This window comes from Eulemur rufifrons, chromosome 24 (assembly GCF_041146395.1).
Source record: "Eulemur rufifrons isolate Redbay chromosome 24, OSU_ERuf_1, whole genome shotgun sequence".
In the NCBI taxonomy this organism is placed as follows: Eukaryota; Metazoa; Chordata; class Mammalia; order Primates; family Lemuridae; genus Eulemur; species Eulemur rufifrons.
In genome coordinates, this window is record NC_091006.1 from 18,476,194 (window position 1) to 18,547,430 (window position 71,237).

Below are 71,237 nucleotides of genomic sequence, written 5' to 3' on the forward strand. Positions count from 1 at the left end.
GAAGATGATGTTCAGGACATCTGAGCTGGAACAAGCAGTGGGGAGGAGCTGGGCTAATACAGCAGGTGCAAAGGCCCTGGGGCAACCAGTGGCTGGACCTCAGCACAAAGTAGCCCATGAGGGGCATGTGGAAGACTAGGTCAAAATGAGTTGGAGAGAGGCTGGGTCAGTTCCTTGGGATGCTGGAGGGAGGGCAGGGAGGTGGGGAGCTGAGGGGGGATCCTGAGCAGTGAAGGCTGCCTTCTGATGTGGCCTCTCTGTCCCTGCCCCTCTCTGTAGGCCCCTGACTACTGACTGTGCCCGGCTGTCACGCCCGGCTCTGTACAGAGACACTGGTTCTGTCCAAGGATGTAGCCTCCTTGCCACCCTCTCGGAGGGGTCCTGTGGCCAGAGAAATGATCCCACTGGCCAAAGCCCCCATCTTCCCCAGAGATCCCCAGTCCCCAGACCCAAGTGACCAGGATGAGGCCCCTGGGCCAGCCAGCCCTGGGGACACAGAGGCCCAGCGCCTGCGCTTCCAGCACTTCCAGTACCATGTGGCCACTGGGCCACACCTCGCACTGGGCCAGCTCTGGGAGCTGTGCTGCCAGTGGCTGCAGCCCGAGGTGCGCTCCAAGGAGCAGATGCTGGAGCTGCTGGTGCTGGAGCAGTTCCTGGGCTCACTGCCCAGCAGGATGAAGACCTGGGTGCAGTCGCAGGGCCCCCGCACCTGCAGGGAGGACACCAGCCTGGTGGAAGACCTCACACAGATGTGCCAGCAGGAAGGTGAGAGCCTGAAGGCTCAGTGGACCCTGGAGACCAGCCGTGGGGTGGTGCCAGGGCAGTAGGGCCACTGGACGTCTGAAGATGGAGCTGCTCCTCTTCCCCTGCACTGCCCCACCTGCTCCTGACCAGCAGCATCCCATCCAATCAAACCTCTTTGACCTGCCCCTCGCCTGTGTTTTTAATTTTTAATGCATAAATGTCATTGTGCTGCACACCTCATCTGCCTCCAATTTCTTGCTCAGTGATTAAAGATCCCTCCATTTTTCACGTGCCCATCTGTCCTGTCACCTTTGTGTCTGGTGTCTCCTCACTGTCCACTCTCCCAGGAAGGACACCAGCCAGCTACCCACTCCCTGCCACACACAGCGCCTCAGAGGACTCTTAGGAATGCTAGAGATCTTTAGTCCCCCCCAGGGGCACAGACCCCATCCTAGAGACTTGACTGGCTGGTTGTGGTTAGAGACAGGTCTGCACCATGGCAGATGGGCCATCCCCGCTTGGGGAGCCTCAAGAGCCGGTGTTTGTTCTCTCTCTCCCTCTCCTCTTCACTCTGAGAGAGCTTTCTCCTGTGTTCTTGGCCCTGTGTGCCCAAGTCAAGACTTCATCCACCCAGGGCTCAGTCCCACGGAACAGGGCTCTCTCTTTCCTAGTAATGTCACCACAGTGCAGGGATTGGATACTGGGAGGCCAAAAGTAGCAAGTGTGGATGGTGAGAGCCCACCGCGGCAATGTGGCATAGGAAAGGCTTCCCCAGCGAGTCCCTAACCTGTAGGGAGAGGGAAGGAGGCACCTGGTGGAGGCGCCATAGGCCAAGGGGCAAGAAGGACCCTTTTGTGTGCAGGCGTCAGAGGCCCCTTAGCCCAGAGAAAGGGGGCTGGAGAAGGGAGGAGAGACCATTCCCCACCTCCCGCTGTAAGTCTCCCACAGACCTACCAGTAAGTCTACCCGGGTCACAGAGGGCCGCCAGGGACGTGCTTGGGAGAGCTCTCCCAGTCACGCTTTGCAGAGGCTTGGGGATAGCCCTTTAAGAGCTTGAAGGCAGAACAGTCTGGATAAACAGGCTCTCTGAACTTACTCTTACTGGGGCAAAGGGGCCAAAGAGCATTTGCTTAGGGCCTTCCGTGGTCCACCTGAGCCCCGAAGGACCCTCACTAACTCTGCTGTCTTGGAATGCTCCATCATTTTTGAGCAAGAGGCCCTGAGATTTATGTCTTCCAAAGTGGTGGTTTGCTTTTCATATGACATCTTTTGAGCCTACAAAACAGTATAGAAAATACACGATGAGGCTGGGCTCGGTGGCTCACGCCTGTAATCCTAGCACTCTGGGAGGCTGAGGCGGGTGGATCGCTCAAGGTCAGGAGTTCGAGACCAGCCTGAGCAAGAGCAAGACCCCATCTCTACTAAAAATAGAAAGAAATTATCTGGCCAACTAAAATATATATAGAAAAAATTAGCCGGGCATGGTGGCGCATGCCTGTAGTCCCAGCTACTCGGGAGGCTGAGGCAGGAGGATCGCTTAAGCCCAGGAGTTTGAGGTTGCTGTGAGTTAGGCTGATGCCACGGCACTCACTCTAGCCCGGGCAACAAAGCGAGACTCTGTCAAAAAAAACAAAAACAAAAACAAAAAACCCATAAAAATTAGGCTTTCTACTCGGCCTTGGAGAACCAGATGATCTCCCAAGAATGGGGCCACCTCTCCTGGCCAGCCAGCTGGAGCAGAGAGCAGGCAGCTGGTGACCACAGCCCCCACCACGCCAGTCCCCAGCACTTGACCTTTTTCAAAGGAAAGCCTTGAAGTGTTTTTTTTCTTTTTTTCCTTCCAACTTCACTTGGAAACACAGCGTTCACTTGACTTTGAATCCATGCAAGCAGAGACCTTTCCCTTCAAATCATTTCTAAGTAGCCTTTCAACTCGAAAAGCCTTTGGACCCACCCCACCGCCACCTGCTGCAGCTTCTCAGCTGAGCTGCCCCTTCTCAGCCTCTGTCCCCCAGGAGCCTCCACTGCCTTCACCTGTTTGCCATCACTTCCTTTGCCTTCGCCTCGTTTGCCTTCTCAGAACTCTCCCTAGTTGGCCTCTGGACCTGGCTTCTTGGCTCCCTCGGCATCCCCAGCTTTTCCCTGCAGTCCCCAGTAGGGGCATCTGGCTCTATGCCATGCCTTAATTGCCAGTGGGCTCCAGCTGCCTCCCAGCCACCTTCTCTCTCATCCTGCAAATGAGCTTCTCCCTTGGAGCCCTTGGAGCACAGGTTGGAAGGTGGAACCTCAGCCCTACAGTCAACCCATTACTCCCGAAGCCCCTGAGCCTTCCCTCAGATACAGTGTTTATGATCCACAGGACGACAGGGTAAGCAGAGACAGAACTCTGCTCATTCCATGCAGTTTCCATTTCAGTCCTCACACACTGGAGGCACATTCACAGCTCTGTTCGTTGGTGCCAGGATTGCACAAGAAAGTAGGTGCCATTGCCTAAAAGGCATCAGTCAGGCCCAGCCAACACCCGGCTGGCTCCTCCTCTGCAGTGGCCCCCAAGACCCCAGGACCAGGTTCTCCAGAGATGTCTGCCTGGTGTCCCACAGACCATCTACCCTCCAGGGACATTGCCTGGAATCCCTCAGTCCTCCAATAGAGCTTATCCAAAGAACTCATCTTCCCCTTGTGCAAAACAAACAAACAAAGAAAACCTACCCAACTGCCTCCTCTCTGGGGTTCCCGCTCTCCCCAGAGGGACCACCACCCTCCAAAGCCCCAGAAGGATTTTTGATGACACTGTGGGCAATAATAACGTGCCCTGGGAACCCACCTCCTGACCCCCTCAGTTCTTTTTTCTCCTCTGCACCATCCGCCCCAGGCTTTCTCCCCCTTTCTTGGATGTCTGCAGTTTCCTCTAAGCAAACTCTGCCTCCAGCCTGTTCCCCTCCATCCTATCCCTAGCCTGCAGCCTGCAGGGTCCCCCTAAAATGCAGACACTGAAGACATAAGGTCTAGCAGACCAGCTCCACTGCTTCCCTCCCAGCTTCCTCTGCAGCCCCCGTGCTGGGGTGGTAGAGACTGGCATCCTCAACCCCCTCTGCCCCTGCCTGTTTCCACACTCACTCTTACTAAAGGGCTCTTCCTGTGCCTAGAACAGTCTCCACTGTCACACTTTACCTCGCCCAGGATAGAACCGGCTCTCTAAGGTGGGAAGGGATGAGTGGTGAGTGAGTGAACTGAAGCCCCTGCCAAGACGCTATTTTGGGCTGTAGTAACCAGTCAGGGAGCCTTGCTTGGACCTCTGAGGCAGGTGAGCCAGCCAGAGGGACAGTGCCAGCCCCCTCTTCTCTTTAGGTTCACCCCACCTGTGATGGCCTAGCCACTTCCACATGCCTGGCTCCCTGTGCCTTCCTCTGCCAGCATCTTCCCAAAAGCCCCATGCAACCGTCACCATGAGGCCAGCCTCCTTGTCTGCCCTCCAGGCTTTGTCACAGAACAGCTGCTGGCCCGGTCCTGGGAGCTCATGCTCTGGAGGACCAGAGTCTTGCAAGCCACCTTCCTCCCCACCCCAGCCAGGGCCTCTAGAGTCAGAGGAGGGCTGGACACTGCCAGCCTCTGAAACTCTAAAAATGATTGAAAAAAAAAAAAAGGAAGAAATATGTCCATGGAGCTGTAAATGCTACATTATATTTTAAGTGTATGTGTTGAACAAATTAACTTTTTTTAACACAAAATGCAGTGTGACACAGTTCTGCTATCCATGCTATGATAACAGAATTGCTTGGAAGCTACACTGATTTGCAGTGCAACTGCTCGTGGTGGGGGATCCTGTCACAGGCCAGGCAGAGGCAAATGCTGTTCTATGAGATGTAGAGAGAAGCAAAAAGCAGGCAGAACTAAAAGGAAGCTGAGAATGAGCTGAGAAGGACGCAGCCATGGTTTGGAAGGAAGAAGACTGGAGAAGAGGAGGTGGCTCAGACCACAGTGAGGACAGCACACACAGGAGTAGCCCTCAGCTCATCTTACTTGACCAGTAGTGTGTTTTCTAAAACCTTTGAAATCCCTGCCAGCTTTAAAAAATCAAGAGATTTCACACAGAAATCCAGATCTCTGGCTTCTTTGGAGAAATCCAGACATGGGACACTGGGCTTACCAGTCTACATGATCCCACTTGGCTGAAGCCAAGCAGCATCTGCCTCTTTAGAAAAAGCCCAGGTCCCTACAAGCACATTTTTAGAGACCTGGCTGAGAAAAACCAAGGATTGAAAGGTTGGAGAAAGGAAACAGAGGGGCAGGTCTGAGAGAGCTAGACAGGGCCACCTGGCCCCACATCAGGGCTGGGGTGTATCCTTGGCAAGTCCAGTGTGGAACCACCAACAGCTCACCAGGACTCTGCCCAGAACTTTTGGGGAAAAGACTGCATCATGCATGAGTTGTGTATTCATGCCTTTTGATCAAGCAAATCAGGGAAAAGAAAAAAAGAGTACACATTTTGTGGATAAAAAAATAACAAAAAATTAAATATTTTGTTGCATTTGGCTTGTGGGTGAGGGATCTGAAAAATGGAATTATATATATTTTAAAGCCTTTTTATTGCAGTAGAATGAAGAGCAGGCTAGCACTCAGTATGACAATCACAAATGTGGGAGTTTACAGTCTTCAAATACACATGACATTTTTTAAAGAAAGGCCAATAAGCTTGCTTTTGCTTTGTTTACATCAGTGCATTATGATTTTCAGCCCTATCTTTTCATAATCACCACTGTTTTAGAGATTATGAAATTTACAGTTTTAACTCATTTGTGAACCAGCCAAATCTTTGCAAGTGTCTTTGTGTATAAAGAAAATGTAACCAGCTAGGTTTTTCTTTTAATATGAGAATTTTTATCGTGTTCTCTACCATTTCCAGAGTCCGAGTTGTTTCAGTCAAAGAAAAACACACCCGTGTCTTGAAACTTTTTCTTAGCTTCAAATCCAGCTCGAAAGCCCAGACTGATTGGAATCAATCAGTCCTTTCAAAAGGGCAAAAGCACAAGGTCCAGTCTTGGTTTTCTTACATTATCTCCACTCACTGCTCCATGAATGTCTGATGTACACTGGTGAAAGTAACTCCACCTTAAATGGGGAACAGTGAATGCGCCCACCTCATTTACTGTTTGCTGCTGTACCTGGGCCTGCTCCTAGCAAGCTTTAGTGAATGTCCACAAAATGATAATTCAATCTGTGCGTGCATATCAGCTCTGAGTATCACGCTGCTGTTCAAATGCACAATTTCCACAATTACATAGCCATGTGTAGTTATAAACGTTAAAGTGTCTTTATGTGATGTTTCTTATAACCATGTAATAAATACAGCCCAAGAACTGTCTATGGCTGGGTCAGTGTGGCAAAATGCAAATCGCTCTTGTTTGGGATCTTGGTGACTGTGCTTTAAATTGGTGTGTTCTTTACATCACTGCTTTGCAACAATAAAGTATACAGTGTACTTTCCAACATGAACGCAGTATGTAGTTATGCCGGGGGACTCAGGGCGCTCCCGCATCCTCCTCACCCGCCTCTCGGCCCTTCTTCAGTCACGCCAAGGCCTCGGACGGGTAGACCGTGCCCTCCTCTGCCCCGCCGAGACCCCCGCCTATCCCGACCGCTCGGGCTCAAAGCCCCCCCACCCCCCCAGTCAGTCCCCGGCTCCGGAAGCACGGGGCCGATGTCCGCAGACCCCTCAGCAAGCGGGCAGCCAACGTCCACGCGCCCACAAAGCAGGGCTGAAGCCCAAACCCCAAGGCGCCGCCGGGCGGGCGCAGAGCAACCGGAGGTGCGCGCGCAGCCCTCTGGGAGATGCAGTCCGGCGCAGGCGCACTGGCGCCGAAGGCGTCCCGGCTTTTGTGTCGCCGTCGGGCGGGTGAGTGAAGCACGGAAAGTTAGGCCGCGCGGAGGTCTGGGACCCTCCCTGGGGCCCCAGCCGGGGCAGGACCTAACCATGCGCGCGTCTGTGTCGAACTTTTTCGATGCTTTGGGCCCGGGGAGTCTCCCCGGGGGTGGGGGCTGGTGTTGGTCCCCTGGTGTTTGGGTCCCAGAGGGGGCGGGGCCGGGGACCTGGCTTGAGCGACTGAGGGCGGGGCCTCCCATCGCGAGGGGCAAGGGCCCTCGGAGGCGGCCCGCCCACCTGCCCCAGCCAGCGCGCAGGTGTGAGCGAAGGTGTGGGCGTCCGGCACCCCGGGGCCTGACGCTAAGCAGGGGTTCACTGAGGGAGCGTTCCCCCCACCCCCACCCCCGTCCCCGGGAGCAGTCGCCGCCGTGTGCACACGCCCCCCAGGAGCAAACCTTGTTGTGCCCACCAAGGCGCCACAGACCTAGCCCTGGGGCGCCACAGACCTAACCCTGGCCCTAACCCTCCCTTGTTTTACAGAAGAGGAAACTGAGGCACCCTGGAAACCATTTGTGCAGCCAGGCAGTGTGCCCTGTGTAATGGGACAGGAAAAGCTAGCTCATCCTTCACCTGGCCTGGTTTGGCGGGTGAGGTGAGGCGCTCCTGACCTAGCCTCCTATGCGCCCTTTGCCCCCAGAACGAAGCTGACGTTCTGCCTGAAGCCACGAGAGGTAATGATGACTTGGCCCGGCCAGGCCTCCGTGAGTACGCACGTTCTGGCCTCACATGCTGTCCAGGCCCCAGGCACCGCCGCGCTGGAAGACAGCCGGCGCTGATTCCTGTCTGGGTGGGTTTTATGCTGCGCTTACACCTGCCTGAGGCCGGTGGGTGATGTTAAATGAGTATAGATTGACTCACGGTTCTGTAGGTCTGAAGCCCAAAATGAAGGTGCCAGCAGACCTGGTGGGTCCAGGATGGCACCATGAGTGCCCGTCCCAGAGGGCTATGCACGCAGTCGCCTCTTCTTACCCAGAACGTAGCCCCTCCCTCAGGCCGCCAGAAGAAACCACCCTTGGTGGGACACGCACACATCCTCAAAAGGGTCATGGGCTGGGTGTGGTTGCTCACTCCTGTAATCCTCACACTTTGAAAGGCTGAGGTGGGATCTCTACAAATTATTTAAAAATCCTGCCTGTAGTCCCAGCCACTCAGGAGGCCAAGGCAGGAGGATCACTTGAGGCCAGGACTTTGGGGCTGCAGTGAGTTATGATCAGGCCACTGCATTCCAGCCTGAGCAACATAGTGGGACCCCACCTCTTAGAAAGGAATGAAATTAGGGCACCAAGTACATCACATGTTGTACATACATTTCCTGGTTGGCCATATAGTCTTCGGATTTGTTTATGGTATTTTTTGCAGCATGTGGATTTTTATTTAATTGTATGTATGAACTCTTATTGTGGGCAAAATGAGACAACCAGAATTCTTAGATGGCTTCCAAGGTTTCCTGCCCCTTAGTGTGCATGCCTGCACTAATCCCCAGAGTCTGTTAATGTAAGATAGCACCCCTATGACCGTGTTATACCATATAACATGATTGACCTGAAGGAAGGGAGATTACCTGGGTGCACCTGACCTAATCACATGAGCTGTTTAAAAGCAGAGTTTTTCCTTGCTGGTTGCAGAAGAGGTAGTCAGAGAAATGCATTCTGGCTGTCTCAGAAGAAAGCAAATACCCAGGTTGTGAGCTGTCAATGAAGGGGGTGGCTTCTAAGAGCTAGAGTGACCTCTGGCCAACAGCTGGCCGGAAAATGGGGACCTCAGTCCTACAATTTCAGGGAATTGATTTCTGTCAACAAAAAGAATAAGCTGGAAGTGGATTTTTCCCCAGAGCCTCCAGATGAGAATGCAGTTAGGATGTTAGCTCTGTGAGACCCTGAGCAGAGAACCCAGTCACTCTGTGTTGGAGTTCTGACCTAAGAACTAAGAGATAATAAATGGATATTGTTTTAAGATACTGACTTTTGGGAAAACCTGATCCAAATCCCCAGACCAAAGAGAACTCTATCCCACTCAGCCTGGCTGATGCCCTCATTCACCAGCTTCCACCCCCACCAGCAGCCAGTACTGGGCTGTGCTTGGCTGGAGGCACTCATGTGTCATGTTTTAGGAGCAAGTGACCTTTGAGGACGTGGTCGTGGACTTCACCTGGGAGGAGTGGGGATGGCTGAAGCCTGCCCAGAGGACGTTGTACTGTGATGTGATGCTGGAGACCTTCAGGCTCCTGGTCTCTGTGGGTAAGCCTTCACCCATGTCCCTGATGGTCTGCTCCAGCATGGATGCTAATTCTCCTGGGTTAAAAATGGAGGTAGGGTTGGGCCTTCAAAGCAAATACCTGGGCTATGTCTTGGGCTTCAGGAACCTGAATGTTTTAGTGTAGGAAATATCAAGTAGGACCAATATTAGCATGTCACAGACCCAATCTGAAAACACCAGAAGCAGAGAAATATGAGGTGAGGGAGACATACTGGCTCTAGACGCAAACCGGATCTGTGTCTTCCTGCAATGTGTCAGGAGCCCCTCCCTCTTAAGCACTTCCCTCTGTACTTTTGTCTTAGTCCATTTGGGCTGCTATAACAAATACCTTAGACTGGGTAATTTATAAACAATATAAATGTATTGCTCACAGTTCTGGATGCTGGAAAGTCCAAGATCAAGGCGTCAGCAAATTCAGTGTCTGATGAGGACCCATTCGCCATTAATGGCACCTTATTGCTGCATCCTCCCAGGTTGAAGGGGCAAGTGAGCTCCCTCGAGCCCCTTTTATAAGGGCTCTGATCCCATTCATGAGGGCAGAACCTTCATGAATAAATAATTTCCCCGAGGCCCCACCTGTTAACACTGTCACATTGGGCATTAGGTTCTAATGTGAATTTTAGGGGGACACCAACATTCAGACCATAGCAATCTTTTTCTGGCTCCATTTCCAGATAGGTCCCTCTGGAGGTGACAAGACAGCTGCCAGTGTGCCTTTCCTCGGTCCAGAACTAGCAGAAAAGACAGGATCTGGGTCCTAGGCATCTATCAAAGGCTCCTGGATTGTCTTGGTTTGGCTGCCAGGTCCCCTTCATAGTGGTCATCGCTGCCAGTTGGCAGAGAAGGAAGCAGAGCTCTGATTGGCCATGCCTGGGTCACATGTCCACCCCAGAACTAGGAGTGGGATCAAGGACTGAGAATGGGAGAATGGAGTCCTTGAGAAGCATCAGAGGCTGTTACAGTGACAACTGTAGCTACTTGGGACCCCAGTCACTCGGGACCTGGAAGACCAAAGGTGGAGTGGGCAGAGGGATAGGGAAGGTCCTGCGACACAAAAGCTCACTCCATGGGTCTCTACCTGAACAGGACATTGGTTTCTGAAACCGGACGTCATCTCCCTGCTGGTGCAAGAGGCAGAGCCGTGGGCAGTAGACTCCGGAGTTCCCCAAGGCGTGTGCCCAGGTGAGATGGGAGCCCTGCAGGACTGGGAAGAGCCCGTCCAGGGCTCTAGAAACCTTGCCTCAAGGTATCTGCTCTCTAATTCTTCATAGAAAGTTGACTCCTCAGTCTTAGTGAAGGTTCACCAAGCACTCATTTTGCTGTGAGTGAGACCAAGTCCCCATCTTCACTGAATTTACAGGTTAGGAAGGGGGAGACAAACAATAAATAGAAAAAATAATAGTAGCAGCGGGTAATATGATTACAGATTGTGATGAATGTTAAGAAGATGAAAGCAGGAAATGAGGTAGAGACTAGGATGGGCATGGGGGGACTTTAGAGAGATGAGGGATATCCTCTCCATGGAGGTGACATGTGACCTGAACCCTGAGCCATGAAACAGTCTGAGAGAACAGTGTTCCAGGCAGAGTAACAGCAAGGACAAAGGCTCTGAGGTGATGGATTCGTCAGCTTTCACTGTGTAACAAGCCTCTGACCTCAGTGGTGGAAACCAAAGAATCATTTATGACTCGTGCACCTGTGGGTTGGTGGCTCTAGGCTGGGCTCTGCCAATGTGCTTGCAGGGTGACTGGGTGGTTCTGTTCTTTATGCCACTTGTTCAGCTCCTGGGATCAGCAGGCAACTCTGTAGGAATTGGGGGTATCCTAGCCCTCTAACAGGTAATTTCCCAGTTTTGAACAGTCCCCATCTCCAGGGTCCAAGAGGAATGGCCAGTGTGGAAGGGGGTCACAATAGGGTCTTTCAACCTCACTAAGAACTGGCCCTTATCCACTGTTGTTAGCTTCCTGTTGCTCCTGCTGTTACAAATTATAGTTGACCCTTGAACAGCATGGGTTTGAATGATGCGGGTCCACTTAAACACGCATCTTCTACCTCTGCCACCTCTGAGACAGCAAAACCAAATCTCTCCTCTTCCTCTTCCTTAGCCAACTCAGGGTGAAGGTGATAATGAAGACCTTTATGATGGTCTACTTCCACTTAATGAATAGTGAATCGTAACATATTTTCTCTTCCTTATGATTTTTTTTTTTTTTGAGACAGAGTCTGGCTTTGTTGCCCTGGCTAGAGTGAGTGCCGTGGCGTCAGCCTAGCTCACAGCAACCTCAAACTCCTGAGCTCAAGCGATCCTCCTGTCTCAGCCTCCTGAGTAGCTGGGACTATAGGCATGCACCACCATGCCCGGCTAATTTCCTTATGATTTTCTTAATAACATTTTCTTTCTTCTTGCTTACTTTAATGTAAGAGCACAGTATATAGACCAAGCACAGTGGCTCACGCCTGTAATCCTAGCACTTTAGGAGGCCAAGGCAGGATTGGGGCTAGGAATTCGAGACCAGCCTGAGCAAGAGTGAGACCCCATCTCTACAAAAAATAGAAAAATTAGCTGGGTGTGGTGGCACACTTGGAGTCCCAGCTATTTGGGAGGCTGAGGCAGGAGGATGGTTTGAGCTCAGGAGTTTGAGGCTGCTATGAGCTATGATGACACCACTGTACTCCAGCCTGGGAGACAAGTGAGACCCTGTCTCAATTTAAAAAAAAGTACAGTGTATAATACATATAACATACAAAATATGTGTTAATTGACTGTTTATGTTATCAGTGTAGTCAACAGTAAGCTATTAATAATTAAAGTTGTAGGGAGTCAAAAGTTATATGCAGATTTTTGACTGCACAGGGGGTTGATGTCACTAATCCCTGCATTGTTCAAAGGTTAGCTGTACTACAAACTTAGTGGCTTAAAGAAAAGCAAATTATTGTACAGTTCTAGAGATCAGAAGTACAAAATAGGTCTCACTGGGCTATAATCAAGATGTCAGCAGGGGGCCGGGCGCAGTGGCTCACGCCTGTAATCCTAGCACTCTGGGAGGCCGAGCTGGGCGGATCGTTTGAGCTCAGGAGTTCGAGACCAGCCTGAGCAAGAGCGAGACCCCACCTCTACTAAAAATAGAAAGAAATTATATGGACAGCTAAAAATATATATAGAAAAAATTAGCCGGGCATGGTGGTGCATGCCTGTAGTCCCAGCTACTCGGGAGGCTGAGGCAGGAGGATCCCTTGAGCTCAGGAGTTTGAGGTTGCTGTGAGCTAGGCTGACGCCACGGCACTCACTCTAGCCTGGGCAACAGAGTGAGACTCTGTCTCAAAAAAAAAAAAAAAAAAAAAAGATGTCAGCAGGGAATTGTTCCTTCTGAAACTCTAGAGAAGAATCCCTTATTTTGCATTTTCCAGCTTCTAGAGGTTGCCCACATTCCTTGGCTTACAGCCTTGTCCGTCTGCACAGTCATCAATGGCTGGTCAAGCCTCACATCATATTCACTCTGACTCTGACCCTTCTGCCTCTCTTCCACATTTTAAAACCCTTGCGATTGATTACATTAGCCTACCCAGGTAATCCAGGATAATCTCTCTATCTTAAAGTCAGATGATTAGCAACTCTAATTCCTTCCTGCCATATAAAGTAACATATTCACAGGTCTGGGGTTTAGAGTGTGGATGTCTTTGGGAGCCACTATTCTGCCTATCACAGTTGGCTTCACCTCTCTTTTTTTTTTTTTTTTTTTTTTTAACTTTTCACTGGAGCATAACATAATATGGGGAAGGTGCCCATGTCCCACCTCTAGGCCAATCCAGCATCTTGATGTGGGCAGCATACACTGTGGCCAGGGTTATGCAGAGGGGGCTGGGTACCAGGGCAGTCCTGCCAGGAAGGAGGAAGAGGGAATACATTAGTCCGTTCATATGGTATGTCTATTGAGCTCTTCTGTGGGCTGGAGGTTCAGTGGTGACAGAATGCCCTGCCCTCCGGGGAATCCCAGTTAGTGAGACAGACAAAATTAGGCAGATCAAAGTACTCTGACACACCACAGGTCATTTATCATCCTCCTAGTGGTAGACATTGCAGCTGTTTCTGGTCTGGGGGAGCAGATGGGTTTTTTATATCCTACAACAACAGTAAGCCACCAAGAGGAAACTGGGTCTCAGCAGTGGGAGGGCTGGGCCGAGCATCCTTCTCCATGTGGCGGCCTTTCCTCCATTGTCACCTGGCCATTGTACTGCTCCTTCTAGGCCCAGTGCCTCTGTGGACCTGAGTGCTCTCCTCAGTACCCTTTCCCACCCTTCTCTGTGCTTCCCTCTAGACTCCAATCATGGCCCTCATGCCAGCCCCCCATTTTTGGTCTGTTTTTCCTTTCTCTCTTCTGTTCCTTTCCTGGTTTACAAAGCTGCATTTTTTTTTCTTTTTTTTTTTTTTTTTGAGACAGGGTCTCGCTCTTTCACCCCAGCTAGAGTGTGGTGGTGTCATCATAGCTCATTGTAAGCTCAAACTCTTGGGCTCAAGCAATCCTCCTGCTTCAGCTTCCCAAGTAGCTGGTACTGCAAGTGTGCACCACCACACTTGGCTAATTTTTTTATTGTTTGTGGTGACAGGGTCTTGCTGTGTTGCTCAGGCTGGTCTTGAACTCCCGACGTCAAGCAGTCCTCCCACCTTGCCCTCCCAAAGTGCTAGGATTATAGGTGTGAGCCACTGTGCCTGGTTGCAAAACTGCATTTTTAAATGGTCAAAGCCACTAGTGCCTTGAACCTTTCAAAATTATGATCTCTGCACCCACCACAAACTCTTTTCCTTCACAACAGGGATTATTAAGGGACATTTCCATTTTTGTTTCTTTCAGACTTGGAAACTAGACCCAAAGTCAAACTATCAGCTCCAAAGCAAGGTATCTCTGAAGAAGAATCAACCAGTGTTGTCCTGGTAGAAAGATTCCTGTGGAATGGTCTATGGTACTACAAGGTTGAGGACACCAAGGGCTGCTGGGAATGGAGTCGTGAGTGCCTAGAGAGCTGTGTGGTGCAGGTGGCCTTCACATCTGAGGACACACTAACTCAGGAGCAGTGGCAAGGGAATGGGTTTGGGGAAAACTTGAGTCTGAGCCCCAATCTCACAACTCAACCAGTGACTCCTGAAAGGTGTGGTCCCCACACATGGGGGATACACAGAAAGATGGAGAAACCAGACTCAAAGTTAAATGCTCTACAGAAAACCTATGCTAAAGAGAAACCTTACAAATGTCAGGAATGTGGAAAGGCTTTTAGTCACAGCTCAGCACTTGTTGAACACCACCGAACACACACAGGAGAGAGACCTTATGAATGTCATGAATGTGGAAAAGCCTTCCGAAATAGCTCAGCACTTACCAAACACCAGAGAATCCATACTGGGGAGAAACCCTATAAATGCACTCAGTGTGGGAGGACCTTCAACCAAATTGCCCCACTGATCCAGCACCAGAGAACTCACACGGGTGAGAAGCCCTACGAATGCAGTGAATGTGGGAAATCTTTCAGTTTTAGGTCCTCCTTTAGTCAACATGAGCGGACTCACACAGGTGAGAAGCCCTATGAGTGCAGCGAGTGTGGGAAAGCCTTCCGCCAGAGTATCCATCTCACCCAGCACCTGCGAATCCACACGGGGGAGAAACCCTATCAGTGTGGAGAATGTGGCAAAGCCTTCAGCCACAGCTCGTCTTTAACCAAACATCAGCGAATCCATACTGGGGAGAAACCCTACGAGTGCCACGAGTGTGGAAAAGCCTTCACCCAGATCACACCACTAATTCAGCATCAAAGGACTCATACGGGAGAGAAGCCCTATGAGTGCAACGAGTGTGGGAAAGCCTTCAGCCAGAGCACACTCCTGACTGAGCACCGGAGGATTCACACGGGAGAGAAGCCCTATGGATGCAACGAGTGTGGGAAAACCTTCAGTCATAGCTCCTCACTCAGCCAGCATGAGCGGACTCATACGGGTGAGAAGCCCTATGAGTGCAGTCAATGTGGGAAGGCCTTCCGGCAGAGTACACACCTCACTCAGCATCAGAGGATCCATACAGGGGAGAAACCCTATGAGTGCAGTGACTGTGGCAAGGCCTTCAGCCACAGCTCATCCCTAACCAAACATCAGCGAATCCACACTGGGGAGAAGCCCTACGAATGTAATGAATGTGGCAGAGCCTTCAGCCAGCTTGCTCCCCTCATTCAACACCAGAGGATCCACACAGGAGAGAAGCCCTATGAATGTAATGAGTGCGGCAGAGCCTTCAGTCAGAGCTCCCTTCTCATTGAACACCAGAGGATTCACACCAAGGAAAAGCCCTATGGGTGCAATGAGTGTGGGAAATGCTTCAGTCACAGCTCTTCACTTAGCCAGCATGAAAGGACACACACCGGGGAAAAGCCCTATGAATGTCAGGATTGCGGAAAGTCGTTCAGGCAGAGCACCCACCTCACTCAGCACCGGAGGATCCACACAGGAGAGAAGCCGTATGAGTGCAGAGACTGTGGGAAGGCCTTTACACACAGCTCCTCCCTTACCAAGCACCAGAGAACTCACACTGGGTAGACCCACTACATGTGTGCTCTGGACATGAGGAAGCCTTAAGCCATAGCTCATCTCTTCCTAGACTTGACCCAGTCATACTCATGAGAAACAACACATATTTATACACAAGCCTTCATACACAACACACTCCTCAGGCACCCTCGAAGAGTTTGTGATGATGGAAATGATTTCCATTCCCTGCACCTTTGAACACAGCCCCCTTCCCACACCCTGTATGATCCAGCCATGAACTCTGCCCATTCTCAGTGCCAGCATACCTAGGGCTTCCCCTTGCCCTCTAGATATCCTATGTCCTTTTGAGTCCCAGCTCAGCAGCCTGTGGTCTGTACTTTCCAGACTCCCAACTCCATTGGAGAGATCTGGGCCACCTGCTTGTGCCTCCCATCAGCTGCATCTTTCTTTATGGTCCAAGTCACTGCACCTTTGTATGGGAGGTGAGACCTTCAGGACAGACCCACTGTCTCTGATGCCTGAACCTCCCCTGAGGTTAACCAGTGGGAACAGTTAGCTGTATTTTTGTTTCTCTCTAGAATAAGTTATCCATTTGTGCTCCTTACCATGTCTTGCACAGAATTATGGTGGTCCTGAAATCTCAGTAAGTCTGTTTTTGGTAGTGGTTTGGGAAAGGAAATTCTAAAACTATTTTAGAAGTATTTTAGAATTTATCAAATTAGTAAATACAATTTTTGGGGTGCCAGGGTTCTCAGTGCTGAGGGGACATAGAGTATGGAAGGAGTCACAGATTGGAATTGAAGGTCTTACTGTATGTGTACAGGCACACATATGTGCACACATACACCTGTGTACCTACATCCATTTATATATGTACATATATTTCATAGCTCAGAAGACACCCTAGTAGCAATGAACACAACTGGCACCCAGATCTTGGTCTCCAATACCATTGCTCACTAAAAGAAACCAGTTCTTGGAGACAGGGCTGAGGAAGGGCAGGACAAGATGGGCTTAGAATGTCCTTATGACAAAGCAAAGAAGTACTCAAAAGAATGGAGCCATGTCATAAGGACACAGGAGCCACCCAGAAGGGAGTCCTGTTGGCCGTATGTGGGGCGACTTGAGCAACAAATAACTAAGAACAGCAATAAGCTATATCCCATTGAAAAAACAGAAATATATTTTCTGTTAAATACCTGGAGAGAAGTAAGGGTGCTGGTTGGCAGCAGAACACTGAAGGCTGGCTAGTCAGTGCAGGGAGGGCTGGTGTTTGGAAACCACCACCACTCTGCAACCACCACGGTAGAGACCGACAGGCAAGAATCATCAACAGGCTGTAAATTTAGGGAGGGAGTTTTGATGAGCAGGATATTTACATGATCTTAAGGTGTTTTCCCACAGATTGCTTATTCTCTAAAAGGAGGAAAACAAATATACAGTACAGAAACTGAATGCTCTGACCAGGTGAGCAAAGGAAGCATCGCCAATAGGCAAGTACACATTGTGCACCCCAAGATCATGGGCAAGTGGGATGTTAGTAACAGGCAGGTCTGGGTGAGGCATGTGCAGATGTTCTTTGTACTATTTTTATTATTATTGTGCCTTTTATAAAAGTTTGAAGTTATTTCCAAATAAAAGTAATATAAATAAAAAGTAGGGCACAGAAATTTAGCTGTGCACACTAAACTAGAAATGAGATGGGACACTGAAGAGATGGAGGGCTAGGCTTTACAATAATGATCCATCTGTGGCCCCGAGGGCTGAGAGTGAGACATGTCACGGGGGAATCTCCCTGTGGCAGAGGGAGAGGGGGAGCTCATGGGATTAGACTGGGAATGAGAGTTGAGAGGGTATATTTAGGCGTGGTTTTTTTTTTTTTTTTAAACAGAGCCACATTCAGCTTGGGATTTGGTGACAGAGAGGCTAAGAGAAGAACTAAGCTTAGTAACTGTGGCAGAGACAGGTACCGGGTAGACAGCTCTGGCCCCTTGTGAGTGACCAGGGCCATGGGATCATTTCTCTCCAAGTACATGTAAGTGGAAGTTATGTGTGTTGTCTCTCAGGTGAAGGGGTGTGGCCCTCCCCACATGCCCTAAGGGTCCAGTGAAGAGCAGAGCTACAGCAGGGTCTGCGCCTGGATCCCTGGGTCCCTACGTGGAGTAGAATGCCTCTCCCACTGACACACAAGCAACAGCAACCATTACCACAAGATAATGGACTATAATGTGAGTGAATAAATATTTATTATGTTAAGCCTCTGTGATTTGGGGGTCTTTACAACAGATTGCCTGCTCAAACACAGTGACAGAAAGAAACACCAGTTTCTGTATCTACGAGAAGCAATTAAATTTATGCTCAGGTAACGGAAACAATGCTGTAATCTGAGAATAAATGCAAGAAATCAAAAAGATCACCTTATGTAGCCCAAGGAGTTTAGTTTCTTCCCTTTGCTCGGGCAGATAGACCTTTATTAGTGTTTTCAACCTATTTTGATCACAGGCCCCTAGTAAGAAATACATTTTACATTGTAACCAGTTCTCGTATTTACATGGATGGCTGAAAAGTTTCACAAAACAATATTTGCCTTTACTACATGATGCCTTTAAACCTATCTTATTCTACTTCATTGCTTTGTAATGCTGGTGGCCACCCACTAATTTGATTTCACAATTCAGTAATGGGCTAGGACCCATGGCCTGAAAGCCCCACATTATTAGGCTGTAAGCATTTTTGTGATCTTTGTAAGCTACTCCACACAGGTAAAAACGCAAGTTAAACTAGGAAACAGTTTCTGCTTTTGTGGATTCAGAAGCGAACTTGACATCACGCATTGACAAGAAGGCTAAAACAGCTGACAGGATTTCCACGTGAACAGCCCTTGGGGAGCTCACACGGGAGGCATCACGGCAAGGATAACTTCAAGAAAGCACTGGCAGATCACATACTTTGAGGCAACTCTACACTTTGCACAACTTCAAATGCTCTAGCATGGGGTGGTGCTAAAACTGCTGCAGAAGAAAGGAGAGTCTTCTTTCAAACCTGGGTGTGAGCATCTGCCCAGGGTGTGTTTACAAGGAGTTGAGGGTTTCCCATGGCCCTTCCCAGTTCTGAGTGTCTCAGCCGCAAGAGCTCACTGAGGAACAAGCAGGCGCCACGGGGAGCCACCACTCCTCGTCAGCGGGCCGCCCACCCGAGAGCCCTCACAGCACAGAGGCTCACCTCTGCGCCTCTGCCTCTGTCTCTGCCGCCTCTGTCTCTGCCGCCTCTGTCTCTGCCTCTGCCGCCTCTGCCTCTGTCTCTGCCGCCTCTGTCTCTGCCTCTGCCGTTTCTGTCTCTGCCGCCTCTGCCTCTGTCTCTGCCGCCTCTGCCTCTGTCTCTGCCGCCTCTGTCTCTGCCTCTGCCGCCTCTGCCTCTGTCTCTGTCTCTGCCGCATCTGCCACCTCTGTCACCTCTGCCGCCTCTGCCTGTGCCGTTTCTGCCTCTGCTGCCTCTGCCTCTGTCGCCTCTGCCTCTGCCACCTCTGTCGCCTCTGCCACCTCTGTCTCTGCCGCATCTGCCTCTGCTGTTTCTGCCTCTGCTGTTTCTGCCTCTGCCTCTGCCGCCTCTGCCTCTGCCGCCTCTGGCTCTGCCACCTCCTCCACTTCCGCCTCCGCCTCTGCCGCGGCCTCCAGTGGCCCAAGGCAAACTTGGCCCTCTGTGCTCTCTGGGAGCTTGCCGGCCCTGCCACTGGCGTGGGCCTCGCTGGTGGTAGGGTGGGAGCCCAGGACCACCCCCAGCGCATAGCCTTTCTCCTTCTCATGGGTCTTCTGATGCTCAGCCAGTGCCAGGCTGAAGTGGAAGGTTTTCCAGCAGTCCTGGCACGCGAAGCGCTTCCTGCCCCCATGGCTGCTGTGATGCTCTATGAGGTGCGAGATCCACGCGAAGGCCTCCCCGCACTCGCTGCAGGTATAGGGCTTCCCCTGGTATGCGTCGGGCTCCTCGGCCGCGGGGCAGCCTGAAGCTGAGGTGCCCGGATCTTGCCCGGCTGCATCAGGCTCCCCGCTAGCCTCACCGGGCTCGGGGCCCTGCTCTTCCACATCTTCGGGGTGGGGCCGCTTCATTCCATGGCCCTGCTGGGGGGTGGCCGGCATGGCCTCGTCCTTGTCCTCCGCCAGCTGCCGGATGAACGATCGCCTCTGATTTTCAGAGACAGGGCTCGACTCCCCATCCTGAGGATCTGGAGTCTTCCAGGGCTGCTGCTCCTCGTCCTCCTCAGTGGTACCCGAGGGGTCAGCAGGACAGTCCCCCTCGAGCCTTTCTGTCAGCGTCTCACTTGTGGAAACGTCCTCACCCTTGTTCCTTGTGCCTTCCTGCTGCTTCTCGCTGCCTGAAACAAGGTCAGAACGTGAGCTGTCCACACCCAGGCTCAGACACGGGCAAGGGCCAGCCAGGGAAGCCCGTGTGAGGGACGGGAGCTTGGTACATGTGGCCTTGGGAGCCTGCTCCAGGCTGTCTGCCTTCCATGAGTGTCCACTGAGCTTAGAGCTGCCTAGAAGACTGTCGCCCTCAAACTAAGGAGAACAAGGGACCAAGTCTGGCCAGCAGATGCCAGGGTGTGTGGGAGCTCCTGCTTCCTGTTGTGGATGCAGGACTGGCGCAGCCCATCTGGGCCACCAGGTGACCCTGGCAATGGAGGCCACATGGACTGGAAGGACCAGATGGGCCCCCATGGCCCCCATGTGGTAAACCGACTGGCTGCACTAGAGGACCCTGGGAACCACATCTCCCAGGAACCATACCCCTGGGAGGTGCCCCCAGCTGGCCTGTGAGACCCCCTGAACCCAATGGGACATCAGCAGGCACAGCAACGCATGGCAATATGTGACAAGGCACAGCAGGGGTAGAGGCTGATGAGCGCTTATCCTCTTGGAGCTCGCTCGCCCTCTCAGAACCCAGCTGCCAACCTCTTGGGGAAGCAATGTGAAAGGGCCCCCAGCCGCCAGCCTCAGGTGAGCCCCATCAGAGCTGGCACCACTGCCAGCGGGCAGGTAGGCCACCTGGGGTCATCTGGCCCTGGTCCAGCCCCTAGATGCCGGTGGCTGTGTGGAGCCCCAGCAACCTCCAGTGGAGCAGAATGGCCCCCAGCTGGGCCCAGCCCACACAACAGGACCTGACCAACACTGCTGCTATTTCAGGTGGCCACATGTTGGGTGGTCTGTGACGCAGCATGAGATCACGGAAATAACTGGACTCCTGCCTCCACCTCTGGGACGCGGTCAGGAGAATGATGGGTGAACTTGAAGTTGTGGAGCTGTGACGATCCCCCTTCGAGAGAAAACGCCTGCCAGGGCCCCAAGTCCTGCTCCCCAGCCCAACCTCACCTGGGAGGTTGCCTCCTGCCGACTCTCTTTCCACCAACGGAAGGTCCTCTGTCTCTAGGCTGGAGGCAGCATCAGGCTGGGAAAACTGATACCCTGAGTGGGGTTGAAAAACCAGAGAAACTAAAAGAGGCATTGAAGCAGAAAGTTGCTGATGGGCCTCATGCCACGTAGGCTGGCCAAGGCCAGGACTGCATCTCTGAGATCCCCACCAAAGCCCCTCTCTGTCAGAGCCCCTGGAAAGCTGGAGGTTGTGAGACCATAGCAGCAGGGACGGAGGGGAGGGTGGTGGGTGAGGCTGGGAGGGTGCTGGGTGAGGCTGGAAGGGCTGGCGGGGCAGGCAGGCAGTGGGGGGACTTGGGGAAGCAACGTTGAAGAGATGAAAACATAAAAGTAAAACTATGAAGGGCTCAGGAGCCTGTGCTGGGGCCTCCCTGCAAAGGAGGGTTTCTGGGACAAGAACATCTATGAAAGACAGGGAAGACCCTTTGCCAGGCCACCCAGGCCCAGAGGCCTCGTCTCTATAACCAAGAGCGGAATGTCTGTGCCTTGGGGTCAGAGGGCCTTTCCATATTTGGAGGCTTCAGGTCCTATGGGCAGGTGCTGCAAGCCCCAAGGCCCATGGAGAACTCACATTCGAAGGCCAGGAAAGGTGGGACTCAGTAAATGAGTGCAAGTTCAAACACACTCAAGTTGAAATACATTTAAAACACCACAGTATCCCAACCAAAGCCCCTGAGGGGTCAAAATTCCCAACACCAACAGTTGTGGAAGGGGATGAAGGGTGGGGCTCCAGCCTGTGGCAGGCGGGTCTCACCCCACAGGAGCAGCTTCCCGTAGCTCTCCATGTTCTCCTCAGTGGGGTCCAGGTGGCCCCACTCCTCCTGGTGCAGAGGCTCCTCCAAAAAGGACTCTGGCTTCTGAAATGGCAGCACAGCTGTGGCTGAGGCTGCCGCCTGCCCCCCGGGAGGGTGAACCCACAGCCCTATGGCCCATGGAGCATGTGAGAGGGGATCCGACCACATGCACTGCAGAGGCGGCCCCCCGGGCTCCCCCTAGAGTGGGTTTCTCACCCTCAGCATTTTGGATACTGGCTATAACCCTTTGCAGGGGCCGGGCATTAACACAAGGGAGGGAGATGCCGCTAAGCCAGGGTGGGCTAAAGCCAGCCCCACGCTCCCAGGACACCCTCGCCCCACTCACCTCAGCTGTGGCAGGGTCGGCCTCTTCAGTCTTTGCCTCTCCAATGCTCCCCAGCTCTGGATGCAGGGGTTCCATGGAGGGCCAGGCTGGGAGAAGGGCGGTCACAGCTGAGGAGTTGAATCCTTTGTGGGTGGGTATCCCCAAGCAGTTGGGGAGACCCCACCACCTCCCTGAACAGGCCCCAGCGTGCTCATGTGCCAGCAAGTCCCCAGCTCCACCGACTCTGCGTCTGTCCTGCCTTTACGGAGCAGAACCACCAAGAAGACAAAAGGGGCTCCAGCTCAGGGTTGGCCTGGGAATGCCAATTCAAGCCAGGAAGAGAACACTTTTTTTTACCCACGGGATTGGTAGAAATCTTAAAAAGCAACAACACACAGTGCTGGCACAGAGGCGGCACATGGGCACCCTCCTATGCAGACAGCACAAAACTTCTGGAACACCACGGGGAAATGTACATTGTATGTGAAACATAAAACTCACATGCGCTTTGGCGATCCTGAGGAGCCCACCCCACAGTGACCAGGGCCCCCCCATGCAGACACATGCATGAGGATACGTGGTTCCAAGGGGCAGAGATTCCAACTCTAGGATGAGGACAGGCCGAGTACACGGGTTGCTGGGCAGCTAAGGAACCAGATCTCTGCCCAGGGCCAGGAGGGGCCGCCTACACCATGCTCCAGGGAGCCCGAGCCCAAGCCCTCCATGTGCGCGTGTGACATGCAGAAAGATGCTAGGGGACACACACTGGGACACTCGAGACACTGGACTTTATTTTTAGAGAGTGAGGCAGGGTGGGGAGATTCCTTTTTTCATTACGTATCAATCCCTTTTCACTATTTGTGGGAAATATGTATAACCTGTGTGACCTCTGAAGAGGAATTTAATAAACAATACTACCAATGTTCACAAAAACCTACAGGAAGGAATCCCAGTTCAGCAGAGGCTCAGGCCCTTGCTGCTGGCCTCCCCTCATTCTGGCCCCGACTCTCCACCCACCCTGGCCACCAGAGGCATGGGGCAGGCCAGTCACTCACGAGTCTCGACCCGAGTCGGGGGGTACCCACGTCCCAGGTACTGGCTGGGGCTCGGTAGCTCGAATGGAAACAGCAGTGGCTCAGGGAACCTCTCGTACACACCGTCGCTTGGCACCGAGGACCCAGTGGGTGAACCCAGCAGCATTCCTGTCCACAACAGAGGAACAGTGACCCCATGGGGCTGGGGCATGTGCAGCAGCCACACTGTAAGCCCGCAGGGACAGGCTCTAGACCCAGCACCCCCATCCCTCAGACCCGCCCTAGACATGAGGTCCCTGCCCTGGACTGCCCTCCCCTGCTCTTCCTGCTTCCTCATATCAGTAGGGCAGATGTGAGGGCAGGAGTCCAAGCAGCTGCCCTGGACCCTGAGATGACCCTAAGGGTGATGCCATCAGACAGGATGGTGGGGGCCCATCCCCCTGCTGACCGAGGAGCAGCCTCACCAGCTCGAGGATGCTCATCCCTGTGCCTCTTACCCGCAGGGGAGCCAAACTCTCTGAGGTAAGTAAGGCACAGCTGGGTTTGGGCTCCATCCTCCCGGACCCCCGCCCCAGCCTCCTCTAAGGCATGCTCCCCTCTGGGGCGGCAGCCTCACCTGGCTCATCCAGGACATCAGCGAGGCCCTCCACCAGGGAGGCCGCCTTCTTGCAGCTCTCAGGATACTGCGCCACCACCCAGGGCCGGACCCTGTCTGGCAAGATGCCCAGGAACTGCTCCAGCACCAGCAGCTCCAGTATCTGCTCCTTGGAGCTCGCCTCGGGCATCAGCCACTGGCGGCACAGCTCGTCGAGCCGGGCCAGGGTCTGGTGGGGCCCAGCAGCTTCCTGGTAGACAAATTCCCGGAAGCGCAGGCGGGAGAACTCGAGGTCGGCAGGGGTCCTCTCAGTGACAGTCTCAGTCTTGGGTTCCTCCTGCTGGACCTCAGCTGCTGACTCTGGAGTGGGCAGTTCTGGGGGAGTCGGGGAGCCCCTGGGGGAGGCAAATGCCTTCTCCAAAGGCAGCATCTTTCCAAATCTGCACTGGAAAATGCAAGTGTGTCTGGCTGGGGACAAGGTAGCTCCAAGGGAGAGACACCAGTGATGACAGGATGCCCAGGGGGTTCAGGCGTGCCAAGATCAAGGACCTGCAGAGGATACAGACGAGACAGATGCCTATAGGTGAGAACCTGGGCACAGGCACCCATGTCCGAGAGCATGGTAATTTTTACGTTAAATAAAAAATTAACATAAAAAGTGGGAGGAACAACTCATTTGAGAAGACGAGTATTATGAGGATTAAAAAAATCAGTCATGGGTAGGACAAAACAATTACAGGACAATCTCAACTGTAAAACTAGATGTAAAAATCTTAAAATATTAGTAACCTCATTCCAACCATGCATGTTATATACATGATGTAAGTTAACAATGTACCAGATTTGGGTTTATCCCAGAAAATCAAGGTCTGTTTAATATTTAAAAATACATATTATGATAGATGTTAACTAGGCTAGGCTAAAAAATAAAAATACATATCACGAAGACTTTAGTTCCTAATAACATGAAGGGGCTAGGTATCGGGACTGCCCCTCCCATTAAAATAGCCAAAAAATATGAAATATATGTTTAGAAAAATATGTAGGGAGTGGGAAGTCCACTCTGGAGACTGGTGGAAAACCGCCACCTGGTTCTGGAAATGGCACAGATCTGCAGGCCTGGACAGACCATCTACAGAACCAGGCGAGGGGACAGCAGACCAGGAGTAGGGTCGATAAGGGCAGAGAGGTCAGGTCCTGGCCAGCCCTCCCCACGCGCAGCTGAATCCCCTTGTACAGGGCAGCCTATCATTCCAGAAGAGCTAGAATTTAGGACCTTGGGTGAAATCTCGATTGTAATTGTGGGTGAAAAAACAAGCCAGCTAAATAAGAGCCCAGCGGGCCACAGTGGACTGGGCCTGCGATGTTCTCACTGGCCGTGGACACACAGGAGTGTGACACACACTGACACACAGGAGTGTGAGCCCAGAGCTGTGACCAGCCCCTCCCAGAACACACAGGGGTCTGCAGATCCACAGGGCCAGACCATACCACAAGACACAAACCAAACACAAACAGAAAGTCACACCCAAACCCTGTGTGAGCACTCCCCTGACTGAACCGCAGAAGGGAACCACTTTTTCTTCCAAACTCAAGTTTGAAGAATTCAAGAAAATCTATGCGTGGGCCATAGTCACAGCAGGAACGTTTTCTCAGCAATCCTACTTTTACAGAGAAAACTCTGGAAAATGAACTGATGTGGGACCAGGCATTGTACCTCTTCTCACATAAAAACAGAGTCTATGTACTCTGATGTTTCCCCATCAGGATATGGGGCACAAGGAAGGACCTCATGGTTGTGGGGTGTGGTTTGATTCCACAGATAAGAAACTTCCAGAAGAGGCAAATCCAGAGCACAGTGTAGATCAGTGGTTGCCAGGGGCCGGGAAGTGACTGCTAATGGGTACAGAATTTCTTTTTGGGGTGATGAAAATGTTCTAAAATTAACTGTGGTGATAGTTGCATAACTATGAATACTGTATACTAAAAACAAATGAATTGCCTACTTTAAACAGGTAAACTTTATGGTGTATAAATTATATCCACTTCCCTCAAGGAAAAAAGACCTAGGCCATGCCTTCATCATGCCACCTCCACCATCATCACCACCACCAGCAGCTACATCACCATCTCCCCCGCCCGCCCCTCCGCTCCTAGACCTGGAGGACTGAACTCCCTCCTCCTGCCCCCTGACCCCTCAGAGTCACTCTGTCTTTACCTCTTAAAGCTCTGAGCTCTCAAATGTCCCCTCTGGGAGATGCTCCCTGCCTGCCCACTGGAATGTGAGCCCCAGGAGAGCAGGGGTTCCTCACAAGCAGGTGTCTGGGCCTGGGCAGAGCCTGGCTCGGCGTCTGCTGACTGCTTGTAGCCATGAGTTCTGCTGCTGGGCACGCTGGCTGTACCTAACTTCTTTTGGGCCATTATGGGCCCCCACGTCCATCTATCTGAGGTCAAGTTTATGATCTATCTGCAGGATATATGGAGAAGCAGGACACCGGGGCCACAGGGTACGACGGCTCCACCACCACCCTCATGGCAGCACATGCCATGGCGCCCCTTCCTCACACACCCCACCCCCACACCGAGGGCCCACAGACCACAGCATCTGCCCAGTGTCCATCTGAGCACTTTCTCGTGATTTCTTGATCTCTGAGGAGGGTAAACCACCCACTTTTCCAGTGTTTTCTTTACAGCTCTGTCAGGTAATTAATGAGCTCTCTACCTGGCTCCATCTTGCCATTGTCCCCATCTGCAACTTCATGCTGACTTTTGGTCACACATAATGTTCTAATGTTTATCATCAAATTTGATCTTTTAAAAAATGCATTTCTGAGTTTGGAAACCTGTTTTAAAGGGTTTCTTGCCCTATCTCAGGATAGGAAATGCATTCTCTGTCATTCTCCTAGGGCAGAGGGTAGCAAATATAAAGGGACAGATAAAAAGTATTTTAAGGCTCTTAAGGTCAGGCCATCTCGGTTGTGACAACTCAGCTGTGCTTGAGTGAGGAAGCAGCCGGAGCCCTGGGTGCCCCATCGGGTCTCGTGTGCTCCCATACAACTTCATTTACAGAAACAGGCCATCGGCTTGGCCTGTGGTTTGGTTTGCCAACCCCTGTTCCAGGCTGATTCATCTGAAGCCTCTCCTGACAATGTGGAATGATACCAGGTCCAGCCAGTTGGCACTGGACCCGTGGTTGTGGTCACATGAGCATGTGATTTTGGTTTTCTTAGGACACCACAGGCATGTTCATCCTGCACAGAACCTGTCCCCACAAAGGTAACCGTGAGCTCAATAATGTGTGCACAGGGCTCACCCCACCGAGCCCTGCCTCCAGACTCACATCTCCCTTCCTCAGAGCCTGGCAATCCGAGGGGTGGGAACCAGGAGCAGCTCCAAGGTGCAGGTGGGGAATCAAGCATAGAGTGGGCAAGTGCTGGGGCTGGGAGCCCCACCTCTAAAGCAACACGGATGTCCCTCCTTCCTGCTCCAGGTTCCTTGTAAGCCCTCCCTGTGGGCAGCCTCTTGCTGGCTCTCACTATGTGGCCCCCAAACCCCATGGCCTTCGCAGTGGTCTTGCAGCCCCAAGCCCCTCCTCCCCCTGCAAACTCCCATCTGTACACATGGTGCAGGTGTGGGGGTCTGGGTAGAATGAGCAAGGGCCCTTGATCATTGCCAGGGTAGAGTGGGGAGCACGGAATACTCTAGCTGGGTTGGTGGCCAACATAGAGGGGTATGCATGTCAGCCCCTGGGGACAGGCATGGGACATCATCGGTTCCTTTGTGCCCTCTCCCTTCAGCATTGCAAGCTGTGAGCCTCTCCAGGAAGCCACTTCAGTCTTCATTCACTAGCAGAGAATAGCAGAGGCACTCGGGGGTCTCCTCAGAAAGATCCCTCAATTGCAAGGAGGCTGCTGCATTCTGTAAGAACAGCATGTGGCTTCCTAAGTCTGAGATCTACTCCACCTTCCTTCCTCAGGTGACCCTGGTGGTCAGAACCAGGAAGATGAGCCATCTCCGGAGCCTCTGGCCCTGAGCTTGCCTTGCTTGCCTCCTGCGGCCCCATCCGTGGTTATGCTGCTATGAGGACTTTTCTGTTAGACACAGACACCACCGGGACCCTTTCCTGTCCCTGGCTTGCTTGAGAGAGGCCACACCCCTCAGAAGTCCAACTTGGTCCCAGACCTCCCACCACCCTGGGGCTGTCCAGGATTTGCCTTGGATGGGATTTTCCTGGAGCCCGGTGCCCCTGGCATCAGCAGAGGTAGAGAAAGCCATGGTGGGTGGCTGAACTGAGGGGTCCCAAGCCTTGTGGGCCTCCAGAGTCCTGTAGCAAATCCCCTTCACCCTGACCTGAGCAGAGCTCAAGCCTGGCAGGGCCCTCCCACAGGCCCCACCAGCCTCCTCCAGGACACTTAACCACCTAAAGGACATTCACCATCAGCTCTCCGCTCTGCTCCCCACCACCACCTGGTCTAGCAAACACCCCACAGCCACAGGCCCCAGGGTCCTCCATGGAAGCTCACTGGTGGGGAGGGGAGGTTGATGGGTGGCAGGATACACACAGGGTCTCCTCTGGCTTCACCTATAGGTTACTTATTCATTATAAAAGGGGAGAAAGTGTCTTTAAAAGAATTAAAAAAACATGAATTGAGGATCATCGTTAACATCCCAGCTGCCCTCTGTGGTTCCTGATCCACTCAGGAGGACCGACAGAACCAGAGAGACATCCTGCACACTGGCCTGGGCTCCCCAAAACCCCAGGGCCAGGAATGCCAAGGAAGTCCCAGATCCGAGGATCCACTGGCAGAGAAACAGGACTCGCCGCAATGAGTGGCCCTGTCCTTGCTCCCCAGCAGGAAAAGAAACATCTATAGGACACTGTTGGGATTGGGGAGGTGAAGATGATGAAGGCTAGACCATAGTGTGGAGTTGAGGATGATGTGACTGTTGATTTAGCCTCCCAGACTGTGCCTCCCAAAAGTCAGGTATGTGTATGATACAGGTATGTGTATGAGAAAGGGAGAAGGGAGGGAGGTAGAAGAAGAGAGGGGAGAGGAGGGGAGAGAAGGGCAGAGAGGGGGAGGGGGAGAGGAGAAAGAGAGGAGAAAGGAGAGGGGAGATGGGGGGGGAGAGAAGGTGGGGAGAGAGAGGGAAAAGAGAGAGAGGAGATGGGCCAGAGGGAGAGGAGAAAGGAGTAAGAAGTGACACGGGGCAAAATACTAACAGGTGAATCTGGGTGGCAAAGGGTATGGAGAGATTCTATGACCTTTCCTTAAAATTTTATAAATTTCAGTTTAAAAAAAAAAAAACACAATCCTCCGTGGTCCCCACTCCCCCACCCCTTGCCCTTGCCGCAGCAGCACCGGAGGATCTTTTCCATCTGACCCGCCCCTGGAGGCCAGGACCCCCTACCGTGCCCCTCTCCCAGGACAGGGGTTCCCAGGGTGGGGGCAGGCACCTAACTCAAACCGAACCCACCCCCAGGCATCCCGAGAGTGCTGGTGGGGGAGCAGAGACAATGTCTCAGCCCCACCCTCAACAGCAGCCCAGGTCCCTCACCCCCGAACGCGCCCCCCGCGCCCCGTCCAAGTCCCGGCCCGGGATGCCATAGCCAACCCCTTCTCTACTAGGAACACCCTCAGCCCTCCCTCTCGCGGACACCCGGAAAGGCGCCCCCCTTCCCCACCCCAATTTCCCCCTCAGGAGTATCTCGGCCCCTCCTCCCCCTGGACACCCCTGCCCCCACACTCAGGCTTTAAGGCCCTCGCCTTCCCCGGTCTACACCCAGGCGCCCACACGCCCTCTCCTAATACCCCTCCCGGCCACAGTAAGGGTCACTCGACCCTCCCAGTCCCCAACACCCGGGCCCTGGCTTCTCCGCCGCCGATCTCTCAGCCCCGCCCCCTCCAGCCCACCCCGAGGAGATCGCATCCCGGGGGCCCGGCCCCTCCCCCACCGCACTCCCACCGGACTCCCAGGTCCTCTCCCGCCCAAGGCCCGCCAGGGGAATCGCAGCCCCATCCCCGGGGGCGCCCCGGGCCTCTTCCCCATCCGGAGCGCCCTCATCACCTCTCCAGGCCGAGGTCGCTCGCTGCCCGGCCTCCCCGCCCCCCGCGTTGGGCGCACGGCCCGACCCACCTGCTGCGCAGTACCCAGGAGGGTCCTAGCAGCCCCGAGCCCTGGTAGCGTGATGGCTGCTAGCCAAACTGCGCGTGCGCGCTGTGCCCCGCCGCGGACTACGACTCCCAAGATGCAGCATTCGGCAGGGCGGGGCGAGGCCGCTATGACAGAGTGCACAGCCAATCAGAGGTAGGCTGGGCCTCTCGGGTCCCACCCACCCCAGCGCCTGCGTCACCATCGATGCCAAGGCAACGCGGTCAACAAGCGGGTAAAAAAAACCCGCCCCTGCCAACCAGAGATCCGAGACCCGAGACAAAGAGGGAAGACAGTCAGAGGAGGAAAGGAAGAGACACGCACCAACAGAGACACAAGAAAAGGAGAAAGACCTGGAGCAGGGAAGATCCGGAGACTAGAAGGCAGAGAACACAGGCGGAGAAACACCCTGAAACGCGGAGGCCCAGGAATGGCGCCCCGCAGTTCCGGGGGCTGAACACAGCTCGAGCACCGCCCCTGCCGAAGCGGAGGAAGTTGGGGGGCAGCTGAAGCGAGGGGTTGCACAGAAGCCACAACAGATATGGCCACTCCAGAAGACAGGACAAGGGCTAGGAAGCCGCTTCCCACTTCAGTTTTCCAGATAGCAGAGCTTGTGAGGATGTCATTTTGGTCGTCTTGTGTGAACTGATTTTTTAAAATGTGTATCTATTTATTTTATACATTTTATTTTTAATTCACGTACAGCCACACACACTTTTTGGTATTCAGTTCTGTGAATGTTAACGCATATACCCCAACACAGGACAAAGAATCGTTCCACCGCACAAAACAATTCTTCCCGCTGCCTCTTTGTGGTTACACCCTCCCCCACCCATAACTCCCGGTAACCACTGATCTGTGCAGTCCTGGCTACAGTTTTGCCTTTACAGAATGTCCTATAAATGGAATCATACAGTATGTGGCCTTTTGAGATTGGCTTTTTTCACTGAACATAATTCCCTTGAGATCCACTGAAGTAGTATGTATCAACAGTTCGTTCCATTTTATTGCTAAGTAGTATTCAATGGTATACAGTAGTTTAAACATTCACTCCTTGACGGACATTAAGGTTGTTTTGAGTATCTTGCTATTACAAATAAAGCGGCTATGAACATTTCTGTATAGACTTGTGCGTGAACGTAAGTTTCATTTTTCTGGGGTAAATGACCAAGAGTGCAACTACTGGGTCATACAGTAAGCACATGCTTAGTGTTGTAGGAAACTGCCAAACTTTCCTAGAGTAACTGTACCATTTTATTACTACATTCCCACCAATGTATGTGTGAATCAGTTTCTCCATATTCTTATCAGCATTTTTGTTATCACTATTTGTCATTTTAGCCATTCTGATACATATGCTGTAATAGCTCACTGTGGTTTTAATCTGCATTTCCCTAATGACTGACGATGTTGAGCATATTTTCATGTTTATTTGCCAGCTGTATATCCTCTTCAGTGAAATGTCTGTTCGTGTCTTTTGCCGATTTTCTAATAAAAAAAAAAAGATTCCGTTTTGAGAGCTCTTTATATATGCTAGATATAAGTTGTTTGTCCAAAATATAGTTTGCAAATATTTTCTCCCAGTCTGTAGCTCATCTTTTTATTTCCTTAACAGTGTCTTTAGCAGAGTAAAGGATTTTAGATGATGTACAATTTATCAATTTTTGTTTTATGGAGCAAGCGTTTGGTGTCAAGTTTAACAACTCTTTACCTAGCCCTGAGTCCTGAGAGTTTCCTCCTCTATTTTTTCTAAAATATTTATAGTTTTATTTTTTTTCCCTTATGGACATTGGAGTGTCTTTTTTTCTGACACCAAATGTATGGTTTTTTCCAACACTAACTGAGTGTCCAACAATTCAGTTTGGACATTACTCAGAATTAGAACAGACCCAAGAGATCAAAGGCTCAGTCCCATAAGACTGCCCCCACTTCAGACACCAGCCACAGGCTACCCACACTTCTGCTAGGCCAACTACAAACTCAAGGGCTTCCATGTCTCCCCATCTCAGGTTTGACAATTCGCTAGAGTGACTCACAGAGCTCAGGAAAACATTATATTTATGTTTACTGGTTTATTACAAAGGATAAAATTCAGGGACAGCCAAATGGAAGAGATACATAGGGCAAGGTTTGGGCATCCCACCCTCCCAGCACACAGATATGTTTACCAAACTAGATGCTCTCTGAATCTTGTATAGATGAGAATTCTCACCTTCTTTATGGTGACTACCCCCTATCTAGTCATTTAGGGGCCCCACCTTGAGTCACCTCATTAGCATAAACTCAGGTGCGGTTAAAAGGGGCTCCTTATAAATACCAAAAGTTACTCCTACCAAGCAAGAAATTCCAAGGCTTTTAGCTTTGTGCCAGGATCCAGAGACAAAGATTGAATATATGTTTTATTACACCACAGATGTCCAAGGGCTCTTGAACCATTTGTTGAAAAGGCTATCTTTCGGCCCAGTGCGGTGGCTCACGCCTGTAATCCTAGCACTCTGGGAGGCCAAGGCGGGTGGATCACTCGAGGTCAGGAGTTCGAGACCAGCCTGAGCAAGAGCGAGACCCCCGTCTCTACTAAAAATAGAAAGAAATTATCTGGCCAACTAAAAATATATATAGAAAAAAAATTAGCCGGGCATGGTGGTGCATGCCTGTAGTCCCAGCTACTCGGGAGGCTGAGGCAGGAGGATTGCTTGAGCCCAGGAGTTTGAGGTTGCTGTGAGCTAGGCTGATGCCACGGCACTCACTCTAGCCTGGGCAACAGAGTGAGACTCTGTCTCAAAAAAAAAAAAAAAAGAAAGAAAAGAAAAGGCTATCTTTCCTCTATTAAATAGCTTTTGCTCCTTCATCAAAATTCCATTGGGAATGTCTTTGTGGGCCTATTTCTAGGTTCTCTATTCTGTTCCATTAATCTATGTGTCTGCCAGTACCACACTCTCTTGATCACTCTCTTAATTACTGTAGCTATATAGTAACTTTTAACATTGGGTAGAGTTGTTTCTCCCACTCTTTTAAAAAAATTGTGTTTGCTATTATTAGTCTTGTGCTTTCCCATATAAACTTTAAAATAGGTTTGTCTACATCTACAAAAAACTTTGCAGGCAATTTGATGAGAACTGCTTTACGCACATTTTTTGTATCTCTTTCATGTCTAACTGCACTGGCTGGGACTTCCAGAATGACTTTCCACAGCAATGGGGAGAGCAGGCAATCGTGCCTTTTTCTACTCATAGGAGAAAATCAGGTTTCCATCATTAATTATGATGTTAGCCATCAATTATTCCCATATGCCCTTTTCAGATTAAGGAAGGTTCCCCTTTTTAAAATTAATTTTTTTTTCAGAGAGAGGGTCTCACTCAGTAGCTTACGCTAGAGTGCAGTGCACAATCACAGCTCACTTTAATCTCTAACTCCCGGGCTCAGGTGATCCTCCTGCCTCAGCCTCTTGAGTAGCTGGGATTACAGGTGCGTGCCACCACACCCAGCTAATTTTCAAAATTTTTTGTAGAGACGGAGTCTTGTTATATTGCTCAAGCTGGGCTTGAACTGCAGGCCTCAAGTGATCTTTCTGTCTTGGCCTCCCAAGGATTACAGGCATGAGCCACCGTGACCAGCCCCCTTTCATTCCTAGTTTTGATAATGAATTTTGTCAAATGCTCTATCTGCATCTATTAACAAGATCATGTAGTTTTTGCTCATTAGTCTGTTAATATGGTGGATTACATTGGTTTTCAAATATTGAACCAGTCTTACACTCCTAGAATAAACTCCTTCATCATGCTGCATTACTGTTTTTATGTATTGCAATATTTGATTTGGTGATATTTTATTGAGAATTTTTATGTCTGCACTCATAAGGGATATCAGTTTGTAGTTTTCTAGTACTATCTTTGTCTGGTTTTAGTATGTGGGTAATGGCTTCATAACAAGAGTTGGGAGGTGTTTCCTCCTTTATTTTCTGGAAGTGTGCAATGAGCATCATTTCTCAAGAGTGTTGGGTAGAATTTGCCAATGAAACTATCTGGGCCTGGACTTTGTTTTGGAAAAAAACATCAATTTCTTCAATAGATACAAATCTATTCAGTTTACCTACTTCTTCTTTTTTTTTTTTTTTTTTTGAGACAGAGTCTCACTCTGTTGCCCAGGCTAGAGTGAGTGCCATGGCGTCAGCCTAGCTCATAGCAACCTCAAACTCCTGGGCTCAAGGGATCCTCCTGTCTCAGCCTCCTGAGAGTAGCTGCGACTACAGGCATGCACCACCATGCCTGGCTAATTTTTTCTATATATATTTTTAGCTGTCCATATAATTTCTTTCTATTTTTAGTAGAGATGGGGTCTTGCTCTTGCTCAGGCTGGTCTCGAACTCTTGAGCTCAAACGATCCGCCCACCTCGGCCTCCCAGAGTGCTAGGATTACAGGCATGAGCCACCGCGCCCGGCCAGTTTACCTACTTCTTGAAGAGTTTTGACAGTTTATATCTTTCAAGGAATTGTGCCACTTAATATAAGTTATTTCATTAATGTGCACAGAGTTATTTAAAGTATACCTGTTAAGGTCTGAATGTTAATGACACCCCCATAATTCTTATGTGAGAAACTTAATCCCCAGTACTATAGTATTAAAAGATGGGACCTTAATTAGGTCATGAGGGCTGCACTCTAACGCATGGGATTAGTGCCTTTGTAAAAGAGGCTTGAGGGAGTTTGCTGCCCTTCCACCATGTGAGGACACAAAAAGAAGGTGCTGTCTATGAAGAATGGGCCCTCACCAGACACTGAATCTGCCAGTGCCTTGATCTTAGATTTCCCAGCCTCCAGAACTGTGAGCAATAAATTCCTACTGTTTATAAATTACCCAGTCTATGGTATTTTACTTATAGCAGCCTGAACAGACTAAGACTATACCTTATCCTTTTAATGTCTATGGGATCTGTAGTGATATCTCCTTTTTCATTGCTGATGTTGGTAATTTGTATCTTTTCTCTTTTTTCTTGGTCCCACTAACTAGAAGTTTATCAATTTTATTGATCTTTTCAAAGAAATAGCTTTAGGTTTCACTATTTTTTTTCTTATGTTTTTTTTCATGTTCATTGTATGAAACTATAAGTATGTACAAGTATTTAGAAATATGGAAGTGAATTGCAGGAAAATCAATAGGAAGAGACTATAAAGTGGATGCCTCTGGTGAGAAGCGGTGGCAGGGAGTGAGGAGGAGGGAAAAGGATACCTGCCATTTTTCCTTATAAACTTTTGGCATCATTTGACTTTTTATGAGATAGATGTTAGTTACATTTTCACAAAAATTAAAAACATTATATTACAAGCAAAAACTAAAATTATAAGTAAAAGCATTATATTACATGCAAAATTATTTTATTTAAAAATAAATGCAAACCACCAAACCCATATACATACATATATCTGTAGAGAAATATTAATAGCAATTCTGTAATGTTTATTTAGCACTTTTATAGCAGTACCAGGCACTGTTTTAAGAACTTTACATACATAATATTTAATCCTCATAGTATCCTTAAGAGGTGAGTAGTATCATCCCTATTTATATGAGAAAACTGAGTACAGTGAGGTCCCATAACTTGACCAAGAGCCTACAACTACAAAATGGCAGAGAGGAGATATGAGCCCAGGTGGTCTGGCCCCAGAGTCCTGTTCCTAATGTCTAAGCTGCACTGCCTCTGTATGATGGTCTATATGAAGGTATATAAGTATGTAACTGCATAGACGCAATTATGAGAAGTCCATAGGAAGCTGTTAGCATAGTTTAGCTTTGGCAAAGGGATCAGGGTAAAGGCAGAATGGAATTTTTTTATTCTAAATACTTCTGTATAGTTATAAATAAATTTTATGTCACTTGTGTTATAGGAGACCTTGTACATACCATAAAGCCACTGTTATAAGTACAGTATATCTGATACAGAAGCAGAGAAACATATCAATGGGACTGAGTCCAGAAATAGATTAAAATACACATTGGAATGTGGATTCTGATTATAGCAAAGTAAGCTCCAGATGGACCTAAGCATAAATGTACAAAATGAAACCATAATAAAGACTTAAAGAAAACAGGGAGAGGTCAGGTGCAGTGGCTCACACCTATAATCCTAGTACTTTAGGAGGTTGAGGTGGGAGGATTGCTCAAGCTTAGGAGTTTGAAAGTAGTCTGAGCAACATAGTGTGACCCTGTCTCTACAAAAAATAAAAAAAATTAGCCTAGCATGGTGGCATACGCCTGTAGTCTCAGCTACTCAGGAGGCCCAGGAGTTCAAGGTTCCAATGAACTATGATGATGTCACGGCACTCCAGCCCAGGCAACAGAGTGAGACTCTGTCTCAAAAAACAAAAACAAAAAGAAAACCAAGGAGACTTTAAAAGTATTTATATGGGCTTTGGTTTTTGTTTTCATCCAGGAGATATTTTAATCTAAATAATGCCATATGCCATTTTTGAGGGATCCCTTCAGATAAAAGTACCAAAGTGTTGGCTAAGCCTAGTTGGTTAGAATTTGGTCTGCAGGTCTCAACTGTATTCAGTAAGCAAAGTGAAGACATAGAGGCAAAGGAGGGAAGAAGTTTTGAGGTTTCCAGCTCCAGTCTGAGTAAATTAATCCCTATTTCTATGTTGGCAGAACCTGTCAGAGCACTATAAATAAGATTTCCTGCCATAATAGTGGCTGGGTCTTGTATAGATCTTGTAGAGATAAAATCGAGAAACCACAATGGAAAAAAAGTGGTAAATTTGGCTACATTAAAAATAAGTCTTTTAAAGCCCCCTTCCAAAAAAATAACTAAAATAAAAAAACAATTGTCAGTAATTGTAGACATATGACTAGCACTGACTGAGTATCCTTAATACACAAAGAGCTCTTATGAATCAACAAGGAAACAACTAGCCATTCAAGAGAGAATAATGAAATTGGGTTCGTCAAGTGGCAAGTCTGTGCCACTGTTTGACACAGTCCCTCCGGTGTTGCTGGGTAATTAGCATTATTGGAATTCTTTCTTGTAGCCTATGTCAGCTATAATTGTTATTTTGTTGCAAGATTTAAAAAGTTCCTAATGTGGAGGGAAGTAAAACATCACAGAAGTGTACACTTGACGAACACAATTTCATAAATGTTAAAATGTGAGAAGAATGCATGTCATGATAATCAGTGGCACATTATGGTTTCACTGGCAGACTTTACTTTTCTTGGTAGCACATAAAACATGCATCTCACCATCTGTTGTCTTGGATTTGATGAAATAACAGTAATAACAGAAGGAGGAATTGAATGACTGATGAGATAGTCCATTTGAGAAGAGAAGATCAGAGCAGCCACAACATTCCCTTAAGCCAAAGCCTAATCCAGAGCAAGGCCCTAACTCTCTTCAATTTGGAGGTGAGGAAGCTGCAGAAGAAAAGTTTAGACCTAGTAGAGGTTGGTTCATGAGGTTTAAGGAAAGAAGCCATCTCCATAACATAAAAGTGCAAGGTGAAGCAGCAAGTGCTGATGAGAAGCTGCCCCAAGTTATCCAGAAGATCTAGCTAAGATCATTGATGAAGGTGGCCACACTAAACAACAGATTTTTAGTGTAGAGGCAACAGCCTTCTATTGGAAGAAGATGCCATCTAGGAATTGCATAGCTAGAGAGGAGAAGTCAATGCCTGGCTTCAAAACCTCAAAGGATAGGCTGATTCTCTTGTCAGGGGTTAACAAAGCTGGTGACTTTAAGCTGAAACCAATGCTCATCTACCATTGTGAAAATCCTAGGGCCCTTAAGAATCCTTAAGAATGATGGTAAGGCCGGGCGCGGTGGCTCACGCCTGTAATCCTAGCACTCTGGGAGGCCGAGGTGGGCGGATCGTTTGAGCTCAGGAGTTCGAGACCAGCCTGAGCAAGAGCGAGACCCCACCTCTACTAAAAATAGAAAGAAATTATATGGATAGCTAAAAATATATATAGAAAAAATTAGCCGGGCATGGTGGTGCATGCCTGTAGTCCCAGCTACTCGGGAGGCTGAGGCAGGAGGATCGCTTGAGCTCAGGAGTTTGAGGTTGCTGTGAGCTAGGCTGACGCCACGGCACTCACTCTAGCCTGGGCAACAGAGTGAGACTCTGTCTCAAAAAAAAAAAAAAAAAAAAAGAATGATGGTAAATCTACTCTACAGATTTAGCATAATTAGAAAAACAAAGCCGGGATGATATCACATCTGTTTAAAGCATGGTTTATTAAATATTTTAAGCCTGCTATTGAGACACAGTGCTCAGACAAAAAGTCCTCTCAAAACATTACTGCTTATTGAGAAGCACAGTAATGATGGAGATGTACAAGGAGGTGAATGTTTTCATGCCTGCTAATGCAATATCCTACCTGCACCCTTGGATAAGGAGTCATTTTGATTTTTAAGTTTTGTTAGTTAAGAAATAAATTTTGTAAGGCTATGATAAGATTCCTCTAATGGGTCTGGGCAAAGTAAACTGATAACCTTGTGGAAAGGATTCACCATTCTAGATGCCATTAGGAACATTTGTGATTCACGGAAGGAGGTCAAAATATATTAACAAGAATTTGGAAGAAGTTGATTCCAATCTTCATGGCTAATTTTGAGGAGTTCAAGACTTCAGTGGAGGAAGTCACTGCAGATGTGGTAGAAATAAAAAGAGAACTGGAATTAGAAGTGGAGCCTGAAGATGGGATTGAATTGCCACAATCTCATAACAAAAACTGAACAGATAAGGAGTTACTTCTTATGGATGAATAAAGAAAATGGTTTCTTGAGATAGAATGTACTCCAGGTGAAGATGTTGTGAACTTTGTTGAAATGACAACAAAAGGTTTAGAATATTATATAAATTTAGTTGATAAATCAGCAGCACAGTTTGAGAGGACTGACTCCAATTTGGAAGTTCTACTGTGTGTAAAATGCTATGAAACAGCACTGCATGGTACAAAAAAATCTTTCCTGAAAGGAAGGGTCAATTCCAACCTTCAGTAACCATCACTTTGATCATTCAACATCAAGTCAAGACCCTCCTCCACCAGCAGAAAGATTACAATTCACTGAAGGCTCACATGATTGTTAGCATTTTTAGCAATAAAGTATTTTTAATAAAGGTAGGTACATTGCTTTTTTAGACATAATGTTATTACACACATAATAGACTACAGTGTAAACATAGCTTTCATGGTTTCTGGGAAATCAAAAAGTTTTGACTTGCTTTATTGTGATATTCATTTTATTGCAGTGGTCTGAAACTGAACTCACAATATTTCTAAGTTATATCTGCACACATATTTTCTAGAAATGTGTTAAAAAACTTAGTTGCTGATTTGTAATGGGACAGATATCTTATGAAGGGGTTCTTTCCAGAACTCATTTTTCTGATTCACTAGAGTGGTGCTGTCCAATGCAGTGGCCACTAGACAAGTGTACCTACACAGAATCTGAAATGTAGCGCCATACATTTAAGTGGTAATATTTAGGATATAAGGGGTAAAATAAAATGTCCCTGATGTTAATTTCACCTGTTTTTTTCTGTAACATGGTCATCAGAAAATTTAAAATTACATAGGCAGCTCAAATTATATTTCTTTCTTTCTTTTGTAATTTTCTTTTTTGACAGGGTCTCAGTCTGTTGCCCAGGCTGGAGTGCAGTGGTGTGATCATAGCTCACTGCAGTCTCAAACGCCTGGGCTCAAGTGATCCTCCCACCTCAGCTTCCCAAGTAGCTAGGACTACAGGCAGGCACCACCATACCTGGCTAAATTTAAAGATATTTTTGTATAAATGGGGTTCTCTATGTTGCCTGAGCTGGTCTCAAACTCCTGGCCTCAACTGATCATCCCACCTCAGCCTCCCAAGTAGCTAGGACTAGTGGCACATGCCATCACGCCTGGCTAATTTTTTTTTTTTTTTTTTGAGACAGGGTTTTGGTCTGTTTCCCAGGGCAAGAATGCAGTGGCATCATCATAGCTCACTGCAACCTCAAACTCTTGGGCTCAAGTGAACTTCCTGCCTCAGTCTCCTGAGTAGCTGGTACTACAGGTGCATGCCACAACGCCTGGCTAATTTTTCTATTTTTTTGTAGAGACAGGGTCTCCCTCATGCTCAGGTTGGTCTCAAATTCCTGGGCTCAAACAATCCTCCAACTTTGGCCTTCCAAAGTGCTAGCATTACAGGCATGAGCAACTGTGCCTGGCCTAATTTTTAAATTTTTTTTGTAGAGTTAGAGTCTTGCTATATTGCCTCAGCTGGCCTCAAACTCCTGACCTTAAGCCATGTTCCCACCTCTGCCTCTGAAAGTGCTGATATTGCAGGCATGAGCCATCATGCCCAGCCTTCACATTATAATTCTATCAGACAGCACTACTCTGGAATATCAGGTCTCTGAGTGGATGCTTTCCCACATGGAGTATATGTTTGTTGTCTCTCTCTAGTAGGCATTGGCTTATCACACTAGGGTGAACATTGTCTTAAGGGATTTTTCTATATTAACACTTTTACATAAGAGAGGTTTTTTTTGTTTTGTTTTGTTTTGTTTTGTTTTTTTTGAGACAGAGTCTCGCTCTGTTGCCCAGGCTAGAGTGCCGTGGCATCAGCCTAGCTCACAGCAACCTCAAACTCCTGGGCTCAAGCAATCCTCCTGTCTCAGCCTCCCGAGTAGCTGGGACTACAAGCATGCACCACCAGGCCCGGCTAATTTTTTCTATATATATTTTTAGTTGTCCAGCTACTTTCTTTCTATTTTTAGTAGAGACGGGGTCTCGCTCTTGCTCAGGCTGGTCTGGAACTCCTGAGCTCAAACGATCCACCTGCCTTGGCCTCCTAGAGTGCTAGGATTACAGGCGTGAGCCACCGCACCTGGCCTACATAAAAGTTTTGACAAGACTTCTTACTGAAATCTCAAAGTTATTACATTAACTGAATCTTCTGATGCAAAAAAGGGGAAGAGTTCCAGTTTAAATGCTTTCCACATTCATTCTGTTCATAGGTTTTGGTTTTGTTAAAATAAGTTTTTGAATAAACATTTGTACATCATATAACATCAGAAAAAGAAAAAAAAAATGTTGTGAAAAGTAAGTCTCCAGAAACCCTCTTGGTCCCTTCTCTCAACATTCAAGAGATTTCATTGTGATGTGTCAAACACTTCCTGAAGGTTTTATCATAGCATATTTGTCTAGGGCTTCTCTTCAGTAAGTTCAGCAACATAGCAGAGGAATTCTCCTAATTTCTTATAAAGACACAATGTCTCAAGAGTTTCTGTTCCAGTAAGTAAGAGATAAAGTGCATTATTTTCAAGTAACATGAAGTCTTCATTATGAGGTCTCTGATAGTAAGCAAAGAGAATCAGATCCAGTCATTGTCACCCATGTTCACTGAATTCCCTCAGGAGTCACTTGACTGTGCCAACTCTGGTGTCTAATAAGAGCACAGCTTCTCTGGAAACTTTTCCCACATTTCACACACTAGTACAAGGTCTCTTGAGCATGTATCTTCTGGTGCTTTGTTAAACAGGCACTATGACACATGCTGTCTCTGAAAGCTTTGCCACACTGATTATACTTGTAGGGCTTCCTGCCAGTATGAGTCCTCTGGTACTGGATGAGGCCAGTAACATTCCCGAAGAGTTTTTGACAGTGGTTACAGCCACATGATGTGTCACCAGTATAAAACCTCTGGTGCCTGATGAAGTATGCACTCTCAATGAACATTTTCCCACATCCTTTACATCTGTAGGGTTTCTTTCCAAAATGAATTTTTTGATGCACAATGAGATGACCATCGCAGTTGAAGAATTTTTCCATGCTTAATAAGGCATGAGCCATCCATGAATGCCTTTCCACACTCAGTACATACATAGGGCTTCTCTCCTATGTGAATTCTCAAATGAACATAAGGTGAGACATGGGAAAGGGTTTTTCACTCTCATTACATTTGAACAGTTTTTCCCCAATATAAGATCTGTGGCGCAAAGCAAGGGAAGAGTGGCATATGAAGGACTTCCCATATTGGTCACGTTCATAGCGATTTTTCTCCTGTGTGGGTCCTCTCATGCTTGATAAAGGCAGAGCTAGCATTGAAGGCTTTGCCACATTTATTGCATTTATAGGGCTTCTCTCCTGTATGGATTTTTCCATGCACGATCAGGTTGTAGTTCTTGGAGAAGGATTTTCCACAGTCACTATAGGTATAAGTTCTCTCTCCAGTATGAGTCCTCTGTTCCCTGATTAAGTGAGATTTCTGCCTGAAAGAGCCTCCACATTCACTGTAGTCATAACATTCATCTCCAGGGTTACTTCCCTCCTGCTTATCAGGACATGCACCCCAATCAAACACCACCTCACTTTCCTCCCCTGGGTGTGGCTGCCTTTCAGTGACAATTACATACAGTTCGGTAAAGTACACACCATGATGGAAGGAGCTACCATCTTCGTCACATTTTGAAAGCTCATGTCCTGTTAGGCATTCATCAAGGTGGTCAGGTTGACCACCGTGGCTGGTGGCTGTTCTATAGTCATCAAGTATGTGACCTTTAGAACTTTTCCAACAATTATGTATGTAACTAAAATATTTAAAATCTGAGCCATGTTCATAGAAACCTTTTGTTGCAGGACCTCTTTGACATGAAGCAAGGACTGAGCAAAGACTTGTGTTTTCCACAGTTTCATGAGGACCATAGCCCGTCACCCGACCCTCTGGGTCCTCTTGGGTGGATGCCATTTCCCTGAAATGCTCCTCTAGTTTTCTGTGGAGCATTTCTATCTGGTCCTCACATTCCCAGACTTCTCCTAATGCAGATAAACAGGAATCATCCCCAATGATTCTTTCCATTTTAACAAAATTAGATGGTTCTTCCCCAACAACATCATAAGTTGATGCTTCCATTTGACTTTTGTGTCCCAGGCTGGAGGGAAAGGGAGAAAATTCTTGAATCTTAGAGAAAAAAACTGCTTGACTCAGAATGGTGGCATATAAATATTAAAATCAATGAGGCCAGTATCTATAAACCTGACTCTCTGCACATCTTAAGACAGAGCAATTCCATTTGTAGGTGTATAGCCAAGAGAAATGCATATATATGTTCACAGCAACACTGTGATAGCTGGAGAGGTAGAAACTATCCAGATGTCTACCCATTGGGGAATAGATAAATAAAATGTAGTTTATTTACAGGAGATACTACATATCAAGAAAAGTGAATAAACCAAGAGCATAGCAAAAATGGGTAAATCCTTCAAGCATAATGTTGCACAAAAGAGGCAGACCCAAAGCATGTTTACTTTGTGAAAATTTTAAGTCACACACCCATTGGCATCCAAAAAACCATCTATACCTCAATGTTCATGGAATAAACATGCAGCTCACCAACACCCTCAAATCCATTCACAGACCCCAGCCAGCAGAGGCTTCTCTGAGAGGCTGCATTAGGTAAATGATGTGGGCAGGTCAGTGACTTCATAGTCCCAGGTCAATCCTGGCTACACCACTTTGTCATTAGGTGCCCCAACAGGAACCCAAAGTTTTTCCACAAACACAGCTGCTATGGGGCTCTCAAACAAGTGAAGGGATTCACAGCTCCTGAGGAACATCTGTCCCCTTTCTCTCAGTTCTCACTCTGGACTCCCAGCTGGACTATATCCACCTGCAGCACAATGCAGGGCCTCTCTGGCCCCAGACTCATGTGATCCCCTCACCCTCACGGCTCTCGCCAGGACACACAATCTCCCCATGTCTGACCACAAACCCACATCCTTTATCCACATCACATCAATGTCTCAAATCTATGAACCCAACCTCACCCTGATCCCTGGACTTTTTCCTTACGCCTCAGTCTTCCCTTTTGGCTAAGAAAGCCCAATAGTAAGGTATGTATCTTAGGCTGTGCAGTCAGAACTTCAGATGGGGTACTGGTTTCATTATTTTTTTTTAATTTGCAATATTTACCAAAATAACTGTACATTCTTGTTCATTTGTAAGAAAGAATACAGAGCAACCCCTAGTACACTTTGTCTAGTTGCCCCAATGGTAACATTTTGCAAATTTATAGTTGAGTATCAGAACCAGAATACTGACTTTCATGCATCCCACTCATCTTACTCAGATTTCCCCAATTTTACTTGAACTCATTTGTATGTGTTTGTGTGTACATTAAATTCTGTATCATTTTATCACCTATGCAGTTATGCTAGATAGGGGGGCTGCCAGACCTCAGTCAACTTATTAGCATACAAAAAGATACAATACTTTGAAGATTCCAAGAATTTTAAGAGTTGTATGCCAGGAAATGAGGGAGGAAGACCACATATATACTTCACAATATCACATGTTGTCAATATTATCCAAAGCAATTTACAGATTTAACATAATCCCTATGAAAATCTCAATAATATTTTTTGCAGAAATATAAAAAACTCATCTTAAAGTTCATATGGAATCTCAAGGGACCTCAAATAGCCAAAACAATCTTGAAAAAGAACAAAGTTGGAAGTTTCACATTTCCTGATTTCAAAAACCTCAAAAGCTACAGTAACCAAAACTGTGTGGTACTGACATAAAGACAGACCGAAAGAATAGAATAGGTGGCTCAGCAATAGACCCTCACATATATGGTTAAATAATTTTCAACAAGGGTGCCAAGGCCACTCAATGGGAAAGGACAGTCTTTTCAACAAATGGTGCTCAGAAAACTGGATATCCACAGGCAGGCAGAATGAAGCTGGATCCTTACCTTACACCATATATTAAAAAATTCACTCAAAATAGATCAATGATTTAAATGTAAAACATAAAACTATAAAACTTTTAAGGAAAAAAATAAAACAGTGGAGAAAATCACTAGTACCTAGGACTTAGACTTGACACTAAAAGCATGACCAATAAAAGAAAAAAATGATAATTTGAACATCATCAAAATTAAAAATTTTGTTCCCCTATTCTGAGAATAAAAAAATCACACACTGGGAGAAAATATTTGCAAATCACGTACCTGACAAAAGACTTGTTATCTAGACTTTGTAAAGAACTCTTAAAACTCAACATTTAAAAAGCAAAAATTCCAATTAAAAAATGGGCAAAAGACACGCATAGTCATTTCACTGAAGAGGACATAACATGGCAAATAAGCATATGAAAAGATGTTGAACACCATTAATCATTAGGGAAATGCAAATTAAAACCACAATGAGATATCATTACATACCTATCAGGATGGCTAAATTAAAAAAAATAATGCTAACACTGAATGCTATTTAAAGATTTATAGAAATTTGATCACTCATACATTGGTGATGGGGATATAAAATGGTAAAGGCACTCTGGAAAATAATTTCACGGTTTCTTACAAAACTAAAAATGAACCTACCATATGAGTCAGCCATTGTACTCTTGGGCCTATATCCCAGAGAAATGAAGACTTATGAAGGTTCACAAAAAAACTTATACACAAATGTTACAGTCACTTTATTCACAATAGTCCCAAACTAGAAACTACCCCAACGTCTTTCAATGGGTGAATGGTTAAATCTTAGCACATCCATATCATGTGCATGGTTTGAACGTGTCCCCTCCAAAATTCATGTGTTGGAAACTTAAATCCCCAATGCAACAGTGTTGGAAGGTGTGGCCTTTTGGGAAATGTGTAGGTCATGAGTGGGTTCACTTTCACCCTTCTGCCATGTGAGGACACAGCAAGAAGGCCCTCACCAGACCAAAAGCTTGTGCCTTGATCTTGGACTTCCAGCCTCCAGAACTATGAGAAATAAATTTCTGATCTTTATAAATTACCCAATCTCAAGTATTCTGTTATACCAGCACAAAATGGACTAAGACACCATGGAATACTACTCACCAGTAAAAAAGAAGGAACTATTGATACATACAACAACTTGGATAGACCTCAAATAAATTATGCTGTGTAAAAAAAAAAAAAGCCAATCTCAAAAGAATAAATATTTCATGATTCCATTTATATAACATTTGTTAACATAGTTACAGAGATGGAGAATAGATTGATGGCTGCCAGAGGTTAGAGATGGAGCAATACGGAGTGTCAATGGCTACAAAGGAGCAAGCAGCACAAAGAATTCTCAGTAGTGAGGTACAAACAGGTATCTTAATTGTCATGACTACACGAAGTTACACATCATGAAATTGCATATAGCTACTGTACACACAAATGAGTGCATGTATAATTAGTGAAATCTGAATAAGCTCTATAGGTTGTACCAATGTCAATTACTGAGTTTGATACAAGGGATCATTCTATCATCTATGCAAAATTTTAACACTGGGAGAGGTTAGGTGGAAAGGTGCACAATACCTTTCTGTACATTTCTTTGCATCCTCCTGTGAATCTATAATTATTTCACAATGAAAAGTTTAAAAAGAAACGATGCAAGAGCCTTGATAAGACTTGACTCAAAAATAATAGCATAATACTATTTAGAGACAACTGGGAAAATTTGAAAAGGAGTGGGTTATCAGAGGATAACAGGAAATTATTGCTCATTTTCTTAGGTGTGACAGTGGTAGCATACATTTATGCAAAAGAATGTCCTTAGTTTTAGAATATAGGTCCTGAAATATTTAGGAGTGAAGCGTTTTACTTACTTTCAAATGGTTACAAACACATAAAGAAATATACACACATAAGTAAATACACAAAAACACATACATGTAAACATACATATACACATATATAAATATAAAAACACATGGGCTTGTGAATATACATATGTATATACTCATAAATATACATGTAATATACACATAAATACACATATACACAAAAATATATATGCATAATATATCCCACATATATATACATATATACACAAATATGTATATATTCACATATACACACATAATATACATTATCAACACATAATCTATAACTTATACATTACATGCATATAAAACAAATCTGATAAAACACTAATTGCTGAATCTAGGGTTGGATGACAGGCATTCATTATACTCTTTTTTTCTACTGTTCTGTTAGAGTATTTTAGAAACCTGTCAAAATAGAAAGTAGGCAGGGGAAATATAAGTGCTTCTTTGAGAGGTACTCCATCAAGGATTAGCATTCATTAACACCTTGATGAGAATGACTTTATAATAGCTTTCTCAAAAGGTGTTCAAGAGATGGTTGTAAGTATTCTAGTGGGGAAAAATATGATGCTAACTGGGAGCTGTTTAAAAAAATACCATGAAGTTACCACCCTGGGAAAATGCAAAGCTCATAAAGTCCTTTCTAGATAGTAGGTTTTGATGCAGGACAGAACACGAAGGCCAGGGGTGGTCAGCCTCTAAGAACTGGAGTCCGGGTAAGCCAAAGTCATTCAAACCACTCACAGATTCTTCTTGCCCTCTACCAGCTTCCAGTGGCTGGCAATGGTTCCGAGTTCAAAGCTATTTAATCTCTTTATGAGCTAAATATGTTTCTGATAAGATGCAAGTAAATGAAAATAGAATTCTATTTTAGATTCAACAGGAGAGCTTACTATTTAAATAAAACTTCAAATTCCATTTAAATATTTTACTATTGAAATCACTGAAAAATTAATATAATGCATGGTCACCGTAGAAAATTTGTATAACATAAATAAGTACAAAGAAAATAAAAATCATCTATAATATCACTGTTAAGTTGGGTGCATTTACTTCCTGTTTTCCTCCCAGAGAATCATTTTGACAAAGGTGGAGTCAAACTATATATAACTTGGGTCCTTTTTATGTTTTTCCCACTTAACATTATATTATGGGTAGTTCCCACATCATTAACATGCATTTGTCAGCATACAAAAATGGCACAGCCTTTTTGGAGAACAATTCAGAAGCACTAGGTTAAAATAAAAATTTTAAATGCGAAGCAATGTGGTGAGTGAGTAGTGGCACACTTTTTACAATGACATAAATTTAAGTTCAGTAGTAACATCAGACGACCTCACATTTAGTACGTGGTGTTTCATCAAATCCAGTTACATATGTACATAGGTAATGATGTAAATGTGTTTCTTTTAATGTCTGTATCAAAAAAGTTTGAAAAACACCAGGCTAGAAAAACCCTTACAAGGATACACGTTCAAGATGACCCCTAAAGCACTGGTGGAAATGCTGAAAGCCCAAAAACTTCCATGTCCATTAGCAGGGAGGGCAAGACAAATTAAAATCATCACAAGGTGGAATACCATATAGCAGTGAAAACTGTATGCACTGAAAGCTCCATCTAGTACAAGGTTGGTGAGAGAAGCGGGTTGCAAAGGTTCATACCACATCAAGCATGCCAATTCCAAAAATACACACACGCAAACCACACTCCATATTGCTTAAGGCCGCAGATATTATAAAGGGAAAAGTTCTAACAAAGGCCTGGGTACACTAGATAAATGAGTACTGTATGCATCACACGCTCCCTCTGTGATCTCAAGTTTCTGCAACAAGGGTTAGCTTCCTGTCGTCACGCAGGGATGGCCCTTCTTCATTCACTCAGCAAACACTGGTACTGTGTGCCAGGCCCCGTTCTAGGCACTGACAATTCAGCAGTGGATCAAACAGATGAAGACCCCACCTTGTAGAGTATTCTAGCTGGGGAGACATAGGCAAAGAACCAAATGCAGAATGTGTCACTATCACTCACTCACTCTTCAAACTCAGGAAGCACAGAAACCTGGATGACACAGATCTGAGGTAGGTCTGATCCAGTGTCTGAGTTAGGGCTGGTATCCCTGACTGTCCCAATCTCCACCCACTGCCCACAACTCAAAAACCAAGCAACTTCAGAGAATGAACTGCCCAAGGAAGAAGCCAGGGCTCTGATTTTCACTCTGATGCAAGCCCGTTATCACCTGCATCCCAGCAGCAAACAGTTACTGGGCCAGCAGCCCAATCCTTGGGATTGTAAAGATTCTGGCTGTTACTGGGTGAGGAGAGGGTTTAAAGTAGAGGAGGGACATGATCTGACAGGCTCCCAGTGCATCCTGGGGAAGGAAGAGACGGGGAGCAGGAAGGTGCCTGTACCAGGGAGAAGGGGTGTGATGAAGTCGTTGAGTTCTGGAAATATCTTAGAGATAGAGGAATGGAATTTTGGACAGGGACGACGTGGGGGTTGGGGAAAAGGGAAACATCCAGGTGGGCATTGAGGACTGTGGGTGGAAGGAGTCACTATGTACAAGAGGCTAGAAGGACTGGATTTGGGGGAAACCAGATGCTCAGATGAGGACCCTAAAGCTTGGGATTCCTGTCCCTGGGGGTCAGCTTCTGGGCATGAGAGGTTTGTGGGGAGGGGCAACCCAGTCTACAAACGTGAGGGAGGCATGCAGAGCACGTCAGTGGAGTCAGCACCCAGCAAAGAGGGGAGGAAGCCTGGTTGGCAGAGCTCACAGTTGGTGGGAAAGGGAAAGAAGCATTCACACACCCCCATAGGCGCAGGGAGGGGACGTGGTCTTGGGGAGCAGAGGGAAGGGAAGAGGAGGCAGCAACAGGGCTGTTGGGGAAGTAGGACGAAAAGAGGGGAAAGCGTCTTTGGGAGCGGGACGCAAGAATAGGTAGTCCAAACCCAAACCCCGTGAGGAGGGAGAAGGGAGAGATGTCCACACTCCGGGGGGAGAAATGGCGATCCGCGCTCGCAGAGAAGGGAGAAGACCAGGGGCCCTGAGCCAAGGAAAGGGGGAAAGGAGGGGACCCGCCACCCGCAATCCCCTCAGAGGGAGGACGAAGAGAAGGGTCCGCACCGGACGTCCGCGCCCCCGGCCTCGCCGGAGACTCCAAGCCAGCGCCCCCCGGAGCAGGGCCGCCACCCGGTCCCAGCTTTTCTGGATCCCCTGACGCCCCCCCATACCCAGGTCTAAGCCTCGTCTCCGCGACTCCGGGGGATGTGAGGGGAACCAAGGCCCCACTGGCCGCGAGAGGGCGGACTCACCTCTCGCCGCCACAGCATCCATGTCGGCACAGCTCCAGGCTCTGCGCATGCGCAAGCGCTGGGTTCCCGGATGCTGCATTCCCGGAGACACTGGTCGTCGAGGGCGGGGCCCAGGGGGGAGGCTTCGCACGGCGGGTGGAGGTCGCTGTGGCCGGGTTTCCCTGGCAGTGGGAACGGGGCGCTGCGTTTCCTCTCACCCTGGTTTTCGTCTTCCCTTCCCGCTGACAACAGAGAAACGCCGGGAGCCGTTGCAGACGAGCACCGCTTGTCCCCCAGACTGCAGATTCCTCAATCACCCCTAGCTTTCCGGGTCCCCACGGACAGGCGTGGTCCCCCGCGAACTCATCCACGCGGAGTCGTGCTTGTGGGTTCTTTCGTGCCTAGCGCTTCCTCTTAGTGTCATCAGCTGCCCTGGTGGCCCTGACTCCCTCTTTTACATGGTTGTATAATACTCCATTCATCTTTCTTCCTGTGGACGGCCATTTGGGCTGTTTGCAATTTGGAGTTACTACAGAGGAGTCTGCTGTGAACATCCAGTGTGTGTCTTTCGATGAGCCCGTGTTTGCACGTCTGTCAGGTGAATTGCTAGCACTGCAGCTGCCTGTTCCTGGGTGCAAATGTTCAGGTTAGGAGGCAAGACTAGTTCATGAACCACAGTGGTAAATAAGAGTCTCAGTTCCACATCCTTTTCAACACATGGTCCTAGTTGTTGTCTTCATTGTAGCCCTTAGGGTGGTGTGAAGTGTTATCTCATTGTGGTTTCTCTGGTGAGTAATGAAATTGGACACATTTGCATGCATTTATTGGCCATTTGGATTTCCTCGTTAGTGAAGGTGCCCATTCAAGTCATTTGCCAACTTTTCTCTCAGGTTTTCGTTCTTATTGAGATGCTGAGTTCTTTATATATTCTGGAAACCAGACCTTTGTCTGATCTATGAGCCACAGTGGTCTTCTCCCACTCTGTCACTTGCCTTTCCACTTGCATAGTGAACACAAGTTCTTTTTTTATTTTATCCTTTTTTTTTTTTGCCTCTAGATATGATGCCTTACATAATGAACACAAGTTCTTAATAAACCATGTTTATCAATCTTCCTTGATTTGGTTAAGAAATGTTTGCATATGCCAAGATCACACACAAGTTCTGTATTTTCATCTGGAAGCTTTATCATTTTGCCTTTTCCACTTAGAGCAGAAGTCCTCAGGAAATGATTTATGTACATGGCAGGGGTCCTCAAACTATATCCCATGGGTCAAATCCAGTCCATGTCTGTTTATATATGGCCCAAGAGAAAAGAGTGGTTTTTACATTTTGGAATGGTTAAAAAAATTTTAAAGAATAATATTTCATGAAACATGAAAATAATATGAAATTCAAATTTTAGAGTCCATAAATAAAATTTTATTGCAACACAACTATTTGTGTTCAGATTTGTTTGCAGATTGTCTACAATGGCTTTCACACTATAATGGCTGTGTAGTTGATTTGTAGCACAGATTATATGGTGCACAGTCTAAAATACTTATGATGTTTCCCTTTGTAGAAAAATCTGCTCTTTGTATAATGTGAGGTATGACCACTGGATTTTAACTATTTTAAATGTTTATAAAACCATGAGATATCACATCATACCCACTAGGATGGCTATAATAAAAAAGACAAAAAATAACTAGGGTTGTTAAGGATGTGGAGAAATTAAAATGCTCAAACAATGCTGGTAGGAATATAAAATGATGCAGCTGCTTTGGACAAGTCTGGCAGTTTCTCAAAAGGTTAACCTAGAGTTACCATGTGATCTGGCAGTTCCACTCCTAGGTATCTACACAAGAGTACTGAAAACATATATCCACACAAAAAATTTATACATAAATGTTCAGAGCAGCATTATTCAAAATAGCCAAAAGTGGAAACAACCCAAATGTCCATCAACTAATGAATGAACAAAATATGATATAGCCCTATGATGAAATATTATTCAGTCACACAAAGGATTAAAGTCCTGATCCACGCTACAACATGAATGAATCTTGAAATCAATCATTATGCTAAGTGAAAGAAGCTAGTCACAAAGGACCACATGTTGTATGATTCCATTGATATGTAATTTCCAGAATAGGCAAATCCATTGAGACAGAAAGATTAGTGGTTGCCAGGGGCTAGAGAAAGGGGGGAATGGGAAGTCACTATTAATGGATACAGGGTTTCTTTTGAGAGTGATGAAAACATTCTGATATTAGAGAGTTGTGATTGTTGCACAACGTGAAAATAAAAACCACTGAACGGTACACTAAAAATTTTTCACTTAAAAATTAATCCATTTTACCAGAAATGAACAGTTTCTTTTGAATTCACTTGGTTACTCTAAGCCTAGACATGTCCATATTCTTAAGTATTTGCTATTTTCTTCTACCAGGACTTGCCTACTCTCAACCCATTATCTTTCAAAGTTTTAGGTGTTGCTCATGTAAATGTGAATTTTTTTATTTGGCAAAGGCAGTCTTGCTCTCCACACCTGTCTCTTCTCCAATTGCTGCGCATCAAGAGATTCCACCCTTATTGCTTCTCCCTGGTATTTTTCACAGTAGAGGCGGTCTCTCCTCCCTAAATCCCACCCTCTGTCAGTCCATGACATGGCCCACCCTGGCTTCCCTCCTCCCTTCTCAACCATTTCTTCTTCATCTGGGTGCCTAGTTTCCCTCTGTTTTTCCCATGTCTCTGGTTCCCCATCCTGGGTGCTCTTCTCTGCTCAGGTAATATGCTCCAACGCCTACAAGGATGTGTGTGTCTTCACCCCACACCCATGTCCCCTCCCGAATCAGCACATGCTGCTCCCCCTCTCACCACCCTTTGGTTAATCCCTCCTCCTCTTAAAGCCCTCTGTTCTTTTTGTTCTTTTCCCTATTATGGTTCACACATTGATGTTGTCATGACTGTTTGATAAATGTCCATCTTGCTTCAGACAGCCCCATGTGAACACATCATCTGTAGTGCTCACTGTTAGCCTCTATGGGGCCAACCTGCTCAAATCTGAGATCCTCATCAAATGTTTGTTGATTGAATGAATGGAACTGGAAGACATTTTCTAAGACATTAATAATGATTGCTGGTGACAGGTGAGATTCCAGATGCTATTTTTTGAGTCCATACTTTTCTTCACATTCCAAGTCTTTTTCTTTTCTTTTTCCAGAGAGGAAGGATCACTTTAGAATCCAAAAACAAAGATGTACACCAAAGGTACGGCTGCCCATTGTTCACTGTGCTGGTTCACGTTCATGTCACTCTTTTGGTTCAACAAACACACAGTGAGTGCCTGCTGCAGGATTCTAAGGGCCAGGGGTACAGCAGATAATAGAACAAGGTGTTTAGAGTCCACTGTGAGAGATACACAAGTACAATGTGTTATTTTTCAGATGGTAGTCAATGCCTTAGGGAGAAATAATGCAGGGAAAAGGGACAGGGAGTGTGTATGCTGGGCAGGGGCAGTTGTAATTTTAAATAGAGAGGTCAGGCAAGGCCACACTGAGAGGGATATGTGAGTAGTGATCTGTAGGAGGTGAGGAAGGTATTGGGGGACAAAGATCCCCACAGAGGGAACAGCAATTGCACAGGCTGGGAGATGAGAACATGCCTGGCGTGTTTAGGAATAGTGGGGAGGCCACTGTGACTGGAACTAGAAGATGGGAAGAGATGGGGCCAGTGGGTGATGGGGCTATTTATTGTGACATTATTGCCATGCCAAAAAAATTATGAATTAAGATAACTGTGGTAACCTGTATTATGGTTGAAAATATTTGCTGCCTCTCCTCAAGGGAAGATTGTACATCCCTGCCTCAGTGACTTCAGGCCTGGTTGTGGACTTGCTTTAGCAATGAAAGGTGAGTGAAAGTATGGTGTTCTGCTGACCAGAAGCTTTTGGAGCCTCTCTGTGGATCCACCTGTCCTCTTTCCATCTGCCATGAGGCCCACAATACCCCAGGTAGAGGGGGACTGCCTGGGTCCTGGGGTGAAGGCAATGCGGAGTAAAGTGAGCCAAGCCACAGTAGACATGTAACTCTGGGTGTTATGAGCCTTAGAAGTTTTCACTGTCACTTGTTACTTCAGCATAAATTAGCTTAAGCTAAGTGATATAACACACCACTAGGAAAACTGCCCTTTTAGAGGGTAAAATTACTTTTATAGCATCTATACACTCATCAGAACTGAAATTAAAAATAAAATCGATATGCCAAGTGCTGGTGAGGATGTGGAGTGACAGGAACTCTCATTTGTTGTTGGTGGGAACAAAAGGGATAGAGTCGCTTTGGAAAGGAGTTTTGCAGGTTCTCACCAAGTAAAACAGACTGATCATATGGCCTAGCAATCGCACTTCTGGGTATTTACCCAAGAGAAATGAAAAGTTATGATCAGACAATATTGGATTTTATCACAGACCTGTGCTTCTGGAAAAATCCCCCCACCATTTTGTGTTCCAAGAAACAGATAACCACACCATGCACCAGCCTACTCTCACTGCTCTCACGTATTCCAAGGTAAGAACCGGGTGGGGAGGGCCTCCACCCTTCCTCATGTCTCCCATAAGACTCGCAGATGACTCTTACATGTATCTGCCTCTGTAACACTCTAGACCTCCTTCCTTTCCTTCAAGATGTCCTGCATTAATAAATCCAGAGAAGTATGTGGATTAATAGAAACTTGAAACATACTGGCCATAGTTACATATATCCCCACCCTCCTAGTCTCTATATGGGACGGGAGAGCCATCTGGAACTTCCACAGTTTGTGGGCTCTGGACTTGTTTTATGATGCTGAAAGGTGTCTTCCCATTGGCCAACCAAGGGGGAGGGAATTGGGAAGAGAGGTGAGAGGCATTTCATCCTTTTCTGAGATTCCGTTTTACTAATCCTCAGTAGTAGGATTTGCTTTTCTAATCTAGTTCTGGAATTCATGGCTGTGTGAATGCACAAAAGGCACCCAGCTTAGCAGGCCATGTCTACGCTCAAAGAAGTCAACAGTGACCAAGAGGGCTTTTTGTTTCTTTTCTTTTTTTTAAGCTAGGTTTATTAACTTGCTGGGCAAGGGAACACATACTGAATATGTCACTGACTGGGGAAGGTTAGAGTTTGAGAAGAACTAGAAAGGGAAGTCTCTTAATTAGCTATGGTTGCTATAACAAATTACCACAAACTTTGTGGCTTGAAACCACACATTTATTCTCTTATAGCTCTGGAGAGCTAAAGTCAGAAATCATTTTCACTGGGCTAACAGTCAAGGTGTCAACAGGGTTGGTTCCTTCTGGAGGCTCTGTGGAGCGTTCCTTTCCTCACCTTTCTCAGCTTCCCTGGCACATGGCCCCTTCCTCCATCTTCAAAGTGCAGCACTCCCATCTCTGTTTCCATCGTCACCTCTCCTTCTCTGACTCTAAACTCCTGCCTCCGTCTCACAAGGACCCTGTGATTATACTTAGGGACCACCCCAACAATCCAGGATAATCTCATCGCAAAATCCTGAACTTAATCACATCTTCAAAGTTCCATTGCCATATAAACTAACCTTCAAGGGTTCCAGGGATTAGGATGTAGACCTACTTGGGAGATCATCATCAGCCTACCACAGGATGGTCGTGTTAATGAAGGACTGCAGCCTGGCCTGTGGGAGGACGGGGAGGGTCTGGGTCTGAACATGAATGGCTAAAACTAGCTCTACTGGCCATGAGTCAGTAGGGCCTATAAGGGGTGATGTCTCTGCCGCCCCTCAGTCTTTCATAGCTTTGGGTGTCAGATCTGATGCGGATGAAGCCCAGCATCCAGTTTTGGTGTCTCCAAAGCAAGGGCTGCTGCAAATGGAGAGTTTTCCTTTTGCCCCAAGGGAGATGATTTTCTAGTTTGTATGAAAGCAAGGTGTGGGCTGGTGGTGACCCTGCCAGAACCTTAGCAAGGAGCCAGCTGCAAGAATACAAGGCACATCAGAGAAGGATTTTAGCTTTCTCTTGCTGCTGTAGAAAATTACCACAAATCTGCTGAGTACAGTGGTCTGCACCTGTAGTCCCAGCTACTCAGGAAGCTGAGGCAGGAGGATCACCTGAGCCCAGGAATCCAGGACCAAGCTGGGCAACATAGTGAGACCCCATCTCAAAAAAAAAAAAAAGAAAAGAAAAAAAAATTAACACAAATTAATAGCAGCTTAAAATAGCACAAATTTATTATCTCACAGTTCTGTAGGTCAGAAGTCCAGGCGGGTTTTGCTGAAATCAAAGTGATAGTGGACCTGGGCTCTTATCTGGAGGCTCTGGGAGAGAATTCAATTCTAGGCCCATTCAGGTTGTTGGCAAATCCAATGTGACTGTAGGACTGAAGTCCCCATTTCTTGCCATTTGTCGATTAGCTGTCAGCTTCTAGACACCACCCACATTCACTGGCTCATGGCCCCTCCAGCTTTAAAACCAGCAACAGTGAGTTAAGTCCTTCCCATACTTCAAATTTCCCTACCTTCTCCTTCTTCAACATCTGACTCCAGCCAAAGTTCTCTGCTTTTAAGAGCTGTGTGTTAGATGGGGCCCAGTCCGATAATCTAGAATAACATCCTACATCCTGTCTATCCCATGTCCCACTCACATCACACTCCCGATTGCCAGGCTACCATGGAATCCATCTGGAACTCACCCAGTCCACATCTCACAGCTTCTTCTTTGGTCAGGAATTTCCATTGTCTGTAACTGGATTACAGTGGTCCCCCCCTTATCCACAGTTTCATTTTTCACAGTTACCCTCAGTCAGACTTGGTCTGAAAATATTAAATAGAAAATCCAGAAATAAACAATTCATGAGTTTTAAATTGTGTGCCATTCGGAGTAGCGTGATGAAATCAATCTCATGCTGTCCCTCTCCACCCCACCCAGGACATGAATCATTCATGCTGTATATGCCACCAGTACGTTAGTCTAGAAGCCATCTTGGTTATCAGATTGACTGTCACAGTATCACAGTGATTGTGTTCAAGTTACCCTTTTCTTTTTTCTTTCTCTCTCTCCTTTTTCTTTTCTTTTTTTTTTTTGATAGTCTCTCCCTGTCACTCTGGCTAGAATGCAGTGGCATGATCCTAGCTTACAGGAACCTCAAACTCCTGGGCTCAAGCAATCCTCCTGCCTCAGCCTCCCAAGTAGCTGGGACTACAGGCATGTGCCACCAAAACTGGCTAATTTGTAGAGGTGGAGTCTTCCTCTTGCTCAGGCTGGTCTTGAACTCCTGGCCTCAAGGAATCCTCCCACCTCGGCCTCCCAGAATGCTAGGATAACAGGCATGAGCCACCACACCCAGCCAAGTAACCCTTATTTTATAAATTAATGTATAAAGTAAACTTTATCATAGGTATGTATATATAAGAGAAAACAGTATACAGTCAGCCCTCTGTATCTGTGGGTTCCACCTCCATGGATTCAATCAACTTCAGATTGAAAATATTTTAAAATATTGTACTGAACATGTACTGACTTTTTTCCCTGTCATTATTCCCTAAACAATACAGTGTAACTACTTACGTAGCATTTACATCCTATTAGGTATTGTAAGTATTCTAGGGATGATCTAAAGTACATGGAAGAATGTGCATAGGTTATATGCAAATGCAGTACCATTTTATATCAGAGACTTGATCATCTGAGGTACGTCCCAGAACCAATCCCCACAGATACCAAGGGACAATTGTATATAGGGTTATCTGAGGTTTCAGGCATCCACTGGAGGTCTTAGAATGTACCTCCCAGGGATATGGGGGGACCACTCTATTTTCATTATAGCAGTGATTCCTGCTCATTTGAGAAAACTATTTTAAAAAAATGAAAGAGTAAGGGGAAAACAGTTCACAATAAAATCACGTGGACTTACTCCAATTCTGTGGTTGATACCTCTTCTTCAGGGTGCTTACCCTCTGGCCACAGCTGGTCTGGAGATGAGCCCCGGTCCCAGAATCTGAAATGTGAAACCAAGAGGCAGAGATGCTGCTGACATTAACACTATAACACATGCATATTTTACGTGGAGCAGCAGATGCCAAAGTGGAGTGCCTAGCCCAGCCCTTGGGTGTTCCAGACAGTCCACCAGGGATTTCTGTATGCCTTAATATACACTTATTACTACAGAGGCACAGATCTGTAACATAAATGACTGTACATATCCTGGGAATGTGAGACCATTTTTTCTTAATGATAGAGTTCTTGTAAAGTATGAACAAGAAATGTATACATATCAGCCTCAGCGCTGTTCACAATCTGGGCTGGATAATGCTGCTGTGGGGGCCATCTCTCGCCTTTACCTGCGAGATGCTGATAGCTTCGCCACATACTCTATCATGACCACCCAAATGTCTCCACATGTCCCATGGGGGCAAAATCACCATGGGATGAGAACCAATGCTCTAGAGTAGAATAGGTAAATATGTCAAAGTGTATGCACTCAGGGGAATATAGATTGAGAAGAAACTGTAACTATATAGAGCAACATGGATGAGTCTAACATACAATCTTGAGCAACAGTACATGCTGCACAATTCCTTCATATAGAACACACAGTAAGGCAGACTTTACTCAAGGGGGCTACTACAATGGGGTTTTGTAGGTAGGGCTTCAGAGAGACTGGACTCAATGCCAATTCCAACAAGGACAAATGGGGGTCAGTGAATGGAAAATTACTAAGAGAAGACATCAGGGATAAGGGGGGAATTCTTGCTAGGCCATAATTTTTGCTGAAGGCAGACCATGGTGAGAAGATATTGAGGGTAGGGGGTGAGGAATTCAATCAGATAGCAAGGGTGGAGGGAGGATTTTTGCTAAACTATTTCAACTTAGCAGGATTGTTTCTTAACCTGGATCCTACAAGGACAGAGAGAGAAGCCCAAGGTCAGGTTTCATCGAGCAGAGGACTCAGGGGGCCTGATTAAAGTTGGGCTGAGCAGAGTCAGTGTACTTTTCTTTATGTGAGTTACATAGAAAACACACACACACAAATCTCTGGACAACCTTCTGGACAACACAAGCCCCACCCTGCTGCCAGGGTCCCTAGGACACAGCACCACCCTCTCTTGATCTGAGGTGGTTCAGTGAAGGGCCCCACCAAGCAATCACTGATGCATGGGGGACTTTATTTCTCCAAATGCTTTCCCAGGGCCATTCTCTTCCCTCCTCCTCCCCTGCCTCCATTACCCACCTCCTCTCTCCTCTCTCCATCTCTCATAACTGGAGTTAACTCTCTCCCAGCTGCCAATGCTGGCTGCCCACCCTCCTCTGTGACACAGCCAACATGGGCTGGTGCAGGCCAGCCGCATCTTAGGAGGAAGGCTGTGCTGTGAAGGCTGCAGTTAAGACAGCAGACATGAGAGAAGACACACCTGGGAGAGAGCAATGGCTGCTGGAAGGCCCTCCCTGCTGGCCTGTGGGTCAGGTCCACAGAATCCCAGCACTCTGGAGACATCAGGTCACAATCACAGAACCTTGATGCTGCCAAGCCCAGGGAGCTCACCCATTCTAGTCCTGTACTTGTTATCTTCACTGTCTGGCCGCTGTACTTTTTTCCCCTGGGGGAGAGGCATTGTAGCTTGACTGCATGCATAGTGGGATCCTTTTAAACCCCTGAAACTTCCGCTAAAATCCAGCCCAAAGTTCTGCCCACCCTTTGGGCCCAAAAGAGAAGTATTTGGTGAAGAAATCTGGGGACAAGACAGCTGAATGTGAGACTGGGAGTGTCAAGGATGAGACTGGACTGAATCTGCCGAGGGATATTTCTAGACACTGCTACCTTGTTCCTTCTCTTTGAGGTTTCTTTTCCTCGTTCTTTCCTTTCTCTCCCATCTCCTGGCTTGCAACTCTAGGTAGTGGTTTATAGAGAAGGAGTGCACTTGGAGAGAAATGGATTTGACGGGGCAGGCAAACTTGTTCCACATTTCTCTTCCGCTAACGCTGCCTGGGAAGAGGCCACGTGCCATGCACTGGGGCATGATATGCTCCCAAAGAAGCTCATCTTGAGACAGCAGTTCAGAACTCAACTCCAACAAACTTAAGGATCAGGATTTCTTACCCACTCTTTTGAGAATCTGATGAAAGGACCCTCTTCACAGAAAGAAAAGGACATACATACGCATGGACCAGCCAGTCTTCACAAAAAGCCTGCCCACACATCCAAGGACGACAGGATGGGCTGCACTGGAGGCAGGTGGGCACTCCACTTCCCCTGTGGGGTTTATCTGAGGTTCTTCCTGTCAGGGAAGGGCACCCACATGGAGCAGCCACAGATGCCTGGCTGGGTTTCTAACTCATGCCACTCATAGCCTTCATTAGCTCAGAGTGGCCTTCATTTGTATTCCCATAGGAGCCAGGGAATGCAAGATACGGGCAAGTCAAAATCCCAAGGGCACCCACTCACAGAGCTTTGAGGCTGTATTGACCAGCTTGACTATTTCACTTGGCCAGCAATGCATCACCTTGGAAGGGACATTCCAGGGTCATCCCAGACTTCTCTGCAGCCTCCTGCTCCCCATTCTAAGACCCATTCTCTTCTCCACAATAGCACCCCTCATAATCCAAGTTCCATAGAAGAAAATGATTCTCATGCCCTGGGCTGTGGGATACTCTGGTTCCAGAGAAGCTTCTGCCTGGGTGTCCCCACCATGCTTCCAGCTGCCCTGGATCCCTGATCTAGCCTCTACTAGCAAAGAAGTTCCAGAGAAACCCCCAGTTCACCTTTTGGCTTCACTTTATTTAGTCATTATGAAATTGTTATGCCAAAATGTGTAATTTATAATAGAGGAGAAAAAAACACACACAATACCAGTTCCATAAGGAAACCACATTTATTTCTCCATCATCCACTTCCAATCTACATTCATATGTGCACATACGTTTACATAGCTATAAAGACAGCAAACCTTCTTATGCCTTTTTTTTTTTTTTTACCATATTATAAGCATTTTCAACATGGCAACAAAACCTTTATAATTATGGTTCAGAGAAACTGAATGGGACAAATTAGAAGTGTCCTAAATGAATAACAATGGTGCTAAGGGGGGTGATAATGTAAACATAACAACTCAGTATTTTTTGTTTCAACAACTAAAGCAACAAATTGTGTTTATTAGAAGCAGCCCTTTCCATCTTAGCATGAGCTTTTTTTAGCCTTAAGAGGGACAACTTTGCTGTTCAGTCATAAGCAATTTCTTCATTGAGTTTCCCCTTCCGAAACAAGTCCTCAGCATTCTGTCAGGACTCAAACACAGAAATACTTTCAAATAGCAAAATCTAACTACAATTCTGTAGTGCTGTGGGTGGAGTGCTGTATAGGAGCTCTCACCAGTACCTGTTTGCTGATACAGAAAAGACAGTAAGAGCTGCTACCAAAAGCTTCTTTTCCTGATTATGTTTAAAAGATCTGATTCTATTAAGAGTTTGTTTATGTACAATAAGGTGGAAACTCCCTATTAAAGGATTCCTCATACCAATTACATACCGAATACCTTCACAGGTTCTTTCTAGTTTAAGCATTCTGATGCAGAAGTGGGTGGATATCTCAATGGAAGTATCTTCCTCACATGCTCACATTTTATTCCAGTGTATGTGCTGTCATGTTTGGTATAGGCTGAATCATCCCTGAAGCTTTGTCCACATTTATTACCATCCTATGTTCCCTCCAGGAATTCCCCAATGAATAAATTTAATAAATATGGCTAAGGAATGTCTCACATTCATCAATTCACTGGATAGCTTAAAGAATTCTGCTGGGCACAGTGGCTCATACCTGTAATCCCAGCACTTTGGGAGGCCAAGGCAGGAGGATCACTTGAAGCCAGGAGTTTGAGACCAACCTGAGCAACATAGCAAGATCCCATCTGTTTAAAAAAAAAAAAAAAAAAATCTTTTCTACTGACCAGGGAGAATGCACATCTGAAGACACACCTTCATGTAGGATTCTGAGAGCAAGTTGGGAGAAGACTGTGGCCCATGTTCATTATGTTTCCATGGGTGGTTCTCCAGGGTGTGTCCTTTGATGTCGGACAAGAGATGAGCTCTTTCTGAATGTTTTCCCACATTGAAGACATTGGCTGGGTCCCTCCCTGCTATGGAGTCTCTGATGTACTGCCAGGTGAGAGTTCTGCTTGAAGGACTTCCCACATTCTAGACACTGATATGGGGTCTCCTTGGTGTGAATTCTCTGGTGCTTGGTCAGACAGGAGCTGTCCCTGAAAGCTTTGCCACATTTATTACACTCATAGGGCTTCTCACCAGTATGAGTCCTCTGGTGCCGAATGAGGCCAGCAATGTTCCTGAAAAGTTTCTGACACTGATTACAGCCATAGGGCTTCTCGCCAGTATGAATCCTTTGGTGCCTGATGAGGTATGCACTCTCAATGAATGTTTTCCCACACTCTTTACATTCGTAAGGTTTCTCTCCAGAATGGATCTTTTGATGCACAATGAGGTGAGAGTTTCGGTTGAAGGATTTCCCGCACTCTGCACATTCAAAGGGTTTTTCTCCAGTGTGAGTCCTCTCGTGCTGGGTAAGGTATGAGCCATCTCGGAAAGCCTTTCCACATTTGCTACACTCATAGGGCTTCTCACCAGTGTGGATTCTGAGATGCACAGTGAGGTGGGAGATGTCAGTGAAAGGTTTCCCACACTCATTACATCTATATGGTTTTTCCCCTGTATGAGTTCTTTGATGCAAAATCAGGGATGAATTTCGGTTGAAGGTTTTTCCACATTCTAGACATTCATAAGGTTTCTCACCCGTGTGAATTCTCTGGTGTTGTGTTAGAGCTGACCCATCACTGAAAGCTTTCCCACATTTATTGCATTTATAGGGCTTCTCTCCTGTATGGATCCTTTGATGCACAATCAGGTTGTAGTTCTTGGAGAAGGATTTTCCACATGCATTACAGGTATAAGGTTTCTCTCCAGTGTGAGTTCGGTGATGCAAAACAAGAGATGAGTTCCGTTTGAAGCATTTGCCACATTCAATACATTTATACTGTTTCTCTCCGGGGTGATTCCTCCTGTTTTCATTAAGAGATGAGCTCAGGGTAAAGACATCCCCAAAGTCCTTACCCTCGTACAGTTTCTTCCCTCTTTTCATTACTTTTTGATGACCAAGAGAGGTAAAATGGTTAAAAGATTTAACACTTTCAGGGTATTTATACGGTTTCCCTCTCATTTGATTTCTTCCAAATTGAGTAACTTCCATGGAATAGTTGAAGGCTTTTCCATAGGCATCACTGTCACTAGTTCTCTTAGCTGCATAACTTTTGGGACAACTGTGTAAGGCCGGGTCACAATCCAAACTTCTAACATCTGAGTCATGTATATGGAAGCCATTTGTTGAAGGAACTGTCTGAGCTGATGAAAGGTCTGAGCTTGCACTCAAATGCTCCACGAAACCAGGATATTCACTAATTGCTTCCTGAGCCCCCGGTTTCTCTGGAGTTAATGCTGATTGCCTCAAATGTTTCTCCTGGTTCTCACAGTCCCAACTATCCCCTAGAATGGAGAAACAAGGAACCTCCTTCGTAAATCCTTCCATTTCTATGGCACAAGATAGTTCTTCCTCACGAATATTCTGAGCTGTCATTTTCAGTCTCATGCCCCAGGCTGAAAAGGAAAAGGCAGACTTAAGTATATGAAACTACATCTGGAAGACGAATGGAAAATAATGATGGGCCAAGTATGTATTTTTACTTGTTTCCCTTTTAAAATTCACATCTATACAAGGGGAGGTAAAATGAGAGCCAAGGACAGATTTGAAAAGAGCCCCACAGCATTTTCATCTTCCTAGAGAGCAGGCAGGAGGAACAGTATTAGGAGTAAATATCACCAAAAGAATTAGTTTGATATGTAGGAGACCAGAGACTGGCATCATAGCTCACACTGGAATTCCATCTTGGCCATTGCATCTTTGTCCCTGTTGCCCACTGCCCATCAGTACACATTTCCAATGCCGCAACTTCACAAGGTGCTTACAACAGCACTGAATATGCAGTTCCCTGTGGTTAGAGTTCTGCATTCATGGATGGTACAAAGCATAGCCTCAGTGACCTGAAAGTTCTGGGTCTAAGTCCTAGATCTGTCAATGACCACCTGCAGGGTTGTTAAGAAAACTGGATCATGTCTGAGGCAGGCCCTGTGGTAGGGAATGAAGAGTATTCTGTAAGCAGCTGTTCATGTCCTCATCATTACTAACCTTCCTCTCACCACCCTCTCCTGCTACTTTGACTTCATATTAAGACAAACTGTTCTCTATATTTTTTAAAGTAAAAGGAAATCAGACCCTCACAATATATATATTTTAAAATTTCAGATGGATAAAGCCATCAACATAAAGTCAAGTTTAAATTATGTAGGACAGGCTAGGTGCAGTGGCCCATGCCTATAATCCCAGCACTTTGGGAGGCAGGAGGATCACTTAAGGCCAGGAGTTCGAGACCAGTCTGGGAAACATAGCAAGACCCTGTCTCTAACAAAAACTTTTTAAAAAAATCATCTGGGTATACTGGTATGCACCTATAGTCCCAGCTATTCAGGAGGCTGAGTCAGAATGATAGCTGGAGCCCAGGAATTGGAGGTTGCAGTGAGATATGATTGGGCTACTACATTCCAGTCTGGGTGACAAAGTGAGACCCTGTCTATAAAAAAATAAACATATAAAATCTATATAAAATAAACTAAATTATGTAGGATACATTCATGAGTGAGACAACAACCTTGATCAACAAAGCTTGAAAACAAAAACCAGGCCAGGTGCAGTGGTGCACGCCTGTAATCCTAGTGCTCTGGGAGACTGAAGCAGGAGGATAGCTTGAGCTCAGGAGTTCGAGACCATCCTGAGCAAGAGTGAGACCCCGTCTCTACTCAAAATAGAAAAAAATTAGCTAGGCATGGTGGTGCACGCCTGTGGTCCTAGCTGCTCGGGAGGCTGAGGTGGGGGAGTGACTTGGGCTTCGGAGTTTGAGGTTGCTGTGAGCTAGGTGAAGCCACAGCACTCACCTGGGCAATAGAGTGAGAGACTGTCAAAAAAAAAAAAAAAACCATATAGACAAGGATGAACAAATTTGATATTAATATTTAAAATTTCCATACAATAAAAGATAGTAAGAGATAAAACCCAAGTGCCAGATGGAGAGAAACTACTATAAAATATAGGGCTCCAAATCTATATAGAATTCTTATTGAAAGACACACAAAAAAAATGGGCAAAGGGCCGGGCGCAGTGGCTCACACCTGTAATCCTAGCACTCTGGGAGGCCAAGGCGGGTGGATCGCTCGAGGTCAGGAATTCGAGACCAGCCTGAGCAAGAGCGAGACCCCCGTCTCTACTAAAAATAGACAGAAATTATCTGGCCAACTAAAATATCTATAGAAAAAATTAGCCAGGCATGGTGGCACATGCCTGCAGTCCCAACTACTCAGGAGGCTGAGGCAGTAGGATCGCTTGAGCCCAGGAGTTTAAGGTTGCTGTGAGCTAGGTTGATGCCACGGCACTCACTCTAGCCCAGGCAACAGAGTGAGATGCTGGAATGGTGGCACATGCCTGCAGTCCCAGCTACTCAGGAGGCTGAGGCAGTAGGATCGCTTGAGCCCAGGAGTTTAAGGTTGCTGTGAGAGCTAGGTTGATGCCACGGCACTCACTCTAGCCCAGGCAACAGAGTGAGATGCTGTCTCAAAAAAAAAAAAAAAAAAAGGGCAAAGGATACAAAGATGCACTTCATGGATAGAAAATAGAAATGTCATGAAAATGAGTATTTGCTCATTCTCTCCATCATTTAGGCAATTACAAACTTAAAGAATACAAAATTTGCCCATTTCATATGAGTAAATGTAAATGAAGTGTGATAATATAAAGCTTGGGCAGGTCATGTGGGAAGAGTTGGCAGGCAAGTAAAGTGGTAAGTCTGCTTGGCAGGGCAACTTGGTAGCAGCATTAAAACATAAAATGGGCATAACCCACCACCCAGCAATTCCACTTGTAGGTATCCCAGACTCAGAAAGCAAGATAAATAAACTCAATCCATACCTATGGAGATGGTCTTAAAGGCCAGCACAGAGAAGACAGACTGCTGGTGAAGGATGTATATTATCATGACAGATCACTTAATAGTAAAAGTTAAGTAGAAAAATACCAAAGGTAATGGAAGCTTACTTTCAAAGTGCTGAAGGAAAAAAAAATCAGACACACGGTCTTTCAAGAGTGAAGGTAAGATAGACAGCTTCAAAAAGCAAAAGCAGAGTTCATCTCCAAGGACACTAGCCAAAATAATTAGAAAAAGTCATTCTTCAGGAAAAACCACAGAAGGAATGAAAAGAAACGGAACTGATTAATGCATATTTAAATGAAATCCAGTGCTGACCACATTAAATGCAGCAATAACAATTAGGGAATTAGAAATACTGGACAGCAGTGGCCTGTAAGATGGGAAAGGGGTAATGAAAGTAAGTGTTCTGAAGCCCTGATATTGTTCATGACTGATGTTAGACCTGGCCCAGTCAGGAATGAAAGAATAAATGTAATGTAAAACTTCCAAGCCTACAGAGCAGTCAGTGGTTTTCGTCCAGGGATGGTTTTACCCCCAGGAGACATCTGGCAATGTTTGGAGATGTTTCTGGTTGTCATGACTAGGGAGCAGATGATACTAGAGGCCAGGGATGCTGCTAAACATCCTATAATGCATAGGATGGCCCCCACAACAGAGTATGATCCAGCCCCAACCTTGTAGAGGGAGAGAAGAATAATAAAACCAGATCAATCCAGAAGAAGCTGGTCAGAAAAGCAATACAAAAAGGACAGGCTAAATAGAAAATATAAAGTAAGATGTTACCAGTAAGTATAAGTGGCTTTAATGGGCCAGATAAAGACACTGTGTCAGACTGTACTAAAAAAAGTGTTTGTAACAGATTTACCTAAAATAAAAGGACACAGAAGACAAAGCAAAAAGTTGGAACAGGCAAATGCCAACCAAAGAAGCGTCTTGTGGTTCTTTGCAAACCAAAGATAATTCAAGTAAGGATCACAGGCAATATAACAGTAACAACATATCTCAAAACACAGAGCAAAATTATCCTGGATTGCAAGAAAAAATCAGCTAATCCAACTATAATGGGAGGTTTTAATGAACTTCTTTCAGAAAAGAAAATTCAGAAAAACTAAACAGAGATAAGTAGGAGAGAATGTTATTAGCCAACCTGACCAATGACTGGATGAAAAGTCATGTACCAATTAGAACCACAAACTTTCTAAGCACAAGTGGAACATTTGCTAACACTGACCATAAACCACACCAAAGAACAAGTTCAACAAAGGTCAGACCACAGAACAACACAGACTATAATGCAAGCAAGGTAAAAACCAGTGAGAAGAAGAAAACAAAACACAAGAAGACAATGAGTATAACAAACCCCTATTTATTTGGAAAAATGAAAACCTATTTCTCAGTAATTGACAAAGAGAAAAATTGATGGAAATTAGAAAACATCCAGAACTGCACAACAATGAAAATGGCACATTTCAATTCATGTGGCAAATGAGGATGCAGCAAACATAGATCCTGGACAGAAATGTTGGTCTTCGGTGCTTATACTTAAAAAAGACTAAAGGTGAAGTTCCTATGGGTCCTGATGCATGGATTGCAGCAGGTCAGCAAACATGGTGGCCTCCAAGGCTTTCTACAAATTTTCTTCAGGCCATCAGCTATGGGTTGTATATAGCACTGAAATGAATGGCAAAAACACATTTTGGTTTGTGGATGAAGCATGGTGCCCCCAAAATGGCCTTATTGGCTTCACTATATGACTGATGATCCTTCAACAATAAAACCATCTACTGCTCATAAATTTACTGAATAAACCATAAATTCAACGTGAGTGGCAATTCAGAACAGCATGTACCTTATTGCATCACTAGAAAGAAGTTTCAGGGTGGCTGCCACCTTTAACACCTTGTAAGTAAAGACAATGAAAAACAGTTTAAACATGTAAAATATGGGAATTTTTATGTAATTATACTTATACTGCTTACCATTAACTTGATTAAAATTGACTAAAGTAAAAAGAAGACAAAAACTGAAGATTAGCAATCTCACTGTTCAACCTAAGACTGAAGGGAAAGAACTGTGGACTAAACCCAGAGGAGGTAGAAGGAAAGTGATAATAAAAATAAGAGCAGAAATTAAGGAAACTAGAAACAAGAAAATAGCTGAGAAAATGAAGAAAACCAGGTCTGTTATTTGAAAAGACTAATGAAATAGGCATATCTTTGGCAAGGGTGATCATAAAAAAATGCAAGAAGGAAAGTGATATTAGTTGTGAAATGGAGATTCAGCTAAGAAACAGTAGAAAGTTATCAAAATGGCAAAGTTGGGTTTATCCTAGGAATTCAAGGACTTTGAAGCATCAGAACATCTATTGCTACAATTCCCCCTATTACCAGATTAAAGAAGACAGTTCCCTTACACCTTATTGCAATACATTCAGTAAGCAGTATGAGGAAATCTCACCCACACTGATAATCAAAATACTCTCAGATTAAATAATAGACCCCTTTACTCTATCTCAATAAGTTCAGAAAGTGCTTTAAAGAAAGCTCAGGCTCCTGATGAAAATTCTTAATTGGGAACATAGGGAATTAAGGTAAATATCACACCTAAAGAGGAAACATAAAAATCATCCACTTTTAAGCCAAGGCCAAGACTTCAGACACTTGCTATGTGCACAACATTCAACAGTGATGTGGAGGGACCAGCTGGTTAGGAGGACCATGTTTCCAGCTGCCACTCCTGGACATTGCAAGGACTTCTCCCACTGAGAGGACCTCCTGAAGCTGCCATGCTACCATGACACATTTCTTGTGCTGAGACTTCTGGATAGATGGTGGCCTGGGTGGCCTTTGGTCATCCTGTGAAAACAAGACTTGAGAGCATCTCCCTGCAGGTATGTGAAGAGGAGAATGCATGTGTATGGTTAAAAGAAATGAGATAAATCAGACATATACAGGATATCACTTAGGGAAATCCTTTAGACACATAAAATATTCTGCAAATAAGGCCAGGCGTGGTGGCTCACCCCTGTAATCCCAGCACCCTGGAAGGCCGAGGTAGGAGGATCGCTTGAGGTCAGGAGACTAGCCTGAGCAAGAGTGAGATGCCATCTCTATTAAAAATAGAAAAAAATCAGCCAGGCATGGTGGTACACGCCTGTAGTCCCAGCTACTTGGGAGGCTGAGGCAGGAGGATCACTTGAGCCCAGGAGTTCGAGGTTGTAGTGAGCTATGATCACGCCACTGCACTCTAGCCAGGGTAACACAGAGAGACTCTGTTTCAAAAAATATACATATTCTGGAAGTAAAAATATAATAATGGCCTGGCTAGATACCTACCAAAGCTGTGATCATGACTGTCTTGGGGACAAGGAAGAGAACCAGCCTTGAGGAGCAGAGGGAATGTCCATTTCATCTAAAATAGGTCCTTCCTTCCTTCATTTAAGGCTAGTCAAGGGAAGCAGTGCAAGTGGAGAAGGAACAAAGAAATCTGTAACTGGTTGGGATCATTTAGTTGTAAACAGCACTGCACTCAAACCAGCCAGATACTTTCTTTGTTGAAGACTTAAACACCACCAAGAAAGTAAAAAGACAACCCACCAAACTGGAGAAAATATTTATATACCTGTATCTAGAATATATAAAATTCTTACAACTCAATAATAAAAAGGCAAATGATCCAGTTTTTAAAAATGGGCAAAGGATCTTGTCTTAGTTTGGGCTGCTACAACAAATATACCATAGACTGGGTGGCTTAAACAATAGAAATTTATTTCTCACAGTTCTGGAGCCTGGGAAGTCCAAAATCAGAGTGTCAGCATGATCAGGTTCTGGTGAGGGACTTCTTCCTGGTTTGCAGATGGCCACCTTCTCTTTGTGCCCTCACATGGCAGAGAAACAAGAAGCAAGCTCTCAGGAGGTCTCCTGTCTCCTTTTGTGAGGGTACTAATCTCATTCATAAAGGTCTGCCCTCAGGACCTAATTATCTTCTTAAGGTCCCACCTCTAAATACCATCACCCTGGGGATTAGGCTTCAACATATTGATGTTAGGGAGACACAAATATTTAGTCCATAGCAGATCTGAATAGATATTTCTTCAAAGAAGACATACAAATGGCCAATAAGCACATGAAAAGATGATCAACACCATCAGTAATTAGGGAGCACTAATCAAGCCACCGTGAGAGACCATTTTACACTCACTAGTCTGGCCAATACTAAAAAACAACAACAAAAAAAACCAGACATTAACAAGTATTGGCAAGGATGTGAAGAAACTGGAACCCTCAAAGAGCGCAGCTGTTTTGGAAAACAGTGGAACAATTCTCAAAAAGTAAAACATATCATATTATCTGGCTCTTCTACTCCTAGTTATCTACTCAAGAAAAATGCAAACATATATTAACACATAAACTTGTAGATGAATGTTCACAGCAGCACTATTCATGATGAACAAAAAGTAGAAACAATCCAAATGAATGTCCACCAACTCATGAATGAATAAACAAAATGTGAAATACCCACACAATGGAATATTCTTTAGCCATAAAAAGGAACAAAGTACTGACATATGCTCCAACATGGATGAATCTTGAAAATATAATGCTCAGTGAAAGAAGTCGGACATAAAAAGACCACATATTATATGATTCAATTTATGTGAAATGTCCAGAATTGGCACTTAAATCAGTTAATGCTTGCCAGAGGCTGGGGGAGAGAATGGGAGAATAGAGATTAACTGCTAACAGGTACAGGTTTCTTCTTGGGCTGATGAAAATGTTCTGGCATTAGATAGTATAATAGTAATGATTGCACAAATTTGTGAATACACTAAAAACCACTGAATTGTGTACTTTGAATGGGTGAATCTATGTTATATAAATTATATCTCAATAAAGCTGTAATAAGTAAACTTAAGCCTTTAAGAACAGTGCTACTGATGCTAAGGGCAGACATCCTACACGAAGAAAGTTGAACAAGTCTCCTTCAGCTCTCACCTTGGCAGTACTTCCCCTGGGACATCCAGATATATTTGGAGGTGTTGTCATAAAGTTTGGGGCAAGGGGAATTGCTAGCATCTGATGAGCCTGGGCTGAGGATGCCAGATTTGCTACCATGCTCAGGATCATCCCACATGATATACTAGGCCACTCTGTGGATCAAAGTTCCTGCAGGTATCAACCTGGGGTACTTTAGAACAGAATAATATTACATGTGTTATAAGACATTAGGGGAATGGTGCCTTCATTTAAGAGAAGGACACTTACAATAAATTCAGACATTGCCCCAAATTCACCGACTCATTCCCTACTCTGAATTCTCTCTGTCAAAAACTGGCCGTTCCAATTACACCCTCCCATTGTCTAAATGTTTGTATCCCTTCTCAAAATTTGTATGTTGAAATCTTCACCTCCAAGATGATGGTATTAGGAGGTAGGTCTTTTGGGCAGGTGACTGGATCATGATGGTAAAGCCCTTATGTTTGGG

General features: G+C 46.3%; 3 protein-coding genes across 4 annotated transcripts; 1 reads left to right on the forward strand and 2 right to left on the reverse strand.

Moving 5' to 3' along the window:
• Nucleotides 1–395: 395 nt before the first annotated feature.
• ZNF135 (zinc finger protein 135) lies at nt 396–15,497 on the forward strand. Its single transcript, XM_069456972.1, has 7 exons — nt 396–823; nt 2,760–2,898; nt 6,453–6,637; nt 7,302–7,335; nt 8,775–8,901; nt 10,007–10,102; nt 13,771–15,497. Exons 1-7 carry the CDS (start codon nt 396–398, stop codon nt 15,495–15,497), a joined length of 2,736 nt encoding a protein of 911 aa, XP_069313073.1.
• A 2,438-nt stretch (nt 15,498–17,935) lies between these two features.
• On the reverse strand, nt 17,936–30,182 carry LOC138374132 (zinc finger and SCAN domain-containing protein 18-like). 2 transcript variants are annotated; one of them, XM_069456809.1, is made up of 8 exons: nt 30,127–30,182; nt 23,642–24,169; nt 23,047–23,193; nt 22,013–22,119; nt 21,627–21,729; nt 20,813–20,905; nt 18,893–19,818; nt 17,936–18,862 (listed from the first exon to the last, which is right to left on the reverse strand). In XM_069456809.1, exons 2-8 carry the CDS (start codon nt 24,048–24,050, stop codon nt 18,668–18,670), a joined length of 1,980 nt encoding a protein of 659 aa, XP_069312910.1. In that variant the 5' UTR covers nt 24,051–24,169; nt 30,127–30,182; the 3' UTR covers nt 17,936–18,667. The 2 variants fall into 2 exon arrangements, with proteins under 2 accessions (XP_069312910.1, XP_069312909.1); XM_069456808.1 differs by lacking the exon at nt 30,127–30,182 and adding an exon at nt 29,759–29,817.
• Nucleotides 30,183–61,678: 31,496 nt separating this feature from the next.
• ZNF329 (zinc finger protein 329) lies at nt 61,679–63,307 on the reverse strand. The gene has a single exon (XM_069457934.1). The coding sequence runs from the start codon at nt 63,305–63,307 to the stop codon at nt 61,679–61,681; it is 1,629 nt and encodes a 542-aa protein (XP_069314035.1).
• Between the last annotated feature and the right edge of the window lie 7,930 nt (nt 63,308–71,237).

Excerpts from the sequence above, each read along its gene's own strand:
- LOC138374132 (XM_069456809.1), bottom strand. The coding sequence starts at position 24,050 with ATGCTGCCTTTGGAGAAGGCATTTGCCTCCCCCAGGGGCTCCCCGACT. Across the intron at positions 20,906-21,626 it reads CGGGAAGCTGCTCCTGTGGG|GGTATCAGTTTTCCCAGCCT; the intron begins GTGAGACCCGCC and ends AACCCCACTCAG. Across the intron at positions 19,819-20,812 it reads GGCAGGAGGCAACCTCCCAG|GCAGCGAGAAGCAGCAGGAA; the intron begins GTGAGGTTGGGC and ends ACCTTGTTTCAG.
- ZNF135 (XM_069456972.1), top strand. The coding sequence starts at position 396 with ATGATCCCACTGGCCAAAGCCCCCATCTTCCCCAGAGATCCCCAGTCC. Across the intron at positions 824-2,759 it reads CGTGGGGTGGTGCCAGGGCA|GAGCCTCCACTGCCTTCACC; the intron begins GTAGGGCCACTG and ends TCTGTCCCCCAG. Across the intron at positions 6,638-7,301 it reads TTTGTGTCGCCGTCGGGCGG|AACGAAGCTGACGTTCTGCC; the intron begins GTGAGTGAAGCA and ends CTTTGCCCCCAG.
- ZNF329 (XM_069457934.1), bottom strand. The coding sequence starts at position 63,307 with ATGAGACTGAAAATGACAGCTCAGAATATTCGTGAGGAAGAACTATCT.